Here is a 72,089-nt window from a genome sequence, read left to right on the forward strand (position 1 = left end):
AGTCCTAGCGAAACCCCAAAGTCCGCCTGAATTTTCCGCTTTTACAACATGAGCCGGGAGTTCGTCATCAGCGTTGTCGCATTCTCGATCGCATTCACGATATTGCTGTAAAAGAAAAATACAAAAGCCATCAGGGAAATGCAGAACTATCACATGTCAGCTGTTTACGATACGTGCTATACTATTAAATAAGGTAGGCTACTTACGGTTTGAGTTTTCTTGGACCTGAGCGGCGGGGTGGTTTCGCCTGGAAGTGATTTTGCAGAGTGCTTTGTGAAATTGCTATGCCAAGGCTTGCAAAATGTTCTTGAATTTCTCTTGTTGATTTTCCATTTGCCCGCATGACACGAACCTCCTGGGACTTCTCTCGGTTGATGCGCATCCTGGCTGTTATAGTGGAATAGTGGATTCCAGAAGCCGGTTACGCCAATTAGTAGCCGACAAAAGTAGGTGCGGCTGTAGCTGTAGACGCGCCAATAGAAATCCAGGTGCACGAACACCATGTACGATTCACAGATAAATAGAGTGCATAACTTGCTTTTGGCACAACGTCTTTTGTGAAGAAGAAGAACGCACATCATTTATTTGTGAGAGAACTAAGAAGAACTAATAATGGATTCCAACAAGTTCTACGAGAGCAAGAGAAGAAAAGTTCTTGCACAGGTGAGCTGACATAAATTGATTGTAAATAACCTATACTCTGCCCTTTGGACCTACTGTATGTGTGATTATTTGTTAATTTCACTTGTGCTTATGTCTAATTGTGTTATATTCTTTATTCCTAATTCCTATAGTCCGCCCGCAGATGGACACTGCAAAAACGGTGAAGCCGTCTCCTGCGACCAAAAAAACCAAGCACAGTCAGACTGGTTAAAAAGAAGCGGGTACGTACTATTGGCCCTCATTGTCAATCATTAATACTTACACCCAGGGGTTAAATTGGGATTTGATTTGGGGGCGGGGGGTCTCATTATTTATTATTATATTCTCAATACAAATAGAAAGTATTAATAGTTTTAACATATTGTTTTTGGAATACAAATGTGACCACTGGTATTCATATTTTTTTTCTGTTTCCTATCAGGCCATCACACTTAAGGTGCTCCCGGTGGCTGTTTCATGTGCGGCTGGCGGATTGCCTGACGCAGAGATCCGGGCACTCAAAATCCGGTTAACCGCCACGGAGGCACAAGTGTTGGAGCTGACTGAAGAGCGTGCTGCCATGAGGTTGGAGCGCGCTGCCATGAGGTTGGCACAGCAGACTGCAGAGTCGGAGCGCGCTGCCATGACGGTGGCACAGCACACTGCAGAGTCGGAGCGGGGTTGCCATGACGTTGGCACAGGTTTGCCATGAGGTTGGAACTGCAGCAGCACCTGGACACACAGGTCCAATCCAGGCGACGGCTGTTTGAGTTACCTGTGGGAGACGCAGACCCACAGCCTCTACAGCCAGAGGTGCCAATTCCAGCGGTCACTGGAAGCGGTCACTTCCGGTCGGAAGCAATACCACGACCGTCGCACACACCTGATGCGCCCACCCTCCTCAGGGCAGTGTCCGCGGCTCGCGAGGACAAGTTCTTCGAGGACTGCTTTCGCAGTGGACAGCATCGCCCAGAGAAATTTGCGGGTGATATGTTCATGGCCATGTTGCCATTTGACGCATACGAGAACATGGCAAAAGTCACCAACTGGAGTGGGAGCAAAGGGAAAATGCCTCTTCCCCTCAATGTGAGGCAGACACTTGAGTCCAGTGTCTCCCGTCGGTTCCAGGCCTGACCACGGACCAGTGGCATAAAATTAGGAACCGGGTAAACGAGAGACTGAGGAGCCCAAGAAAAACGGATCCAGAAACACCTCGCCCTGGTTTCAACCACAGATAGATTCAACTGTAGATAGGCCAAAAATAGGCATACTGTAGATAGGCCGCAGATAGGCATAGTTTGTTCAATATAGGACCATAAGATTAGGATTTATTGTAGATTATTTAGTTAAATAAAAGCATGGTGATGTTTTATAATATAAGATTAGGATTTATTGTAGATTAATTTGTTAAATAAAAACATGGTGATGTTTATAATATAAGATTAGGATTTATTGTAGATTAATTTGTTAAATAAAAACATGGTGATGTTTTGTAATATAAGATTAGGATTTATTGTAGATTAATTGTTAAATAAAACATGGTGATGTTTTGTAAATGTATGATCCTATCTGAAAAAATATGAATACTCCTAAAATAAATGGTAGACATATCAAATTGTTTCCTCTTTGTATTTGTTTTATTATTTTCTCATCTGTGATGGATAAAGAAAGTAATCTAAAAGTAATCTGATTACGTTACTTTTTTAAAACACGTAACTGTAACTGTATTCGGATGCTTTCAGAGCCATGTATTCAGTAATCAGTAACTGATACATTTACAAAGTAACCCTCCCAACCCTGTTCATAAAGTGTTTCTATGATTTCTAAACGAACTATGACAGCTGTCACTACCCGATCCGTTCGCCTGCCCGATCGGTACTGCGCATGTGCGAGATGGTCCGCCAATTGGGTTCTTTTATTTGGGGTTAAGTACATTGTCAGAATAAGTGAGAAATGGATTTAACTTCTGTTAGACAGCTATCATACTGCATACATATGTATGCAAAAATGTATGGCATTAATATCCTAATAAGACTCACCTAATTAACTAACAACTAATAATTAACTCACCTAACTCACCTAATAAGATCATAAGACTCGCGCATGCGCAATGCATATTCGCATATTGGCCCAGCCGCCCTAGGACGGTCGAGACGTCAAGTGTCCTAGTTGGGTTGCAGTTGTCACTACCCGATCCGTCCACCTGCCCGATCGGTACTGCGCATGTGCGAGATGGTCCGCCATATTGCTCAACTCCGTACGGCAACCCAACTAGGACACTTGACACAGTGGCTTTTGGCAAAGCACACAAAGAAAACAAAAAAAACGAGAGAGATGAGTTATTGTTATTACAACGTGACTTCACTATTATTTAACAACTATTTTTATTGGGTTCTTTTATTTGGGGTTAAGTACATTGTCAGAATAAGTGAGAAATGGATTTAACTTCTGTTAGACAGCTATCATACTGAATAAATATTTATGCAAAAATGTATGGCATTAATAATGTATATCTAATTACATTAACTGTGAATGTCTTTCATTTTATTTAAAATGAAATAAAATTACATAAAACATTTTCCATAAAAAAGTTGATTCAAGAACAAATCAGTACTTTTCTTACATGACTATTATTGCTAAATTTGAAAGGTCTTTACCAGCTTTGGAATTATATATATATATATAGCACCTTCTGCCATCCCATCTCTACTGACAATCATTAACACTTAGATTTTATGATATCGTAAGCATCTTCAGTGATTGACTTAAACATTGAGAATGTATTTATTAACTTCTGACATTTTCATATACAAATGTGATCATACACCAACACACTTTTTTTAATTGAGTTGTGCAACATGGCGGACCATCTCGCACATGCGCACATGCATAACATCTCGCACATGCGCATAACAACATGGTGATGTTTTGTAAATGATTACATGTCTTATTTAGCACAGACTATGATCCTATCCGTGACATATGGATCTTAACAAAGATCCGCTATACATTAGTACCAGATATACTGTACACGGACATTTTAGTGAACCAGACCAGCTGTTCCGCCGGGTCTTCGCTTCCCGGGGCATCACGTTGTTTACAAGTGTGTTCAGATGCTAAATAAAAGTTTAGCTTGTACTTTGATACCCGCCTCTCGGCACCACAACATCCAGTTTACTGTATTTCACATGAGCGATGTCGAACATTGAAAAGTCCTTATAAAATCTCTGTTATTAGATCAGTACTTTTCTTATATGACTATTATTGACTTGAACACTGAGAATGTATTTATTAACTTCAGACATTTGAAATATTTGAAATCAGATGAAAACAAACCTGTAACGGACCCTGCCGTGTTATCTATGATACTATGCCTTTACTGTACATTCATAATTTCAGCCGGAGGTAGGTGGTAGGCGTTGCGGAAGGAGCAGATTGCGAGTGAGGTGCCTGTTCCTAACGAACTATTCCAGCTGTTATAAAGCATTAAATAAAAGTAAGCAAGGAATACAGAATGTTTCGTTACGTAACTTTGTTGAGAATGTGGCCATGTACATGTAATACATGGGATCATTTGCAGCGACTTGGTCATTGTGGGGAAAAATAACACCATCCTGATCGTTTCAATGAAGTTGAATACAGAATATTCATATTTGTCAGGTGATTCATGTCAATTCGGCGAACATAAACATCAATGATGATGATTAAATTAGGATTAAAATCGGGAGAGCCGGCTCGTTTGTTTTTCCGACTATAAACAACATTATTAAAATGATTACATGTCTTATTTAGCACAGACTATGATCCTATCCGTGACATATGGATCTTAACAACAAAGAAGTTGATTTCACATGACTCCAGTGTGGAACCCCACTGCACCCCCTGGTGGATCAATGATCCATTGCAGCTGGCTTCACAATAATTAAATGTATTTATCACGGGGGCGGTATCAAGTCAGACTGGGGGCCGGCCGGCCGGCCATCACGGAACGTGCACGAACCGATCACGACCCTCGCATTTTAAACTGTCCAAAATAAGACGCTTCATCTGTAGTGCTAGTCCATCTGTAACTGCTCAATTTGTGATGTCATGGTTTATGGGGGCTGCCTGGATTCCTAAATTTGATGGAGAAAAAGCTAAATGTGTTGAATGGAGGGCTCAGGTGGAAGCCATGCTGAGGGCCCAAGGACTCAGTCCACAGCAACAGGCTGATTTGGTTTTGGGTGCCTTGGAGGGAGAAGCCAAGCGTGAACTACAGCTTGTTATTCCAAGGGACAAAAACACAGGACAGAACGTATTGGATATTCTGCAAACACTGTATGCTAAACGACCTACAAAAGCACAGTTGAGATCTAATTTTTTAAATTATAAACAGTGGACTGATGAAAAGGTCAGTGCTTTTATACTCCGGCTAAGAGAACTGTTTTACAGGTGGCAAGAGCGTGATGAAGGTGGGACTGAAGAAGGGGATGACTTGTTGCTCGACCAGCTAATGGTTGGTCTAGCACCAGGACCAATAAAACACGTATATGGTATATTTCTGCAGCTCTAAAACATCCACAGTTTTTATGGAGAACGGGGAAAAAAAGAATCCCTGTCTTCGAGGAATCAGCGTCCGAACGTCCTGTCCATCGCGATCAAAACCTCCTTCACTCCTTCCATCTATCTCGATAGAAATCGTCTCTACTACAAGAACATAAATAAGCAGACAGTTCCGGCGGAACGAAAGGATGACCTTCACAGCCACCTGGAAAAGAAGCCCGGGCCCTGGAGCAGGAATTGCATGATGGAGAAGACGTCATCTTGTCTCAAAGGGTAACTGCTCCCACCACACAAAACTCAAATCTGCAACAATTAAAGGGCCAGATACAAGGTGAACTACAACAGGGCTGATGGGGGAATGAGGAAGAGGATTGCAGAACAAATGAAAGCTCTTTCTGCAAACTTGATGGAGGAGATGAGGATGCAGTTCTCGACGAAGGACGTGCTTCCTACTCCTAAATCCCTAACCAGGAATCGCCATCATCACACAGCCGAAACACGATTCCCCCAGGCGAGAAGAAGGCAAGCAGACACAGCGGCACCAGTTTACCAGTGGGACACACAGGGCAGACCCATCTGCAGGAGTTGTGGTGCAGCCGGCCATGTTCAGCGCCAATGCCCCCACGGATATCAGGGACCCAGGATTTTTAGAGCCCCCTACAGCCGAGGGCCAAGCAGTAGGAGTAATTGCCCAGGAGGAGCCCACATCCCAGCCTAAGTCTGCCTTGATTGGTGAGTGCCCAAGTATTGTTGTAAACATGAATGGCTGTCCAATTCCCTTTGTGCTTGATACAGGATCACAGGTCACATTGCTGAGCCGGAGCCTGTTCAGGAAATGCTTAGAAGGGACCAATGTGACCAGTGCTGATGAGGACTCATGGCTGACCCTTCGTGCCGCAAATGGCTTGGAGATCCCATATGTTGGTTATGCCTTGGTTGACTGTATGGTAGGAAGCATTAAGGTTTCTGGAAAAGGAGTGATCATTGTTAATGATAATTGTTTGGGACCGGATAAGGGCTTACTAGGCATGAACATTATTCAACCTGTTTGGTCCGCTCTCACTCAGGGGAACCACCCAGGACTGTCGGCTTTCAAAACCACCATGCCTCATGCCGCCGGACAGCTCTGGGCACAGGCCTTTACAGAGTGTCAGCGAGTCGCCACCAGAATGCCTCTCCCAGCTTATCAGGGCATAGCAAAATTGCCACGACAACAACCGGTCATCATCCCACCCCAATCAGAGATGATCCTGTGGACACGCATGCAATGTTGTTGAGCCTCTTCCTGACAGTGACACGGAATGGCGTGTGGGACGAACCCTTGCCACATTGAAGGATGGACGGGTGCCTGTCAGGATCTGCAACCCCAACCCTTACCCAGTAGAGGTCCCCCAGCGACAGCCATTGGGCCAAGTGACGGAGGTGGCTGCAACCGACATACAAGGGGAACAAGAGCTGGTCCTCAACAGTGTGGCGCCGGATGTCATTGAAGTGGCGGTAAGAAGGGTAGGGGTCACCGAGGTCATCAATGATAATGAATTGCATCCTGCAATGAGCTTACAGGGAGATGGGCTGACTTCTGATCAACAAGGGAAGATGAACAGCCTCCCCCAGAAGTGGAAAAATGTGTTTGCAAGCCATGAGGAAGACTTTGGCTACACTGGCGTTATTAAGCACCAAATCCCAACATGTTCAGCACCCCCAAGTCGGGAGAGGTACAGGCCTGTCCCTCCCAGCCTGTATGCTGAACTACAGACCTTACTACAGAACATGCTGGACAGCGGTTTTTGTGTAGTGAGAGGAGAGTGCGAGCCCCTGGGCAGCCCCTATTGTGCTGGTCAAAAAGAAGGATGGAAGCTGGCGTTTCTGTGTGGACTACAGGAAGCTGAACGCACTCACCCACAAGGACGCCTACCCCTTACCCCGCATTGAGGAGTCACTGACCGGGCTGAAAGCTGCCAAATGGTATTCCACGCTGGACCTGGCAAGTGGCTATTGGCAGGTGGAAATGGAACCCTCTGACAGGGAGAAGACTGCCTTTACGACGCCATTTGGTCTTTATGAATTCGAACGGATGCCCTTTGGCTTGTGTAATGCCCCAGCCACATTTCAAAGACTGATGCAACGCTGCTTGGGAAATCTGGTAAACGACTCATTGTTGATTTATCTGGATGACATTGTTGTGTTTTCTCTGGATTTTAACAGTCATGTGCAACACCTGGAAGAGGTGTTTCAGCGGCTACATCAGCATGGATTAAAATTGCAGCCGAAAAAGTGCCACCTGTTCCAGCGAGAGGTGATGTATCTGGGACATGTAATCAGTGAGGAAGGGGTGGCTACAGACCCAGCTAAGACTGCCGCAGCCTCCAACCAGCTGAGCGCAACGACCAGAACTACAGCTCCTTCAAGTTGGAACTGTTGGGCTTGAAATGGGCAGTCACCGAAAAGTTTAAAGACTATCTCTATGGTGCTGAATTTGTTATTTTTACAGATAATAACCCATTGGTCCACCTTGAGACGGCCCGCCTTGGAGCAGTGGAACAGAGATGGGCGGCCCAACTGGCGAACTTCAAGTATACTATCAAATACCGTCCAGGTAAACAAAATGGAAATGCTGATGCCTTGTCCAGATTGCCTGAGCAGGAAAAGGAAATGGTGGCCTTGCATTCTGACCTGGTCACGGTTGAAGGAGATGGGACATGGAAGGAACGCCAAACCAGGGACAGAGAGCTCTCTCAAATGATACAATGGAAGGAACAGCAGTTGCCCAAGCCTGATGTTGGTGAGTCCTTTTCCCCTTACACAAAAGGTCTACTGAGAGAGTGGGACACAATTGTAATTCAAAATGGTGTACTGGGGAGATTGTGGACCCAGACGGGTTCTGGACTTGAGGCTTTCCAAGTTATTGTTCCAAAACAGGAAACGAAGGATGTGTGGAGAACGTATCATCAGGCAATGGGCCACCCTAGCAGCGAAAAGACTACGACAACTTTGCGACAGCGCTGCTACTGGCCCAGAATGACTCAAGATATAAAGGAGTGGACCGAGGCCTGCTTACAATGCGTGTGTGCTAAAGCTGGACCTCAAGTAAGGGCCCCTCTATTACCCATCGCCACATCATATCCTTTTGAAGTTGTTGGAGTAGATTATCTCTCTTTGGGACGCCAAGATGACAGGTACCCCTATATTCTGGTGATAACCGACTTGTTCTCCAAGTATGCTTTTGCAGTCCCTACCAAAGACCAGTCTGCAAACACAACTGTACAAGCCCTGTACAGCGGGCTCATCCTGACGTTCGGCTGCCCAGAGCGTATTCTAACCGACCGGGGGGCTGCTTTTGAATCCGCTATAATGGGTGAGCTATGCAAACTTTATGGGTGTCAAAAGAGCCGCACAACTGCATACCATCCTCAGGGGAACGGAGCATGTGAGAGATTCAACCAGACATTGTAAAAACTGTTAAGTTCCTTAGCAGAGATCGACCAGGCACAGTGGCCCCACCGGCTGCCACCCCTCGTCCAGGCCTACAATAACATCACCCACAGCACCACAGGGATGACCCCACACTATGTTGTATTTGGGAGACATGCCAGACTACCGATAGACTGGGCAACCGGTCTTAGCCCCACGGTAGAGTCTCACACTCTACAGGGCTGGGTAAAGCAGCACCAAAAAGCACTAAGCCACGCATACCAGACGGCAAAGCAGCAGTCCCAGCACCAACAAGAAAGAGACCAGACCCGTTATAACCGACGAGCTAAGATAGCACCCCTACTCCCTGGTGAACGGGTTCTAATTCGAAATTTCCGTAGGAGGGCGAGAGGAAAGTTGACACCAAGGTGGACCCCAGAACTATTTGTCGTGGTGAGCCAGCTGCGGGAGGGCCACCCAGTTTATGTCCTTCGGCCAGAGGGTAAAGAAGCACCTACACGCACAGTACATCGTAATAACCTCCGGCTATGCCCTCTGAACATGTTGCAGGAAATCAGGGAGCAAATAGAAGAACCAAGCCCCCTGGCAACAGACCAGCCAAATCACCATCCCCCTCCTACTTGGTGGCTTCCGGGGTTGATCATAAATCCTATCCAGCAAGCAGAAACTGAAAGGGACCCAGCAGAGGCTGATCCACCTGACCCTCCAGCAGCACCAGTAGCCCTCAATAATGAACCGGGACAGCCCAACCGAAGCCCCTGTCGCTCACATCGAGCACATTTTGGGCTTCCTCCAGCCAGGTATTGCAGCTAATTGGTCGGGACGACCATTGTTAAAGAGGGGGGGAAATGTCGGAGTGGCAGTGTTCTATTGGCCTGAAATCCCAAAATGTGCATGTTTTAATTGTTTATTCAAGTTTGGTTTTAATCAACATACATCTAAGGTGTGATTTTATAAGGATCATTGCATGGTTTTTTACTTGTGCTGTAATGGCTTCATCGGTCTGCGACCTTCAGCTCTCACTGGATCGGTTCGCAACAGAGTGTGAAGCAGCTGGGATGAGGATCAGCACCTCCAAATCTGAGGCCATGGTTCTCAGCAGGAAACCGATGGACTGTCCACTCCAAGTAGGGAATGAGGCCTTACCCCAAGTGAAGGAGTTCAAGTATCTCAGGGTCTTGTTCTCGAGTGAGGGAACAATGGAGCGTGAGATGGGCCGGAGAATCAGAGCAGCGGGAGCGGTACTGCAGTCGCTTTACCGCACCGTTGTGACGAAAAGAGAGCTGAGCCAGAAGGCAAAGCTCTCTGTCTACCGGGCCATTTTCGTTCCTACCCTCACCTATGGTCATGAAGGATGGGTCATGACCGAAAGAACGAGATTGCGGATACAAGCGGCCGAGATGGGTTTTCTCCGGAGGATGGCTGGCGTCTCCCTTAGGGATAAGGTGAGAAGTTCAGTCATCCGGGAGGGACTCGGAGTTGAACCGCTCCTCCTTCGCGTCAAAAGGAGCCAGTTGAGGTGGTTCGGGCACCTAGTAAGGATGCCACCTGGGCGCCTCCCTAGGGAGGTGTTCCAGGCACGTCCAGCTGGGAAGAGACCAAGGGGTAGACCTAGGACCAGGTGGAGGGATTATATCTCTTCGCTGGCCTGGGAGCGCCTTGGGATCCCCCAGTCAGAGCTGGTTGATGTGGCCAGGGAAAGGAAAGTTTGGGGCTCTCTGCTGGAACTGCTACCCCCGCGACCCGACCACGGATAAGCGGGAGAAGATGGATGAATGGATGGTTTGGAATACGCTCCACATAAACGCACCAGTGTCCTAGGCTTGTTGAGGAGGAAAAAGATGGATTTGGCATTACTGAGTGAAACTCACCTTCTGAAGACTGATGCGGGAAGACTGGCTGACAAATTCTATCATGTCATAGCATCCTCTTCTGCAAGTACTACAATCCGGGGAGTGATCGTAGTGGCTAAGCGCAATTTAAATATAAAAGTTTTAGATGTATGGGCAGATACAACAGACCGGATAACTATCGCAAAAGTCGAATGTTCTAATAGGAAAATTGCGTTGGTCTCAGCATATGCTCCTAACTCATTTGAGGGAGATTTCTATAATATGCTCACTGCCGCCATGTTAGAGTTGACAGACTACTCGTTTATAGTGGGGGCCGATTTTAATGCTGTATGGGACCCAGCTATAGATAGATCAGGAGCCTCTGAGACAACAGACCAAAGGAGGGCTTCTTCCGCCCTGCGTGCGTGGGCTCACGATACAGGGCTAGTTGACCAATGGCGCCTGATTAACCCCTCTTCGAAAGATTTTTCTTTCTTCTCCTCCAGACATAAGACCTTTTCTAGAATTAAGCCTACTTGGTGCCGATCTTAAAATGTACGCGAAGGTCCTGGCTCGTCGCCTACAGAACTTTATGACATCTCTACTGTAGTTCATTGTGACCAAACCGGTTTCATAAAAGGTCGCCTAGCCTCGGACAATCTCAGGTGATTGCTGAACATCATTGACGCTAGCAAAGATGATAAAACACCAGCGGCTGTATTATCTCTGGATGCTATGAAGGCTTTTGATAGGCTATGGTCATACCTATGGGCTGTTCTAGAGTATATGGGTGTGAAGCTGACCATTGAGCGGCCCGACCAAGCAAGGAGGCAGAGGCAAAACGTCCCAAATATAACCCGGTGTGGGCATTTATTAAAATCATAGACACATGACTCACAGCCTCAATCCTGCTGTTCTCCCTGAACACATCCTGCAGCCACAAGGATCTCACACACACAAACAGGAAACACAGAGCCTAAATACCCACAGACTAATCAAACCAACAAGACACAGGTGAGGGGGGAGGAGACAACACAGGGCACCAGGTGCACACAATCAGCCATAACAGACATGGGGGAAGGGGAACACTTTTCAGAATAAAACAAGAAACAGAGACAGACAAACTAAAACATAGACAGATCGTGACAAATAGATGCATAAATTACATGTATATTCACATTCTTCCTGTGCCATGTTTTAGTGTAGAACAGATCAATATACTTCGCCAAATATGAAGCTATATTATCCGTAATGGAGGCCGAGATCTATGGCCCCAGAGATCACCTCCGTTACAATGGGATTAGGTAAGGGGTTCATCCATATGATCAAAGTACTTTATTCTGCCCCTTCAGCAATGATTTTAACTTTAACGCTTTTTTCTGTAGCAAGGTCATCCAGACAGGGCTGCCCCTTGAGTCCAGGGCTCTTCGCCCTCTCGCTCGAGCCACTGGCCCAATTTATTAGACAATCACAGGATATTATCCCCATTTCTATCCAAGGCTCGCTTCATCACATTGCCCTGTACGCGGATGATGTACTGATTTTTATGCGGAACCCCTCAACATCTACAACTCGTCTGCTTAGTGTAATAGAGGAATTTGGCAACCTATCAGGTTTTAAGATTAATTGGCCCAAGTCTGCCTTTTTGCCTCTCAACGACGCTGCCAAATCAGCTATTCTCCCTGCAAACATTCCTGTGGTAGAACATTTCAAATATCTTGGTGTTGAAATATTCCCAAACCTTAACAAGACTATAAAGAATAATTATACAGACACGTACAACAAGGTTCTCCAGGACCTCAATAGGTGGTCGAGCCAGCCCGACTCACTACAAGCCAGAGATTCAATAATTAAAATGAATATACTGCCTAGAGTTAATTTTATCAGTTCAATGCTTCCTTTATCGCCCCCCAATGGTCATTGGCAGAAACTACAGTCAGCAATTTCAAAATGTATTTGGAACAACAAGCGGCCTAGACTCAAAATGTCCACTACTCAACGGAGGAGGCTTGATGGGGGGCTGGCAGTACCACATTTTAAATTGTATTTCTGGTCCTTTTCATTAAGACCTTTGATTAATTGGTTTGACCCCCAAGCTGTGGTTTCATGGCGGGCTTTAGAAGAGAAGTTAGTCTCCCCATGGAGACTTCAGGACATAATTTACACAAACATATCTATCAAACAATGTCAGCTTAGGTTCGGCCCTCTGATTACTCTGATTACTTCTCTCCCCTCTCTCTCCCCTGGACTATAACTCCCCACACACTCAGACACTCAATTCCAGCACCAGACACTTTTTTACGCTGCTATGGACAATCTTGCACTAATGTACATTCCCTAAGATATTGAAGTGACTGTTATTTTGTATATATTGATTGTTGTGTTTTATCTTAATGCATATGTGTAAATGTTTCTGTTGGTTGTATATATATAGGATCAGAGTTGGGTGTAACGCGTTACAAAGTAACGCGTTACTGTAATAATATTACTTTTGTCGGTAACGGAGTAGTGTAACGCGTTACTTTTATAATTCAGTAATCACACTACAGTTACTAACATTGCCCCGACACGCGTTACTTCGTTACTTTTATAAAATCAGTCATAATCACACTGACAGACAAGAGGGGTTTCCGCCGCAGGTTTATATGTACGTAATCTGCGCGACTTGCACGTCCACATCTCCGCTCCATAAACATGGCTGAGTCAGCGATAACTTTCGAGGGGTGGAGGTATGCCCATTATTTTGAGTTCGTCCGAAGAATAGTCAGGAATGTTTGTTTGTTTGTAGCCTTTATTTATCCAGGTTAAAAATCCCATTGAGATCAACGATCTCTTTTACAAGGGAGACCTGCGAAATGTAACGGTGAGGTGCAAACTGTGTCCAGGCCAGAAGCTGTTATCCACTGCTGCAAACACCACGTCAAACCTCAACAAACACCTGCAAAGAACACATGCTAAGGTGAAGCTAATAGCTAAGGACCCCCGAACCCAGAGTGAGGATGTTGTGAGTCGCCACCGCCGATTCCGAAGCAGCACAAATTAGAATTTGGAGGACCGGTAACCAAAGCAGAGATGGACAGGCTTGTAGCATCCTTCATAGTAGAGGTAATGTTGCCCATTTGCACAGTGGAATCACCATCGCATCGTTCAGAGATATACTGCGCAAAATACAGATAGCAGGAGACAGAGGACAGCCATAGTCAGAGCTATCTGGATCAGTCTTATGCGACAATGGAAACTGAACTAAAGAGAACATTTGAAACTTTAGCAGTCTGCGTGATCTGCCTGTAGGGAGGGGCGGGCCGGCCCTGCGAGTAAAGTAACGAGTAAAGTAACGAGTAAAGTAACGAGTTACTTTATGTAGAGAGTAACGAAGTAGTGTAATATATTACTTTTTTTTTTTAAAGTAATATGTAATATGTAATATATTACTTTTTTTTAGTAACGACCCCATCTCTGTATAGGATATACATATTTTATACATATTTGTATATTTGTATTATTGTATTTTTGCATTCGGGATTAGTACCTTTACTTCACATATCTGGATTAATGATGTGAAATATAATCAAGTCTTAAATCAGATTTTAGTTCCACCTGGAGTAAATTCACAAGCTGCACCTTTACCAGCTTTGATAACACTTTAATGATCAATAATTATAAAACATATCATATATATTATTCTGAAATGGACCAATCTGCAGAATGAATACTTTTACTTTTGGTACTTTAACTATATTTTGGCACTAATACTTTTGTACTTTTACTTGAGTAACATTTAGAATGCAGGACTTTTACTTGTAACAGAGTATTCCTACAGTCTGGTACTTCTACTTTTACTGAAGTACAGGATCTGGTGGGGGGAGTACTCCCCCCCTCTGCACACTGCCTTTTCCCAGTCTCTCCCAGGTCCCTGGCTCATGATCCCTCTGCTTCCTTTTTCTTCCAGACTTGTCTTTTGCTGTTTGGGTTCTGGCATTGTGTGGGCACATCATGCACGGCCATGCCTTGAGGTGTGAGCTGATGCATATATGTGGTATCAATAGAGACTCTGTTGTGCATATTTTTAAAAAGATTCAGTGTTTTGTACTTTTTCAGAGTCACGCATGCAGTCAACAGTTTCCAATTCTTCATCAAAATGTTTGAAAGAGCATATTATTGGTTGTCCCTTATCAAATATATCTGCTGCCTCTTTGTCATACTGAATTCAGCTTAGTTTAGCTTCATGTCTACTTGGTCACGTGCATGATTCAGGTAGCAATAGAGAAGCTGGCTATTGTAGCAAATAGACAAAATATAGTAGCTACAGCTGGTGTTGCGGCTCCGTATTCCTTATTCCCGGAATGTAAAATGTAGTCTGCAGATGTGATGTCATTGAACATTACCAAACATATGCTGTATTATTGCAGTGGTACCACTCGTTACAATTAACTATAATTTATAACAACCCTCATTACTCAATATGTTTCTATAGAGCCATGAAGTGAATATTTAAAGGGATACTTTCACATTTTGGGAAAAAAAGACAAAACAAATATATATACTGCAATAAGATAAAAATGTCAAATGAAAAAACTAATAACAGTTTATCGTTTGTGTCCGATTGTGTTGTAGCATTATTTCCAACATTGTCGCTGGATTTTATCTTGTTTTGCATAATGTACTTTTAACTTTTTGTATAGTACATATTGCATATTCTGTAGCTCTTCCTGCTCCTGCAGCGTGACTGTCTCTTTCTCCACCTCCTTCCTCAGCTGGACAACATGCACAAACAGAAGCAAAGGCATTTTATCATTTAAAAGCCTAAACCCTTATGAAACTTTGGATTACAACCTGCATCAGAGAATAATCAGAATCAGACATGCTTGCAGAATCTTTAGATGTAAACAGACTTCAATTAGTAACCTGAGAGTGAATTACATTCCAAAACAGGAAAAACCATGTTATCAAACAAATCAGTAACATTTCACCTACAGTATCCACAGTCCTATGTTTACTTATTGCATCAGGCAATGCCATTTTGAAGCATTGAAATTGAGATTTTACCTTCAGGGTGCTCCAGTTTGCCATAATAGGCTGCTTTGTTACAAATGTGATACACTTCTCTACAATGAAGCGATTGTGTTCCAGGAATACATGCACATGATCAAAAAGTGCATTTAGCATTGATAACATTTGACCCAACATGTGGCTGCTGCATTGTGTGCTGCTGCTCAGGGACGTGCACAGGTACGGGCTAATGTTGCCCGGGCAACGGCCCGTTTTCCCTTTTTGGCTGATCTGCCCATCTGGAGAGAGCAAGAGTTGTTTTTCTTTTTATGTTGTGGCCGAATCAACATGATACGCCCACAATTAGTATTGCAACTTTGTCAGCGCTGTCATCTGCCCCCAGTCACGTGACTTTGTTTACAATCTGACAGCTGAAAGCAAAGGAAAGCCCTCCGAGTCCGGCCTCAAATGCCTGCCTGGCTTTGGTGGCCCATCCCCGGGTCAATCTGTCCCTGGAAATGTCCCCGTTTTTAAATATGCTTTAAAAACACATAGCAAGGTAAAATAAAATTGTAACAAAGTTGATGTTTCAATGATGGTGCTTGTTCGCAGCAATACAATTATTGTAGCCTTAGCTTTAGCATTTAGCGTTAGCAGCTTCATTCTTCTTCTACTACTTCTTTTACTACTTATTCTTCTCCTTCTTCTTAGCCTATGTAATTGCCCACGAAATGTTGAATGAAGATAGAACTCGTTTCAGTGAACTCATTCCGCATCATAACCACAAAAGTGTTTTAAACCAGTTACGTTTTTATTATTTATGTTCTATAACGCTAAGTGTGTGATTATTACAAATGTTTGTATTACTATTGGTGCCGGTGCGTTAAGACCACCTCTAGTGTCGGATTTTGGGAAATTGATTTTGAGTTTTCTCATGGCAGTGCTTCTGTCTTTCTGTGTCTATTCATCCACACGAGACCGCTCGACCCGCTGGAGACGCTGTAGTACATATGCCGGGCCTGTAAGTGGCGCTGTACTTCCGCCACAAAATACACCAGAAGCAGCTAATAAGACCTCCCGAGCATGGTTGCCATGGTTGCCTGGTTGCCCTTCTGTTTATTCTCTGCTGTGGATTCAGCGGTGACGCGGGGGTGAGCAGGAGAGGCAGGGCTCTGGCTGTTTCGGCGGCCTCTGTTTCTCTTTTTCTCCCTCCCTGAGGCGAGCTTGTGCGCCTGCTGTAAAAGGCAGGTGCACCGCACCCACTGCCACTAACTCTGAGCCTGGCTCCCGAGCAGGACGTTCCCCCCGGTAGTCCAGTGGTGACTGGTCATTAGGGGCACAGCCCCACCTAGTGTCAGCAGAAAGTGTTAAAAATAATGATTACAAAAAAATCAAAAATATAAAATATATTTTAAGATCATGTTTAATCATCTGATTCGTCTGCACATTGCTGTTTTAGTCTGTGTTCTTCTAATTAGTGTCTACAGTCAAGCCCGCCTTAACCTGCCATCAGGCCCTGGGGCTGATGGGTTTTGTAGGCCCCCTATATAAACAACAAATCAAAGTCATTTATAGCCTCGGCAGGCTCTGTGCGCCTGGTCCTCTCCTCCAGATGAGTGACGTATCGGGCCTCCCTCATGTATTTGTCCGGTTGCCGTTGGCTCCCCTCCACGTAGCAAGTCCTCGTCGTCCTCTCCATCTCCTCCAACAGATAATGTCCCTCCTGTCTGTTTTTCCTCTCCCGCTACTCCATCGCTATCAGAACCAGACAGCCTACTTGGCTCCGAGGCCGGCACCGCTGCCGCTCGGTGCAGAACTAATCTGTCCTTCCTCCTCATCCTGGCCTACAGGTTTAAAATAACCTGTAAGCTTCGGCATTTTTTGTAATAGCTGCTTGTCTCGAAACTCCTTTTCCCTCAACAATTTCCTTTTCCGAGCGCCACTCAAACTTTTTCTTCTCCGGCATTTTCTCCTAAACAACCTTCATCTGTCACTCAATCACTCGCAATTTGAATAAGTCACATGTTAAACATATTCTCATTCTGATTGGCTGTTAAGTGGTGCCCATTGACTGTTACGGAGTCATCATTTTTGAGAAAAATCTCTGGAATCCATCGATCTGATTGATTAGCGGAGCAAATGATCAAAATAGTATGGAGGGAAGATATTTTCGTTTGGATTACTGGTCTGGGGGAAGCTCACGAGTGTGTGTGTGTGTGTATACGTGTGTGTGTTTGTGTATTTTTGCGTTTGTGTGTATTGTGTTTGTTTCCCGGGGAAAACACTCACGAGAAACACCGGCTGTTGTTATGCCTGCTGTCAAGACGTCAAGTTACTCCGTTCTCCGCTTGTAATTATGCCGTTACAAGCTTCAAAGTTGTATTTATCATCTGAATTTGCCGAAACAAGTTTAATATTCTGAAAGCCAAGACTTTGTTTATTTGAAATCAGATGAAAACAAACTGTAACGGACCCTGCCGTGTTATCTATGATTACTATACACCTTACATTCATAATTTCAGCGGAGGGAGGGGAAGCGGCGCTGTGGAACAGCAGAGTGGTGAGGGAGAGCTGCCTTCTTCCCTTTACAAGCTTCAAAAATGTATTTATCGTGTGATTTTGGAAATAAAAGTTTTATATTCTAAAAGCCAAGACTTTGTTTATTTAAAAAAAAAAATTAAACTCCCGAAATAAAAAAATAAAAAAATTAGAGTTTTTTATTTTTTTTATTTTTTATTGGCTCATGATAGGCCCCCGATCTCCGCAGGCCCCTGGGCTTCAGCCCAGGTCAGCCCGTGCATTAAGGCGGCTCTGTCTACAGTGTGTGCCTATTGAGCTGTTTTGAGCCATGTGGGACAAAACCCGATCATGCCCATAATAGTATAATAATAGTATAATAGTTATAGGCTAATAGTCAGATTGCTCTGAAGATGGGAGGTGATATTCTATTAATTTTCACGTTCACACAGTCGGTGATTTTGGCCGGCCGTCTTTCCTGCAACGGCAGTTTAAACTGTATTTCCTCCGCACACTGAGCTCTGATTGGTCAGCAGGCGGTGCTTTCACTGAGTTGATCTCTTATCCTGGAACCTATCCTGCTTCGGAGCAGACTAGGGGGGTATACTACGAATCTAGTTCAACATATCCTGGATATGTTTTGAGTTATCCGGTTGACTAAATCCAAAAAAAAAACGCTCTCGCTAAACGGTCCTACGACGCTGGCTATCAACTCGATCGCTCAAGCCAGCCGTGTCCTATCTAGTTAGGTGCGCGTTCACATAAAAGGGGTGGTATTTGGAGCATTCGACCAATCACAAACATGGAGAAGCCGTGTACTGACAGCGCAGCGCGTCATATATTTCCTGAATGAAAAGTCAACTAATATTAGACAAATATGAAGATGTTAAACTTTAAACATCCATGACTTAAACACTTTATCCAGGATAAAAGCCACATAGTTGCAGTTGCAAGGTGAATACTGCATGCTGGCAAACGAAAAAGTGTTTGAATACGTTCATTAACAGTTTTATGATATCACTGCTGCCCCGTCTAAGACACGAGTGGATCTGACTTTAATTACATTTGACTCGAGTGTTTCGTCAACTTAATGTGTTGCTTAAAATAATACTTCTGCATACAGTATGTGACACTGTGAGTGTTGCACGCCAGATACGGCTCAAGAAGCTGACTCAGATAAGGAAATATATGATACATTATGATGTGATCATGTGATATGAATGATAATGGGACACATCGCCGTCTGCACTCACATCGCCGTCTGCACTCACAGTGCCGCGGACTGTAGGCTACGTAATGTTACTTTGATCCGGTTACTTATGTTGTGGCAGATATTTAAGTAAGCTTTCTTAACACTAATGTTATAATAGTCAGATTGCTCTGAAGATGGGAGGTGATATTCTATTCATTTTCACGCTCACACAGTCGATGATTTTGGCCGGCCGTCTTTCCTGCAACGGCAGTTTTTCTGTATTTCCTTTCTCCTGTCATATGAATTGATCGCTTTAAACTCCGCACACTGAGCTCTGATTGGTCAGCAGGCAGTGCTTTTATCCTGGAACCTATCCTGCTCCGGAGGCTAGCCGTTCAGAATAAGTTATCTAGCCCGCTAAGAAGTGAACCAGCGTCGTAGGACCGGAAACCCCTGAAGTTAGCTTGCTAAACGAAAATCCTGATTCGTAGTATAGGCCCCAGGTTCCAGGATAAGTTACCGTGGAGATCTAGCCCGCTAAAAAGTGAACCAGCTTCATAGGACCGGAAACCCCTGAAGTTAGCTTGCTAAACGAAAATCTTGCTTCGTAGTATAGGCCCCTGCTCCGGAGGAGGTTAGCCGCTCAGCATAAGTTACCATGGAGATCTAGCCTGCTAAAAAGAGAACCAGCGTCGTAGGACCGGAAAGCCCGAGTTTTCCCTGAAATTAGCCGGCTAAGCGAAAATCCGGCTTCGTAGTACAGGCCTCTGGTCTGCCCCTGGCTCCGCCTCTGCCCAGGTGTTCCAAATTCCACTCAGTCGTGGATATATAAAGAGAAGCTGGAGGAGAAGGATGTCTCGCCTTTCCTGACGCCGGGAGACACTAAAGACCCCTTTGTTATGTAGTGGGGCTTGAGCTTTATTGTGTGTGTTAAATTTGTTTATGTTTAGCCTGGAGGACCTGAGGCCTGTACGACGGAGCCGGTTCAACATAACCTGGGGCCTATACTACGAAGCAAGATTTTCGTTTAGCAAGCTAACTTCAGGGGTTTCCAGTCCTACGAAGCTGGTTCACTTTTTAGCGGGCTAGATCTCCACGGTAACTTATCCTGGAACCTAGTCTGCTCCGAAGCAGGATAGGTTCCAGGATAAGAGATCAACTCAGTGAAAGCACCGCCTGCTGACCAATCAGAGCTCAGTGTGCGGAGGAAATACAGTTTGAACTGCCGTTGCAGGAAAGACGGCCGGCCAAAATCACCGACTGTGTGAACGTGAAAATGAATAGAATATCACCTCCCATCTTCAGAGCAATCTGACTATTAGCCTATAACTATTATACTATTATTATACTATTATGTTAAGAAAGCTTAATTAAATATCTGCCACAACATAAGTAACCGGATCAAAGTAACATTACGTAGCCTACAGTCCGCGGCACTGTAAGTGCAGACGTCGATGTGTCCCATTATCATTCATATCACATCATATCACATCATAATGTATCATATATTTCCTTATCTGAGTCAGCTTCTTGCAGAGGTGGGAGTAAGTCCTACATGTGCAAGTCATGAGCAAGTCTCAAGTCTTGACCTACAAGTATCAAGCAAGTCCCTAGTCACTGTGGTGAGAGTCAAGCAAGTCAAGTCAAGTCATTGCTCAGGTCAAGCAAGTCAAGTCAAGTCATACGAAATTCTGATGAATAAGCCCAGTTTCCGCATTTAAATCAATTAAAAGACAGTGGTTATGAAAATGGATTCAACCCACACTATGATCTTCTTTACATACACAGTTAATCATTTGAAATCTAATTTAGACCGATGACAATCATATTAGATCAATATTAACCCTAGAACTGCAGACAATATAGCTAGGACTCAATCAAAAAGTCTGTTCAAAAAGGCAGAATTCCAGGTAAGAAAATCATATATGGCATTTGCCATTACACATATTTAATTTAAATGTCTGTTAACACTAGAACCGCCAACAGCGTCAGCACCTACATAGATATCATTTTCAAATCATTTAATTTCTTCCTCTTCATAATTTCCTTATAAACTAAGTAGGACGATTTAAAACTCAGTTAATTGGGTTAATTTAGAAATTGCTTCAGTTTATCATCATAACAGATCAAAAAGTTCAGATTCATTTTTACAATAAATCAAGGAATGATGCACTTCTACAAACAAAAACATCATAATTAAAACATTTAAACAAACTACTAAAAGTAGATGAACTACATTATTCAAAAGTTTACAGTAACTTCTGATAATAACACAGGGGAAATAAACGAGGCATCTCTTTTCCTCTCTCTCTCTCTCTCCCTCTCCTGACAGCCCGTCAGTATCAGGGTTAGTCAAAAATGAATCCCTTGGCGGTTCTAGTGTTCATTTACCGTTTTGTCTTCTCTTTGCAATGCTTAATCGATTTGAAACCAAGTCTAACGTAGCTTAAACTTAACGTTAGCTTTCTAGCTAACACAACACATTCACGCACCTTTCTCTGTGGGTTTTTTTGTAGTGACGAATGAAGTTGGATGTTGTGGTGGTCGTGTCACTGATCTTTATGCTGCAGACCCTGCATACCGCTGTTCTCTTCTTATTAGCGTCATCGACAACATAATCCTTGAATCCAAACTTGACTATTTGTGGAGTAACGCTAGCCGCTGCCATGTTAACCGACACTCCTGCCGTCTAGTGGGTTGCCAGGTTTGCGCGCATGGCGCTATAATCACCCAATCACGTTTTTCGAAAAAACTAAACGTAATATCTCACTACAAAAACAAACGCAAATATTTAATTTTAAACAGACAAGTCCTTTCAAGTCATCTGTCTCAAGCTTAAGTCAAGTCTCAAGTCATGGATACCAAGTCAAAGTCAAGTCAAGTCTTTTATCAATGTTAGTTACCAGAAATAAAAGGAAGTACTTTACTGTGTACTTTGTGAGTAATCCTCTGTCAGAGTCCCCTCCATAGTACATAATGCATGTTTTTTGCTATCTTTGATGAATGATAAAAATAAAATGTTACCATTAGTTCTTAATGAAATTTATACGGTTTGACTTTGTATTAGTAAGCCTACTACTAACAATACATTGAAGTACTTTTACTGTGTATTTTTTGAGAAATACTCTGTCAAAGTCACCTGCTGAGAACAAAATCAAGCCACTTCTGCTAAGTTTGATGAGGGAATTCTTTTTTGTTGCCATTAGTTCTTCGTGAGATTGATCCTGTTGGACTCAGTACTACTGAAACTACCCCCACAAGTACTATGAAGTACTTATTGTGTACTTTTCCAGTAATCCTCTGTCAATGTCCCCTCCTGAGTACAAGAATGCATGTTTTTCTTTTAATAAGCGTTAAAAAACATTTCTTCCTGAGACTGATATTGTTGGACAGAGTATTTTAAGAGGATGGTAGACATGATATCAGCAATACTTCCAGTCAGTACTCCGGCAGCAGCATTTTCACACCTTGGAAAGTCTTTAGAGTCTGGCCTGGAATGGATAGCTGTTCACAAATATCCTTCAGCAAAGTAACACACTCTGTCACATGGTTGCCCTCTTATGATGCTGCTGTCTTTTAATATATAATTATTCCTCTGCCGCTAGTTCGTTCCTCGCAGATTCTTCAGTCTCATCAGCCTCATCCTTCCATCAGTCCCAGTCAACGCCTCCAGCACACTTCCAGTGTCTGACTCCATATGATATTGTCCTGATGCTGTAAGGGTGATGCCCCATGATCACAAAATGACCCCTCTAAAGTCTGAGTGCCAAGGACCTCATATTATGTCTGTCATTAATGTTACATCACCCATTATAACAATTTTCTTTCCTTTTTTCTCTTCTCTTAACTGAATAGTCCTGTCTTTAAGTATAACCCAATGTAAAGTCCTTTTCCTGCACCATTTTAAGGCTTCATAACAGGCATGTTTACTGTATGTGTTTGGATAAATAACACAATCAATGGACCAGAATTGTACTTTATAAACAATGAATCTTGTGGTGCTTGAAGAAATACAGACGGGTTAAGCCGGCCAGGTTATATATATATATACATATATATGCCTTTTTTGGAGCCATTTTTTTCAATATTTATTAAAATGTCACTAGTTATTTAAACAAACCACTATCTGAGGATAATACAAGCAACCATAAAACACCCTTTATCTAGAGAGCCATTGAAGCCCATGAAGAATTTATCCTTCCACAAATCTTTTCAACTGCTGTATTAATAAAGTTGCCACGTGTTTTCAAATTCAAGTTAAGGCACTATCTGTGTAAAACATTACAAATATTCTTCATTTGCAGTATTTTAAAAATGTTCAGAAAGACTGCATCAATTATATGCTATATATATTATATATAAATATATATATATATATATAATATCAATATTGTTATTAACTTAACAAAAATGGGATAATTGCCATGGATGTGGTGTTTGATATAGTTTACGTTCAATTTTAACTATTTTAGGCAGAAAAACGTATATTGACGAAACCTTTTTTAATAATTTACTATAATTTAGAAAGGTTTTTGTGAGAAATCATTTCAAAAGTAAACTTATTTTTCATTTTATATTTCAATTTGAAATGTTTGCACACAACATTATTAATTTATACATTTTTATAAACATTTATAAACTGTCCAGCATCAGTAGAATGGCTTACGTGGTTATAGGCTGAGGTTGTTCTAGGCTGTTGCTTGGCGTGGCGAGAATATTGCTTCACTTTCTCCGGTCCCCGAGATTCGGCTTCCAGTAGCTCTGGAGAGAGCTTTTGCACCTGTGGCCACTAACGGTCATAATTTCTCTGCTTTGTTTCAAGACCCGCATCAGAAAGCTTTTGAATGGTGATACTTTTCCAGTTGGTCTACTACCTGCTCTTCACGTAGCTCTACATGTCGTCGTTTAGGTGCTTTTTGTTCTGGAGATAGGCACTCGCACTCCTCAATCCACTCCTCCATAGTAAGACCCCCCCAGAGGTCGAAGTTAATCTAAAATGTTTTTGCGGACCTTTTTGATTACAGATTTGAAAACATTGTTGCTTGCTTTAAAAGTAGCACAATTCATTATGTCAAACCTTGGAAAGTATCTAAATATCCCTGCCCTAATGCCAAAGGAACTGCACACTGAATATGTTTTTGCCGTTTGATGTCTATGTCTGGACTGCTGCGTAAAAAGGAGGGTTTCTGCCCCGTTACTTCTCCGCTGCTTTCTTGTTCCAGTTTGAAAAGCATACTGCAAGCAGTTTGCTTTTCTGCCCAACTGTACAGTATACTGTTTTTCTCAGACGCGGAGGGATACTGACTTGTTGTGAAAAGTAACTTACAATTCTACCCGTGGTATACGCTCAGTATATCACGGCTAAGAACCAATCAGATTGCTTGATTTGACTTGTCCGTTTTATAAAGTAAAATAACTCATGGCCACTGAGTACCTGGAGTGCCGTCGATGCAAGAAGAAGGTCGGCGGGTGGTCACAGGGCATCAATAATGATAATGATAATAATAATATGTATTCAAGACTCTTTGCTCACAGCAGCACTTCTCTCTTCCTCCCTCCTTCCTTTTCTCCTCAGGAGGAGATGCAGGGTCCTGATGGCCAGCCAGGATACCAGCATGTCCTGAAGCTGGCCAAGGCCCTGCTGGAAGCCAGGAGCCTTCAGGGGCTTTCTGACAAGAGGGTGGACGAACTCATGGCCCTCTGGCAACGCCTGCCCGAGCCGGACAGGCGACGAGTCGTCTACCCTCCCAGACACCGGGAGAGGCAGCTGAAGGGGCGGTTCCCTCACTGTCCTCTCTGTGACTCAGCTGTCTTCTCGGGCTGAACTCGGGCCCTGCAACATGGCCCAGCGCCAGCCGCCTGGTAGAGGCCATTTGCAGCCAGCTCTGCCGTCTCACGAGGACTCGGTGGTCCCTTATCCTCACGGACTACGTGGCCGTTAGAGAGGCAGTGCTGGCCAGCCCGAGGTTGATGGCTCAGACCGAAATACAGCTCTTTGAGCTCAACCAGAGGACCCTGTCCCAGTGGTGAGTTTATCCTGCAGCTTTGTTGGTGGTTTTGTAATCCGTACTGGGGTTTCTCTTTCCGTAACAAAATCTGCCTGGGTTTGTCTTACAGGTTCTCTCTCCTCCTCCCCCTCCTCCTCTTCAGACACTGCTCCTGGCTGGCCCTCTCACGGCTGCGCCTGCTGCTCAGCCTCCTCCTCTTCGTGTGCCCAGGACAACGGCCTACAGGAAGAGGAAGGCGGCGGAGGCTGATGCTGCAAGGGGTGGGCCGTCGCCCTGGAGCAAAGCCCGCCAGCAGACAGGTCAATACACCTGCAGCAATGTGGCCAGGCCAAGAGGATCGACACTGGCCACACTCGCATTGCAGGTGTGTCTCACTGAAAAATAGACAAGAATCTGTCAGTGATCCACGACGTAGTGCTGAAAAGAAACCATTCAGCTGCTCAGTCTGTAAGAAAGCTTTTAGATATAGAAGAGATCTAAATCCACACAGGAGAGAAACCCTTTGGCTGCTCAGTTTGTGAGAAATTTGTGAATTTTTCACAGAATATACATTTATATATTTATAATTTATACCCTTTAATTTAAACCCCCTGTTTTAGAGTCACTATGTGTCAGTCAGTGCTGGCTGTCATCATCTTTTCAGCTCTTCCTCATCTCTGCCACAGCTGGGGATCGAACCGCGGACCCACTTTCACTTTTTTATTTTTTATTTTCACTTTTTGGGCCCACTTTCCTCTACTTGCCCCCCTGCTTTCACAGAGAAGAATGGGCAGTATCCTACTGTGAGTCAAATGTGCATTAATTGTTAGCAAATACGCGTGTAAAAACTGTTACAAACGCACTTTTATGTCCGACATTAGTCATAGGCCTACTTCTGAGCTAACCGTGCTGTGTGTACGGTACTTTGTGAAACGCTGATGAAGTAATCGATGTTAGTACAACGGAGCTTTACGAGCTCTACACTTGGAAACACTTGGACTGTGCCAGGTCACGGAGATGGAAGTGTTTAAGGGGTCATGCTGGTGCTCAGGAGTCCGCCCTCTGATGCATTTAGTGCTGACAGGGTGAGGAGGATGTCGCGCTCCGCTGTGTGTGTTTCGCTGGATCTGAAGTTACCTACTGTAACTCCAGCTTCTATGAGTATTGGTGTAGCCCTCTAAGGCTATCGCTATTGGGTAATCCCCCTGCGCACCCGCGCAGCACTGAAAACACTTGTAGTCCACACCCGCCCGCAAGGTGGGCCCCACCCTCGGGCTCCCTTCCGGTATAAATAGGAAGGAGGCCCGACAATCTGCTCCCACACAAAACAACTTTTCTTCAGCTATTCGTGGAGCCAGTGGGGCCCAGAACTTAGAGGGCTACGCCAATACTCATAGAAGCTGGAGTTACAGTAGGTAACTTCAGTTCTATTTCGTATATGGCTTCGCCCTCTAAGGCTATCGCTATTGGGTTAAGGGCGAAGCAAGATGTAGTCTGCGCCCCACTGGGTCCCCCCGGTACAAGAAGCACAGACACACCTGCTCAGATAACAACCCATGCCTATTGCGCCATGCGAATGGCGCATCACAGTCCCTGGAATATAGTATAACATGAATATTTACCATGAGGGGACGAAGGCTGGGAATAATACATACCTGCCGCTGTGAGAAAGTAGAGACGAAGGTCACACTTTGCCCAGTGACAGAAAGGAGGGGGAATAGCAGCTCTCTGCGTGCAGACAGGCAGGAGAGCGCACAGCTGGGTCCCCAAATGAACAGGGAGAAGACCAAGAAGCTGCAGTGCAAATGTCTTCCACTGACATTCCTCCGTGCAAAGCCGTGGAGGAGGAAACATTCCTCTGGTAGAGTGCGCATTGATGTTCTCCGGGGGATCCACCCCAGCGGAGACATATGTGACACAGCTTCACACAGCCAGTGTGACAGCCGTTGTGCAGATAGAGACTGCCCTATCGAGCGCTCTCTATAATGCACAAACAGGCGCTGAGAACGGCGCAAGGCAGCCGTGCGCGCCACATAGCAGGACAGCTGAGATGAGACGTGGCTTCTTCCTCCGACCTGTGAGGAGGGGGAAAGAAGCCAGCCAGGGTGATCACTCTTGACCTAAAAAAGTTTGTGATGACCTTAGCCTTAGGCATGAAGCCGGGTTAGCATAAACGGCTGTCCTCCCTGGCGATTGAGGTAGGCTGCCGTGGCCTGTTGGCTGGGCGAATCAACACATGTTTGATTGTACAGCAACGGGGCGAAGTGCTGGAATACTTCCCAACCCGGAGAACAGCTCCAGCACATTTACCTCTGACGCACGGGGTCGGTGCGTGGGCGAATGAACCACCTCTGGAGACCCCTCCTGTGGGGGAGACCCCAGGGAATCCCCACGTGATCAGCTGACGTCATGCTGAGCAGCTGTATCACGGAGAGGGCTGTCACCACGCTGTGGGATGTGACACGCTGGATAGGGAGCTGTCAGTTCCTCCACTCGCTGCAGCGGGAGCCGCACCCTGCTGGCTGAGTTTTATTCCACTCGCAGATAAATGAATGTCTGGGGGGGAAGAGGACAGCTCGAGCGAGCTATGCAGTTTATAAACCAATAGGTCAAAACAGCAGGCTTCTGCAGCGAATGACCCACCTCTGGAGTCTCCTCCTGTGGGGGAGACCCATGGGGATCACCGCGTGACCAGCTGACGCCAATGCCGAGCAGCTGCGTCACGGAGAGGGCTGTGCGGGCTTAGACACGCCAGAGGAGATCTCGCTGCAGTTCCTCCACTCGCTGCCGCAAGAGCCGCGCTCTGCTGGCTGAGTTTAATTCCACTCCCAGATAAATGAATGTCTGAGAGGGGAGAGGGCAGCTCTTCTCCAAATTCATTATGAAACCCAGGCTTTGACAGATGCGATACGAGATGTAACGTCTGTAAAGCGACTTCCTCATGCTGGATCGGGCCAGCAAATAGCAGGTCGTCCAGAGAAAAAACCTCATTCTCATCCCTCCTCTGTGTAGTGGCTCCAGCCTTCTCTACACAAAATGCGAGGAGCCAGGGAACATCCAAACAGCAGACGATTGTCTGGTCTGATATTCCCTGAAAAGAGAAACGCAGGAATTTCCTGTGTTTCGGGATGATGGGTATGGAAGTATGCATCCTCCTTCAGGTGGAAGTGAACCAGTCGTCCTGGTGAACACATTCCAGCACCTGTTTGATCGTCAGCATGGGAATACTGACAGATCAAGGATGGGTCTCACTCCCCCATTGGAGAGGCTTCTCTGTGATATGCTGTAATGGTCGTCATGACCGTGCTCTGTAGGAGGCATATCTGGGACAGAGGAATGCCGCGAGCTATGCAGTTTATAAACCAATAGGTTAAAACAGCAGGCTTCTGCAGCGAATGACCCACCTCTGGAGTCTCCTCCTGTGGGGGAGACCCATGGGGATCGGGCGCACATGCTCGAGATGTGTTGTGGTCGTCATGGCGACGAGCCACGTCAGAGCCCTCGCCGCCGCATCCCGTGAGGCAACCCAAGGTGGGCCTGGAGCAAAAGGGCTGTGAGGGAGCCTCCACACGCTGCGTTTCACTCCGGCTCTCATCATGAGGCGTGTACACGCTCAGGGGATGAGTGGAGGTGTGTGCCGTGACGTCCACATGAGGCGTCATAACTGCGCTCATGGGCTTATTATGTGTGGAGGAGACGTATCTCGGACAGAGGAATGCCGCGAGCTCTGCGGTTCATTAACCGATAGGTTAAAACCAGCAGGCTTCTGCAGCGAGCCCTGCTGTCTACTAATCAACAGATTGGTGGCAGCTGGCTTAATTAGCGAACTCTGCAGTTTATTAACCGATAGATTAAAAACTGCAGGCTCTTACACAGAGTGGGGGGTGAGAAAACACTTGAACTCTCCTTTTATTTTCCACACAACCCCAACACGTCAAAAATGTCTCTGCTTCCTCGGAGGCTCTGGTGGAGCAGACCAAGAGCGGGAGTGCCTCACTCCCCGTTGACCCACCGCTGGAAGACCCCTTTGTCTCTGGGGTGGCGGGGGAGCGGAGACGTGGGACGGAGCCCCTGCAGCCGCTGAAGGACCCTGACGCCGCGGCTGTGGGCGTCTCTCCGCCTGCCGCTGTGGCCGGGTTGTACGCTGCGGCTGCTGCGGGCGTTGATGCCGCTGTGGCCACCCAGCAGGCTGGAGCCAGCTGACGTGCTGGCGGATGTCGTCCGCCTGTTCTGCAGCCGACTTCATGGACTCCACCATGGCGTGGAACTGGGGTCCGAACAGCCCGTCCGGGCTGATTGGAGCGTCCAGAAGCACCTTCCTGGCCGTCTCCGTAAGTGACGCCTGCTGCAGCCAGAGGTGGCGCTGAATCTGCGTCACCCACGCGGCGATCCTCGCCTGGGAGACAGCGACGGACGCGCACAGTGTGAGCGCCGTGCTGGCCGCCTTGCCGATCTCCTCCGCTTCATCAGCGGCCAAGGTGGTGGACCGCTCCACCAGCGTCACCACCGAGTTTGAGAGCAGCGCGATGTTGTTCGCCGCCGCCGACGCCTGAAAGGCACACTGGTGCACCCGGTCGGCCTGGCGGGCGACATACTGGTCCCTGGGGGAGGCCAACGGAGGGCGCCGTCCGGTGATCACATTGGCCTGTCTCACCCCAAAAAACGCCGTCAGGCTCGGCTCCAAAGAAGGGGTGGCTGGGAAACCAGCATCTGTGAACCCCTCCACCTTGGTGAGGGGAACAAATGTGGCCACCGGAGCCTTCAGGGTCCTCGGATTCGCCGCCGCCCCCTCCTGGTACCTCCTGATGGCGGGGAAGCGTGGCCAGACCGGGTCACTCCTGACCGTCTGCACCCGCGAAAAAACTCCGGCCATATCGTCCGGAGCACACCTCTCCTGAGCTGGGGGAACGGGGAGACCTCTGCAGGCGGCCGCCTTGCATATGATCTCCGGTAGTTCCCCCAGGATGCCACCTATCACCGGCAGCGCCGTGGTGACGGAGAAGGGGACCGCGTGCTCGTCCGCCAAGCCGGCACCCTGCTCCGACTCTGTCTCCCCCGTCCGGGGGAGAGGAGGGAGGGGAGAACCGTACGGTGAACCGTGGAGGGAGGCGGGGTAGGAGTCGTCCGACACCTGCCCGGCACTCGGCTCCAGGGACATGAGGCCGCCGTCCACGGGCTCGAAAGCCTGGACGGGCCAATCGTCCTCCTCGGCCGCAGCAGCGAGAGCGTCCGCTCTTCGCTTCCTGTCGTTCGAGGGGAGACGGGCACAGTGTGTGCATGCGACCTGCTGGCTGAGAGCCGCATATGCGTGCTCTGGCCCCAGGCAGGATTCGCACATCGTGTGCTGGTCGTAACTCATAATGTATCCAGAGCCACATGAGGGACAATCTCTCACACAATTGCTGCTCATGATTGCTCTGTTAATGAAAGTGTCTCTTGTGCTTCAGTAACGGGGTGCTGAAGAAAAAGAGGGAGCAGATTGTCGAGCCTCCTTCCTATTTATACCGGAAGGGAGCCCGAGGGTGGGGCCCACCTTGCGGGCGGGCGTGGACTACAAGTGTTTTCAGTGCTGCGCAGGTGCGCAGGGGGATTACCCAATAGCGATAGCCTTAGAGGGCGAAGCCATATACGAAATAGAAGCTGCAGAGAGCCATGTGAGCGGGACGTTACGGAGCTCAGGTATCCGCCCTCTGATGCACAGCGGAGCGGGACATCCTCCTCAACCTGTCAGCCCTAAATGCATCAGAGGGCGGAGGACTCCTGAGCTCCGTAACATCCCGCTAAAGTGGCACTTTAGACTCTGTGCAGCATCCAGATTTCTAAACCTCTCAGGTCTGTATTTACTGTGATCAGATGCTGCTCTGTTTACATGCACAGATGACTCCTGTTAGATGAAATCCTGCTTATTGTAATAACAGAAATGTGAGATGCAAACAGAAGAAGTCACGAAGGCACAGAGCTCAGAGGTGGTGTCTCTCCTCCACAAGTTAAAAGCATAACCCACTACTCGAAGTGAAACTAGTGAACTAAATGTTTAAGTGTTATAAAGAAAGGCAGAGGAGTGAAGAGGAGCAGAGTGCAGAGGAGATCAGAGCAGGCTCTGCAGCCGCAGTACCACATGCGGCCATGGGGGCGCTGTTTCACCCCAAATCATCCCAAATCATATCAAATCTTTAAAAAATTATATTAAATCATAGAAAAGAGCTACAGGAAGGAAACAATAAGGAACGCTTCACGAATTTGCGTGTCATCCTTGCGCTACCGGTGAGCTGTTATTCTCTGTTCCAATGTTCCAATTTCTGACCAATGGCTGTCCAGGCTTAGTTCCATATCTCGCCCAATAGGGAGGCCGGATATGTTCCATAAGAGAGAATCAAACTTTTGGGGCTTTTGGCGTCCAATCGGTGAGGCGGATTTGTTCCATAATTCTCAGCAAGCGCTCCTCCGTCCGCCATTGTTTTTTCACACTGACACTTCAACCAAGCGACACTGTGAGTAAAATGTGCATTCATTATTAGCAAATACGCGTTTAAACACTGTTACAAACGCACTTCTATGTCCGAGATTAGTCATACTGAGTTAACCGTAGTGTTTGTACGGTACTTTGTGAACCGCTGATGAACTGCTGTGTGTGTTTACCTTTAGCTAGCGGCTAAGCTAGCGGGACGCTACGGAGCTCAGGTATCCACCCTCTGAAGCTGTTAGGGCCGACAGGGGGAGGACAATACAACGCTGTGTGTATTTATCGCTAAGCTAGCGGCTAAGCTAGCTGGACGCTACGGTTCAGGTATCCGTCCTCTGAGGCATTTATGGCGGACAGGTTGAGGAGGATGTCCCGCTCCTGTGTGTGTGTAACGGAGCTCAGATGAGAGAGATAAAATGATTTTCTGCCACAGGAGTTTGACAGAGAATAACTGAAAAAGTACACAGTAAAATTACTTCATAGTAGCCTACAGTAAAGTACTTCATTGTATTTGTGGTAGTGGTCTAACTGAGTCCAACTCTGTGTAGATGGAACACCCAGAATTTAGAAGGGCACCTAACGGGACCCTCTTCTTGAAGGCCACGGCCGAAGCCAGCGCCCTCGCCCCCCGGCGAGCAGCCGGCCAAGCCCCATACAGGGCAAAGAAGAGGAGGTGGACGCGGAGGCCTGGGCCCACGTCTCCTCCGAGGGTGGCTCCACCGACAACGCCACCCTCGTCCTGAGCCGGTGGAAGGTCCAGTTCGGCCAGTACCAGGGAAAGATCTTCCACTGGCTCCTGGAGAACGACGTGGGCTACGCCGTCAATCTGGTCGCCTCCCACCAGAAGGAGCGAGAGAGGACAGGGTCTCAGTCTCCGCTGATGGTCAACAAGGTGGAGTCCTTCAGTCTGATTCACAATACCATTAAAAGAGTGACAACAGTTTTAACCTTATTTGTGAATTTACAGGACGCCTTCACCCGCTACTCCTCAGCGTACCCTGACTTTGTGGAGGCAGTCAGGTTCCACCGGGCGTTTGAGGAGGCGCGGGCAAAGTCCCTCCTGCCTGGTCAGGAGGGACAGGCCCTTGTTGGCTTCGGGGACTTTAAATTTGAGACCCTGGACGGCCTGTACAACTCTGTAGACCCCAAAAAAATCCGGTATGTCGTATTATCTCTCTATTTATATATATATATATATATATATATATATATATATATATATATATATATATATATATACATACATGTGGATTCTAATTCGGTTGATAAGAATCACGTGACAAATTGTCTGATTTTTGTAGATTTGTCAACTACCTCCGGAGGAAGATTCCCACACCCGCCAGCAGATGGAGAACGCCGTCCGCTACACGAAGAGCCGAGACAGACAGAGACCTGCTGCTGCTGCTGCTGCTGCTGCTGCTGCTGCTGCTCCATCCACCAGCACCACCAGCACCAGCAGCAGCAGCAGCACCGCCACCAGCAGCAGAACCAGCAGCAGAACCAGCAGCAGCACAGTCTCTGGCCAGAGAGTGAGGACTACATCAAAGTACGTGTCTTATTTTAAAGCTGTCTGAGTTTGACGTACCTGGATGACCTTTCTGAAGACACGTTGGTGTTTTTCATGCTGTGCATTCTAGATGTTGTTCTGTCTCATAGGCCTGCTTCAGCGTTTGCGGCCTTCGTGTCCGGGCGGCGTTCTCTGCCTGCCGTGGAAATGCAGGCACAGATCAATAAGCTGGTTGACCCTAAGCCTGCATTTCCAGGCAAGTCCAGCCTAAATGAAATGCACAGTTTAACCCTATTTGTATTTCTCATGTTCACTGTATATTTTCTTCTCACTCACGTTGCAATTACAGCCTCCCTCAGATCAGCTCTTCCCTCCAAGCCATCGGAGGAGCCTTCCGATGAAGAGCTGATCAGGGCGGTAGTTGACATGGAGGAGTGTAAGTAAAAACTGAAGTAGCATTCATGCAACATGTTGTTGATAACTGAAAGTTTGACTTCATTTTTGACCCTTCTCCCTTTATTTTGCTCTATAAATATGTCCGTATTCAGAAGGATATGACCTGGCAGGTAATTTTGCTTTAATGAAAAACTATCCGCCTTTTGCAAGTCTCAAATCACCAAGCTTCACGCCGACCAATCGCCTGTCAAATCATCACTAACGAGTGCTTGTAGATGTAGAGTAAGCTCATCATCCTCTCCCTCGTAAACCCGTGTAACCCCTCCAACCGCTCGCTGCCTGCATCGCTCCCTCAACAAGTCAAATCTGGTGTCGTTGTTTTGTCTCGTCGTCACTTTCTCTCTTTAAACAACCTTCTGTGCTCCACTAGGTTTTAGTTTTCTGTGGCTCAATATTAACACAACACAACTAACATCTAATTCTTTCATGTTAATTAAACATTTGTGTGTCTTTTTTATACCTCGGGACTGTGGGAAACAGTATTTCAATCTTTCTGTGGGTACAAACATATTTTGAGATTGACATAAAGTTGAGTTTGATTTATCTTTAAGCCTCAGATGTACAGGCCCCTCTCTCATTCCATCCACCTCCCGCCACCTCCTCCTCCGCACCACACAAGGGGGCTGGTGTCTCTGTCGAGCCCACGGACGAGGAGCTACTGGAGGCCACGCAGGAACAACACCACCCCCTGCGACCTCCAGCAGGAGTCCAGCCTGCAGAGTCACCAGCTCCCTCCTCGCCACCGCCGCCCGCAGCCACGGCAGCCCCCGGTGCTGCTACTCCCGGACAGGAGGAGCTGCCGGGGCCAGCCTTCCTCCCTCCTCCGCCACATGAGGTAAGACTGTCTGTCAAAGTAAACGCTGCTCATCTGCTGCCCTGGAGCGATGTCCTCAGATATAAGTGCCCTTTACGTTCCTCTGGTTCTCTCTCCAGCTGCTGCCCGAGTCATGGCGGGCAGCTCTCACTGCAGAGCAGCAGCAGTGGATCGGTCGGGTGCTGTTCACCAGGGACCAGTGGGGGAGGCCGAGCCTCATCACAGACTTGAATCTGTGGTGGAGCCCCCCCCAATCCCGGCCGATCTACCACCAGCCTCCCGCGTCCCCCGACCCCTTCTTTGCATGTCGGCTGTTTCTCTGGATGCCACACCGGATCTGGCGTCTGCAGCTGACATGCCCCCAGCCTTCATGCACCGGGTCCATGGTGAAGGCTGGGCTGTACAGGACCATCCGGAGGGTCCTGGACATCGACGGCTGGTATCTCATGGCCACTGAGTACCTGGAGTGCCGTCGATGCAAGAAGAAGGTCGGCGGGTGGTCACAGGGCATCATCAGGCAGCTGGCCCCCACCTACAGCTGCCAGTTCCCAGCAGTACTTACGTACAAGTGAGAGGAATTGACAACATACCGTATATATAAATAAATGCAATGAATGTGATGCCGGAGCTGTATATAATGCTTGTTTTGTGTTTCTGCAGGCTGTCCTGTGACCATAGGGTGGTTACACAGCTGAAGTCCCGCACTCTGGGCAACAGTGCCACTCAGCTGTGCAACACCCTGCGGGAGCAGCACTCGGATGCCTGGATGCGGAGAGCGATCCAGTACCTCGGCGTGTGCGAGCAGTTCCTGGCCTTGTGCAGCGTGAGGGGGCAGTTTCCACCACCACCCCAAATGCCCACTCTGCCCTCACCCATCTGGCTGCTGACAGTCTACGGCTATGACATAATGACGCGGCTGGATGAGTACAAGGCCAGGATCACGTCCACCTTCGGATCCATCCTTAAGATGGATTCCACCAAGAAGGTCAGTATAGTTGGTCACAATTTCATTTTTTTTTTACAGCCGCCGTGTGTTTATGCACTCACATTTGAAATCTCTCTCTCTCTCTCTCTGTCTCTGTCTCTCTCTCTCTGTCTCTTTCTCTCTTTCTCTCTTTCTCTCTTTCTCTCTTTGTGTCCAGGTGACGAAGAAGCTCGCCGGTATCGCTTTCGACACGGCCGCCTGGGTTACCAACGTTGGTAACGAATACGGGCAGGTCCTCATCAGCGTCCTCACCTGCTCCGAGGGCGCCGAGGGCCTGTCCAGTATGGCGGCCGGACTGATGAGGCGGTACCGACTCGCCGAGGTACCACCCCCCCAGCTGATCTACGTGGATCGGGACTGCTGCAACAGAGACGGCATGTCAAAGACAGCTGCCTTGTTTCAGGTCTGGCCTGTCAATACTAGTACTGATAATCATAGTAGAATTATCGCAATATTATTTATCTTACACTAAATGACTATTGACCAAAGCCACGCTAGGTGTTGTTCAAGATAATTACAACATCATAAAAACAGTATTTGAGAAAAATTGTACTCTAATAATCAGACAGACTTTTGTTTCCTTTTCACAGGAGTGGGGACAGCTTGTGGTGAGACTGGACATCTGGCACCTGATGCGACGTTTCGCAGCAGGTGTCACCACAGGGAGCCACGAGCTGTACCCCGCCTTCATGAGGCAGCTGTCTCTGTGCATCTTCGAGGTGGAACCCGGAGATGCCCGCCGTCTCACTGAAGCCAAGCGGTCCCAGCTGGAGGGGAAGCACGGGATGGTCGGCCTGACCGACGCCGAGGTGATCCAGAAGATCACCAGGGAGGAGTGGAGGCTCCACTGCCGTCGTCGGACGCGTGGGGCGGAGGAGACGGCGCTCCTGATCCAGGACCTCCTCCAAACCTTCGGCGGTACGGCAGGACGCAACAACCTGGACATCCCGTTGCTTGACCCTCTCCGCATCCAGGACATATGGAGTACGCAGAGGCCCCACCTCAGCTGCATACAGGACCCACCTGGCGTGCAGCTGTACACGCAGACCGGCAGGCTGACAAAGGGCGGAGTCATCCTGCCGGTCTATCGCTGCGCGAGGGGCTCCACATCTTTGGAGTCCTTCCGCCTCCACCTCAACCGGTTCATCCCAGGTACAGCTTGTGATAAAGTCTATCATGTATTCACATTTCACGCAAATGTCAATTCATTTCTGATCTGATACCTGCTTCCTCAGGGACGCAGGCAGGGGCGGACTGGCCATCGGGACGTTCGGGACGAATCCCGATGGGCCGGTAGCCCCGGTACCGAAGTGGGCCGGTCGGACCACTCGACGCGGCCCACTGCCCCACTCCGATCGGCCCACTTCGGTACCGGTGAAATTGTAATCAGCTTAATGCTTGGCCCACGAGTGAACGTGGATCGCTTTATTTAGTGATCGGATACGACCGGAAAAACATTCCATGTAAACGGGGCTATTGATAGGTTGTCAAACTTGTCAATCTTATGTTTTTGAAAGTAGGCTGAATGAACTGAAGGGGCTGGGCCGGGAGAGATGAGTCGTCTCTTCCAATTGGAAAGAGGGCGAGGCCCGCGTCAGAGGTCCGCACTCATCAGACAAGCTCCCTAGCTTCGTTTGATGATTGATCAGTAAGTTAGCTAGCAAAATTGAGAAAGAAAAGATGGAGAACAGTAAAAAAAGAAAGGGTGGGGCTGAAAAAGCCAGAATGAAAAAACGAAAATTGCTACAGGAAGAAGCTGGACAATTTTCGAAAATCACAGAGCTGTTTAGTAGAAGGGCTCCCGCTCCCTGTCGCAGTAATGAGGAGGAGAATGAGAAGGAAGATGATGAACCACAGACCCGGCATATAATGACAGCAGGTGCAGTGTGCAGTGTGCAGGGCTGTGTTAATGTATGTTACTGTTAGCAATAGCATTAGTTAACTGAGAAAACCGTCATGAAAAAAGTTTAGCAATGTTACGACTAGTATAAAATGCCCACGGCTGTGATTGACAACCTGGACAGCCAGTCAGAAGCTAGAATGCCAACCTAGAGAGCCTATCAGAACCTAGAATGGGCTGCAGGGCTGGCCAGACTATTATATTGTGCATAAGGTTAGATGCATTAGGATAGAGTCATATGCTCATGATATTCCAAGTTAAATTATATAATATTAATATTATAATTTTAAATAATTATATTAAATAATATTAATATTTAATAATATTAATATTAAATAATAAGGACACAGAGATTTGTGGCCAATTCACTATTGCATTCATTTTAGTGATTGACATTACTGTGCATGATATTGATATAATATTGGTAATTTAATTGATTGCTGATGTTCTTCTTATGCAGTTGACCCTGAGGAAAGTGAGACAGCTGCAGGGTCAAGTACAGTTCATCCTGAGGAAAGGGAGACAGCTGCAGGGTCAAGTACAGTTGACCCTGAGGAAAGTGAGACAGCTGCAGGGTCCAGCACAGGAGAACCAAAAGACAGGGAGATGCAGACTGATGAAGTGAGCTTTGATTACTTTGCCCGGCCTCAGGCTAAAGATATAAATACATTTTTCGCATACCACCCTCAACAACCCCCAAAACAAACAGTTAAAAATATCTACAACAATAAAGATGGAATCAATAGAAAGTGGCTTACATATTGTGAGAAATCCAACTCACTCTACTGTACAGTATGTTTAGCGTATGCAAAGCCATCTGCAAATGACAGCTCATTCATCAAAGGAGGAATGACATCTTGGAAGCATGTACATCAAAGAATAGAAGAGCACGAGAAAAACCAAGTCCACAGAGAAAGTGCAGAGGCATATTTTATGAAGGCTAGTAAAGCAGACGTAGCAAGCCTACTCAGTGGCAAACAAATGTCTCTACACAGAGACCATGTCAGAAAGAAACGGCAAGTCATGGAACGTGTCATAGAAGTAGTGAGAGTCATTGGAAAGCGTGGTCTAAGCTTTAGAGGCAAACAATTTGAAGCAGCATACACATGGGAGAAAATTGCTGACCATGGCAACTTCTTGGAATTAATCATCCTGCTCAGCAAATACGATGTCTGCCTGCAGGAACATGTCACCCAATGTGTTGAAAAAAGCAAGAAGCTGCATGAGACTGGGTCTAAAGGCAGAGGGTCCTTTGTCACTCTGCTCTCAAAAACTACAGTGAACAAAGTGATCAATGTCATCAGCCACTTAATCCAAGAAACCATATCTAGGGAAGTAAGGGTGGCAGGCATGTTTTCTGTGCAGATCGACACCACACAGGATGTTACATCTACAGACCAGTGTGCTGTTATCCTCAGGTATGTGACAGATGTGGTCCACGAGAGGCTCATAGCTGTGGTTGACTTGTGAGTCATCAACTGGACAATATTTTGTAGAGCTACTGAAGAAAACTCTGGCAAAGGTGGACATTGATCTTCGGAATTGTGTGGGAAACTCAACCGATGGAGCGGCAAACATGCAGGGCCAATACAAGGGGTTCTCCACCTTGCTCTCCGCAGAGTCTCCCAACCAAGTGCACATCTGGTGCTACGCACACGTCCTGAACCTTGTGCTAGGAGACACCACAGGTGTTGTGATAGCCAGTGCATCGCTCTTCTCACTTCTGAATGATGTTGCTGTATTCATCAGAGAGTCATACAAGCGTATGAACATGTGGGAGGAAGTGAGTGAAGACACACGACACAGACGGCTGTCTCCAATCGGGGAGACAAGGTGGTGGGCCAAGGATCAGGCTCTGAGCAAGATATTTGGGTGTTTTGGCAATCGTGCCTTGTTTATTGACTTGGTGTCAACATTAACAAGGATTGAAGAAGATGACTCCATGAAGCCACATGTCAGAGCAAAAGCCAGGGGGTACACAGAGTCTCTCCTAAGGTTCGAGACAATACTGACCGCTCAGATCTTTCTCCGAATATTTGAAATCACGTCACCCCTCTCCAAGTATCTCCAAACCAGCGGCATGGACTTACTGACTGCCCATCGGTTAGTAATAGGGACCCAAGAGAGCCTCAACAAGTGTGTCAGGGGTTTTGATGAGGTGAAAAGAGCAGCAGATGCATTTGTGGAGTGGGCCAATGCCAAGCTGCAGGAGAAGGAGGACTGTGAAGTTGTGGTCCAAGCTGTGCTCCCAGAGAAACGGGTCAGGAGAAAGAAGGCCATGCCAGGTGAGTTGGCTGAAGATGAGCCTGTGTCAGACGCTGAGGCAGACTACAGGATCAAGGTCCACAATGTAATTCTGGACACAGTCACAGAGAGCATTCAGAGTCGCTATGCTGCAAATGGACCACTCTGCGCAGACTTTGCATGTCTTGATCCTCGGAATTTCCCTAAAATAAAGGAAATGGGCCTTCCAACAGAAGCATTGCAAAAGCTGAGCGAATGCTTGCAGAAGTATGATGAAAGAGCCACTGCTGGAATACTGCAGGCTGAGCTGTCAAGCCTAGCCAACTGTTGGGAAAGACTTAAGATGCCCCATTTGGATGCATACAATGTCAGGACAACCGAAGGGGAGGATGGAAGAGAAGAAGACCTGGAGCTAGAGAACAGTTGCAACTACTGCAAAAACTGTGCTATTTGTGTGCATCATGTCTTGTCACAGTACAACTTGCTGACTGATGCCTATCATGTCATTGGATTGGGCTACAAGTTCCTCCTAACACTGTCATTCAGTCAAGTTGCCTGTGAGAGGACCTTCTCCACACTGAAATATGTGAAGAATCGACTGAGGACCACCCTGACCCAGGAGCATATGGAGGCATTCATGCTCATGTGCACAGAGAAGGAGATTCTGATGGCTCTGGACACTGATGGAGTGATTGACAGGGTCGCAGAGACAAGTGAGCTGCTGCGACACCTGCTGGTGATGTAAGGTAGAACAGTCTCTTTGTTTTGGGGTTTCTGAGAGGGTATGTGCCTGTTGTATTCCTTGAAGTTGGTTATTTAATACTGGACAAGTGCTCTCATAATGACTATTAGAATCATTTGTTGGTTAGACCACATGGCATTGATTGAATATCTGAGCTGCTTGTGCATTGGCACTTCTTTTTGTTTACAGCCAGGCACAGGCAACCATTTTTGACTATACCCATTTGCTGTACTTTGTCCTTAATCCCGTACATTCACACGTTACTGACTCCTACATATCCACTTTGACACACTTCACACATGACACGGACATTTTTAAGAAACCTTAAATAAAGGAAGGTTTCATTTTGCACCTTACTCTTGTTGTCCATCTCTTTTATGTTATGGCTTGACTCTGGGGAATCTAGCCATAACAGTATATATGAGCATAGTAGATGTATAATTTATCTGTAGGCTACAAGGGTGGCCCGCATGCGTGGGCGGCGGCCCGGCGGGCCGGTGTGTGGGCCGGTGCGTGGGCCGGTGCGTGGGCCGGTGCGTCTGAACATCCCGGGCTGAATTTGTGTCCCAGTCCGCCCCTGGACGCAGGCGAGTGCCAAGCACTTCCAGGCGTTCCTGGTCGATGGACTGGTCGATGGACTGGTGAGGTGGAATGAGGACCGTGCAGCGGCAGCTGCGGGAGAGGTGGAGCCTCTGCACTCCTACAGTGGCCACCTCAAGCACGTCCTTAACCAGAAGAGCCAAAGGGTGCTTGGCCGTCAGCTGGTTAAGGACTTCACCAAGCCTGTCGAGTACACAGGTGGGTGATGTGAAAACCCTATTCACTTTATTCAGACATCAGAACTGTGAGGAAAAGGAGCATTTTGCAAATCCTTTGCTTCCTGTCTTTTTGCCGCGTGACAGGGGAGCTCATCGGGGTGGAGTTCCTGTACAGGCAGACAGGCAAAGTGCTTGAGGACGTCAGCTTGGACCCCGACATTCCGGACGAGGCTGCTGCCATCCAGTCGCTGGAGGAGGTGGACGAGGGTATCGAGGAAGACGTGGAGGACCCGACCGTCTTCCAGCCAGATACCCCGACCGTCTTCCAGCCAGATACCCCCTCCACCGGCACAGCAGCCCGGTCGAGTGATCCGTCTGACTCACCCAGGTGTGTCCCTCTCATGGCTGCCCCTCCTCCTCCCCCTCCTCCTCCTCCTCTTCGATTACTGCTCCCGGCTGGCCCTCTCACGGCTGCCCCTGCTGCTCAGCCTCCTCCTCTTCGTGTGCCCAGGACAACGGCCTACAGGAAGAGGAAGGCGGCGGAGGCTGATGCTGCAAGGGGTGGGCCGTCGCCCTGGAGCAAAGCCCGCCAGCAGACAGGTCAATACACCTGCAGCAAGTGTGGCCAGGCCAAGAGGATCGACACTGGCCACACTCGCATTGCAGGTGTGTCTCACTGCGCGGCTGCCGGTGGGAGAACTGTGGAGTAATGGCGGGTGGAGATGAAAAGACTCAAAGGGACCGAGGGGGGGAATGATGCCACTTTTTTCTTTAATTGTCTTTTGTCTTTATTTATTTCAATCTATTTTAAAATAAAACTCTGAACTGAACTTTGTGTGGAAACTTTATTTAGAATTCATTACACAACGTCTGATATTTCACTGCAACACGGGTCAATAAAACACAACATGGTACATAAATAAGCACAGTAGAGATGATGGGATGATACACACACACACATATATATATATATATATATATATAGATATATATATATATATATATATATATATATATATATATAGATATATATATATATATATATATATATATATATATATATATATAAATATATATAAATATAACGTGCATCATAATACAGCTCTGTAGTACAAACCTTTCTTTAATCAAATCAGTTTTATTGATTCAGATGTTATCTCACAGCACTTTACAGATAGTATACCGTAGTCTTTGTAGTTTATTACAATGATCATCATTTACCAAAAACCCCTGTTTCAGAGTCACTATGTGTCAGTCAGTGCTGGCTCTCATGGCTGAGAGGGGAGCTCTTCCTCATCTCCGCCACAGCTGGGGATCGAACCGCGGAGCGGGGCCCCCTTTCCTCTCCTTGCCCCCCTGCTTTCGCAGAGAAGAATGGGCAGTATCCTCGGGGGTTGCTCCAAAGAATGTTGTGTTTCCATTTCTTGGAATGTTGTGCAGGTAAAATAAACCATAGTTACTTATAATTAGTGACAATTTGTACATCCTTTGCTATTATTTACATTTTTTTTTCTCATTACGGAAATTAAAGACTACCTGGCAGCCCTGCGCTACAATGAAAACGCTGATCGTGCACAAGCCACTACATCCACTGGAAACCCTCTGTATAAACTGCAGTTCCCAAAGGCCAGGAAGGGAGAATGCAGAGCAAAACCCATAAAGACTGACCCCACATTCCGTAAGTGTTTAAAATATTTATTATACAACTATTTACACAACAAAATGTACACCTTACATTGGATATTTCACATTTCAAATCTCTTTCAAAAAAAACTGTAGCGTTACAACAACAATGGCAGAAGTAAAAGAGTACACTCAGTTTTTTCACATGCATACACAAATCTAAACCAAATATTTGTTTTGCTTTTTTTAATATTGCACAGGCTACGTTGCCAACTTGATGGACCTCATCTTCGACCAAGTCTTTGTGGACCCTGCACCATTCATACAGGAGCTTTTGAAGATACCCATCCCAGAGGACCTGTGTTCCCAATATGAGCGACCTGACAGGGAGGAGGTCATCGCAGGTTATGCTTCACGGTTCAATTTGACTGTCTGAACCCAACATAGACATTTTGCGGATCAGGAAACTCCCTGCGAATCCTGAGGACAACGCAGGCCGGAATCACCACTCTGATCCTGCGTCCAAGGAAGCCCCAACACCAGCTCACAAAAGTTCTGTAGGCTAGATACATGTGACGCCTGAAATCATTTCAAATAATATTTAGTGAAAAGCCTATGTCATTTATGTAAAATACAAGTACATTTACTTTATTTTTATGGGTTCAAAGAACCTTTGCTTTTAACAATAAAGTTCCGACAGTTTATATCAAATGTGTCATGATTATTCATGTTGGATGGGTAAAGTATATGCTGATTTCAAAAGCATAAGGTTGTGTGTGGACTTTTTTTGTCATCAACAAATGGGTATGTTATGCCATTGCTGTGTAGTATATCATAATAGTAACGCCATGTACAATGACAGAATGAAATGAAAGATTGCATAAAACCATATACACCAGTATTTATTTTCATGAACAATATTAGCATACGTTTTACAAATTCAGTCAAAAGAAACAAACCACTCACTGCTGTATTTGCCTCATCTGTAGTCTCCCATATTCAGCTCTGTATATATTCAATGCATTCTGCAGGGAGAACACATTTAGGCATACAGGCTCTAATCCAGGATGGTCCACCATACAACGCACCGAGTCCTCAAGTTCCTGCATCCGTCTTGACACCTAGTGAGATAAACATATATTGAATGACATGTGAAAAATGTATTCTCTAAACAGAGAACTTAGTGAAGCTATCACAAATGTTACCTGTGGTATCTCAATGCAGCACACATTCTCAGGTTCCGAAGGCATTGTGGCGCAATTTCCACATGTACACCTGTATAAAGAAGTCAATAAATGAATAAATGTTTATTGTATGATATATGTAGTCTACCGCTGTTTTTGCGTTACAAACTACACATTTCATTCTTGCTAATTAGCCAAAATATGAACGGAATAAGTAGCAAGCATCGTAACAACAAACAGAGTTAACGTAAAATAAATAGGGACAAAAGTGTGTCAACTAACCATTCAGAAAGGTCCTGCTGCAACCGAGATATTTGCACTTCCACCGAAACCTCGTCTCCTTCAATGACCGATTCTGGATCATACTCATCAAAATACGCTTGAACGCATGCATTTCTCAGGGAGGACATGTTTCTTCTCGTCTAGTTTTCAAAACAATCATGGGAACATGACGCTCGTGCTGGGGCCGTCGCCCCCCTCTTCTGCAGGGGGGCGTGGTCAGCTGCAGCTCAAGCTAAGTCACAGAATCAGCCCCTTGCAAAAACAGGCCTGGAGAACAGCAAATAGAGCGAAATGAGGCATGGCTAAAATGCATGATCTGTTTGGTATTTTGAAAAAAGAAACGTATAAATATACCTTATATAGGTGTGGCCCTACAATATATCATTTAAATATAGCATGATAGGTCCACTTTAAATCTCACTTAGAGTCCCGCCCCTCCCGTTCATTTCTATGGCATTCTGGTTTCCTCTTGTTGTCCACCCATTGGTTGTCCCACTTAGTTCTAGTACTCTGATTGGACCATCTGTTGGGGGAGGCTGCTTTAGGTAAGTCTTTGCTTCGTGTAGTTATTAAGATTTATATAATAACATCTATTTGGTATGTCAAGTGTGTTTTACTGCTGTGCACAGCAACTCCTCCTCCTCCTCCTGCTCCGCGGTCCGCTCCTCAGCTGCTGCAGCATCCTCCACCTCTTCCTGGGCCTTCACATCAGGCCACTGTTGGTACTGTTGGAGCCCCCGGCAACCAGCAGGTTGATCAGCTGGCCCAGGGTCTGGTGGAGCTCTGCGGAAAGGGAGCCATCACCCAGGAGGAGTTGGAGGTGCTCGTGGGTCTTTGGGAGAACCTCCTGGATGTGGATAAGAGCCGTGTAGTGTATCCGTCACGCTACAGGGCCCAGCTGACAAGGGGGGGGTTCAAGAAGTCAAAGACCTCCACAGCCAACAAAGAGGCCGTCCCCGAGTTGGAGAGCATGAAACGGTAGGTGAAGCGCCCCCTGCAGTGTATGCTCTCTTACAGGTTTTATATCCACTCACCTCTCTCCTCTGGTTCCAGCTGCATGGTGGGAACAGGCCGCGCCACGTGGCCCGACACCAGCCGGTTGGTGGAGGCCATCTTCATCCTCCTCTGCCAGCTGAACCCCAGCAGCAGAATGAAGTGGGGGCACCACCTGAGCCGCTGGGCTCTGGTGATTCTGGAGTACGACCGGATCAGATGTGTGGTCTCCAGAAGTCCAGCGCTCGTAGCCAGGACGACCCTCCAGCTGTTTGGGGTGAACCAGCAGACCCTCTCTCAGTGGTGAGTCTGTTCATTCGCACAGGACAATCTTCTGAGGCCCAGACAACATCTCTTATTAATCCTCTGTGTTCACTCTGCAGGCACAAGAGGTGGACATCGGCCATAATCCTCTGTGTTCACTCTGCAGGCACAAGAGGTGGACATCGGCCCAGGAGAACATCATCCTCACCGCTGGGATCCATGTGCTGCAGGCCCCCCGGGCGGCAGAGGAGGCCCTTCTTCCAGAGAAGGAAATTGCCAAGCCCGAAGGAGAGGAGCCCCGAGCAGAGGAGCCCCTGCCTGGCCCTGGCAAGCGCCCTCTACCAAGAGATGCGATAAGATGCTGTATATAATGTAAATATATTTTTCAAATAAAGAGTTCAAACTTAAATATCTGTTTGGATTTACTTCCTGTAGTTTCCAACACTCGTGCTGTCTTCCTCTGCTGTTGTTGCACTTCAATTGAAGTTCAGCAGGTTTCAAAAAGGAAGGAGATGTCCTTTTGCTTTTTTAGAAAACTTTATTTTAAATAGTTTGAACAATACATATAAAAACACTGCATTGAAAATACACATAATACATAAATGAGTAATTAGTCATAATGTCCTTGGAGGGAGAGGTGCTCAATGACTGAGATGTCCTAATTTTAATTTGTAAAACTTGTAAATAAATAAATGAACAGGTATTTTTAAACTTGAATATCTCTGACTGCTTATTCCTTGCTTTTGACAAGTTCATAACATCTCTTTACCTTCATATCAAGCATGCAGGGGGTGTCAAAGAGTATTTGGGGTGGGGGGATCTGGGTGGTTGGTACACTGGCTTTAATCGATCTAAGGGGCTCTGATCTGATTGGATGACAGGCTCCGGCCCCCCAACTGAGACCTTCTTAACCCAGAAGATCCACTGGGGATCACTGTATGATGAATGCGGCAGGCCTGATCACTCTCACTTAGTCTTACTTAGAGTCCCGCCCCTCCCGTTCATTTCTATGGCATTTTGGTTTTCATCTTGTGGTCCACCCATTGGTTGTCCGACTTAGTTCTAGTACTCAGACCGGCTTTTGAAAAGGTAAGATAAACTCTGCTATTACTCTTAACAAGACAGTCCCTTATAATGTAGTATAACAGTAGATGAATGCCAATGTGTTGTCTTTTAACGTTCGCGCATATTTGCATTGGTAAAAAGTTGCCGCTAAGCCAGAAACACACGGGAGTTTTCCGGCCGTTTGAATCCGTAAATACTTGTCATGTAATGCTTATTACTGTGCGCTAACGTTTATGACGTTAACATTTATATGCACCATTCGTGATTAAAAGTTGCCACTCCGCCATGTACAGTCTTGCAGTAGGCTTGATTGATTGATTGATTGAAAAGTTTATTAACAGCTTGTATATTGGGTACAGTACAGTACAGCTCAAAACATACAATTGTTAAGGGGATGCAGACCAGAGAAAGACTTTCGTCTTGTTTACATCAGGGTCCCCCATTTCCAATTCATCATATCATTTAAGACATATAAGACATATTTGACATACAGATGGCTTATTTACAATTTACATACAGTTGGTTTTTTACATACAGATGGCTTATTTACAATTTTCATTTTAGATTTCGTTCTAATACATCCTAACCGGACATTTAAGACATACCAAGTCTACAGATATACAGTTAGTAACAGAGTCTAAAATGCGAGTATATACATAGATGGGGGGGGGGGGGGGGGGGGGGAAGCTGTCCATTGTACGACAGGTTGAGATTTGTACCATTACCGGGGCCAGATCTGATTTCTTTAACAAGGACACGGGGATATTTATTGATTGATTGATTGATTGATTGATTGATTGATAGGCTACGTCAACATGCATTTCTCCCGTACTTTACTAGACGCAAACACGTTATGCTGTTTTACTTTGCACTAACGTAAATGTTCATGAAGTTAATGCTCACATCCGTTCACAGATGTGGACGGAGGGTTAACGGTCATAGACACTTGGCTATTTAATGAAGTACTGTAATAACTTTAAATATAATTCGTATTTACTATGTGGTAGTGTACTAAAGTTAACATGTATATGAAGGCTACCATAGGGCGAATATTATTATTATAATATAATAAGTATCATTCATTTTTTAAAGTCAGACCTCTGAGGTTAATGTTGAGCTGATGGAAAAGTGTTGGCTAGCATTATCTTTTAAATCAGAACCAGCTTTTACTCATATTATTTTTCTTATTTCTATTCAGACTGTTACTACATGTTTATTCTTATTTCATATTCACGTAAGGCCATGTGTGACTAACTGTAGAAACACTTGATGTGATATTAATCTAACTGTTGCCTCTCAATCTCAATGTCAGTTACAGGAACTGGATCAGGAGGCAGTCCGTCTGGAGCCCCGGGTCCCAACTGGCGCAGCTTAAAGAATACATAGAGAGAAGGGACCAGGAGAAGCAGTCTGTCGCCTCCTCAGCTGCATCAGCAGTCGCCACCTCCTCAGCTGTCTCCCCCTCCACTACATCTCCCCCAAAGAGCGGAGGAAGAGAAAGGCAGTGGTCCTGTGTGTGTATCATGTCAGTGGAGTGTTACTGTCAGTCAGGTGATGTGTGATGAGTGAACATTTTTAAATTGTGTCTGCAGCTTCCTCAGAGGACGAAGACGACCATCTGATGGTGGAGGCAGCGGCTCAGGTGGAGGCTGATTTAGGTAAGTCTGTGCTTCGAGTCATTATTAAGCTTTGTATAATCAAATCTATTTGGTATGTCAAGTGTGTTTTTCTGCTGTGCACAGCATCTCCTCCTCCTCCTCCTCCTCCTCCTCCTCCTCCTCCTCCTCCTCCTCCTCCTCCTCCTCCTCCTCCTCCTCCTCCTCGTCCTGCCCACCAGCAGAGAGCTCTGCCAACTCCACCACTTCCACTACGACAAGTCGCTCCTACCCCTCAGGGCTACCCCCCTGTAATAATGTTGTTATAAACATCTAGTATCAGTGTGTAGTTTAAAGCTGCAGCTCAGTGACCTGTGTGTGTGTTGCAGCTGCTCCTGCCGGCAGCCTGGATGAGCAGCCCTCCCTGCAGAGCAGCACGAGTGGGTCAGCAGGGCTCTGTTTGTGGCTGACAAAGAAGGGAGGCCCGTCCTGTCCCCGGAGTTCCAGCTGTGGCACCGGCCCCTGGCCGAAGTACTCCCAGCGAGTGCCGTTCACTGCCTAGAAATGGACCATAAAGCCCTTACAGAACATTGCCAAGGGATCAATGCAGCTATCACCAAGCCGGAGGCGGATGTCATTGAGAAGGCCACTAAAACACAGGCCAAATCCAAACTCTGGTATCGATACAGAGCTGGGCGGATTACAGCATCTCGTATGAAGGCAGCATGTTCAACAAGTGCAACTAAACCATCGCTTAGCTTGATTAAAGCTATTTGTTACCCGGAAGCCACAACATTTAAAACTGCAGCTACTGAATGGGGATATAATCACGAGAAATCAGCACGTGAAGATTACATTGCAATTATGAACCGACATGGCGGTTTCATTTGTCAGGACTCTGGGCTCGTGTTATCGCCAACATTTCCATATTTAGGTGCTACTCCAGATGGTGTTGTGTCCTGCAAGTGCTGTGGTGTAGGTGTTTTGGAAATTAAATGCCCCTACTGTGTTGCTGCACCGTTAGACCATACATGCCTGGAATCACGTGATGGACAGGACAGGCTGAAGAAGACCCATGCCTATTTTTGTCAAGTGCAGACCCAGTTATTTCTATGTGATGTTGAATATGCTGACTTTGTTCTGTGGGTGAATGGAAAGATTCATCTTGAACTAGGGCTGTCAAGTTAACGCGTTAATAACGCGTTAACGCAAAAAAAAATTAACGCCACTAATTATTTTAACGCGATTAACGCATGTGTATTTTTTGTCCTCGGCCGCCGTAGTTTCAGAGCGCATCGAGTGTAAAATACCATCGACAAGCTGATGCTGACAGCCCCGCTCCTGCCGCCCGCTTGTGGCAGACCACACTTCCACGCTCACTGGCAGGCCCGGACTGGCCATCGGGAGGACCGGGAGGGAGTGTGTATGTGTGGCGCGACTCGCGCGAGCGAGGCACACCTACGTGTTGTTGTTAGCATCTGGTGCTAGCTAGCTGCGCTAACGGATATAAGGAGCTGTTTCAATGACATTTCGCCGACAACTGCGCCGAGCACTTGACTTTATGCAGGTAGCCAGACAGTGGGACATTGTACGAAAAGTCAGCGCAACATTATTGCAGCGTCCAGGCAGCTCCCATTCGAGCATATATGCCTTGAGCTGCACATAGCTCAACGATCCATCACAGTGTCTCCACACACACACACACACACACACACACACACACACACACAGTATTATTGTATGAGAGAGGTTCCAGGTTGAATTGAGGCGAATATTTGTAATGTTCAGGTTGTTGTGTTTAATATTCATGAGTATATTTGTCATTGTTCAAATGATAATAAACAAACATATAAAGCATATTTGTCCACTCATATGTTGATAAGAGTATTACAAACTTGAAAGATATCCCTCTAAGGTACATTTAGAACAGATAAAAAATGTGCGATTAATTTGCGATTAATCGCGATTAACTATGGACTATCATGCGATTAATCGCGATTAAATATTTTAATCGACTGACAGCCCTATCTTGAACGCATAACCCCAGATATTGACTTTTGGGAGAAGGTATACCCCAAAGCTCATGAATTTTTTCAGAAGGTCATTCTCCTCGAGTTGAGTGGGCAATTCTTCACCAGAATTTCCAGTGCAACTACACCAGTCTCCATTACTGCACCAAAAAGGCCTCTGTGCCTGATACCAGACCCCGCTCTATGTTCCAGTCTGACTCAGCCAACCGATACCCAACCACTGATACCCAAATGGTGCCTTTGTCGTGGAGAGGAAAAGCTTCCCATGATAGAATGTGATAACACAAATTGTGAAACTACCTGGTTTCATTTTGAACGTGTTGGTATAACAGTTGCCCCCAAAGGAAGCTGGTATTGTGACAAATGTCATTAGTATGCCCCCTCTCAAAAGAAACAGAAGTAGGCTACTAATCGATCTGAATGACAGTGTGTTTATTTATTTGATTCAACATGTTTCTTTTACATCAAATCTATATAAAGAACATGTAAGTGTAACAATCAAAAAAAGTTGTGCACACTAAAATGACACAAAAAGCATCATTATTTAAACTGACACTCAAAGAGCAAAACCTCAGCTCAAATCTCCCAAACTCTTAACACATGTTCAGCTCTGCACCCAATTTGCAATTCTACTTTCCACCTTTTGAAAAGTTTCTGCACATATTTTTTTGTCGACTTGAACAATCTTTACTTGCTGAATTCTCTATATCAAACGCCATAAAAGATCAGTGTGCTTGAGCACGATGGTGTGTAGTTGGTTTTACAAAATGTCTTGTACTATGAATGAAGTGTGTGCCATTTGGTGCAAAAGTTTGGTTTTGGTAAGTGTTTATGTAGTTTTGGGTGTTTTGCACTTTGTGTGTATGGTTTTGTGAATTGTGTTTAGTGTTTTGAGAAAATAAGCCCTGCTTTTAAAAAATGTGTTTTAGCATTGAAAAAAACTAATATGGACATAATGTTAATCTATCTCTGTTATGTGAGGTGATCTCTGCAGCGTACAGTTAAAGGAGCATGTACTTGTTTTTCACCCTTTTTCAATGGGTAAATTGGAAACCTGTAATAAATATAATACTTTGCCCTTTCAATTGTTTTTTTCAAAAATGAATTTACCCAAGCTTAAATATTCTACCAGTACTATTACAGTGTGCAGTGCAGGTCTGAAACCATCAAGCGATTTGGGATGTGTCCAATCTGACAATAGAAAACTTGAGAGAAAAACATATTAATCTTCCATGCCTGAAAACAGCTTAAATAATTTTTCAAACAAATCCCCAACACAACCAAACCCCAAATCACTGCTCTGATTATCAAGACATTTAATTTACCAAGTACAACATTGACAATAATGCAATAATAATTATAATACAAACATGTCATATTTGTCAACATTTATATTTTATTAAACATTTTCAAAAGACAAAAGCACACGGACAAGGACATGGCTCACACACATTACAAGTTGGACAGGACATAACATGAAGGGTGGGGGGTAGGGGGATTACAGTGTCAGTTACATTTGATGTATGCATATGGCGTTGTATTTATACATGATTTGCTTCATAATATAGGTATACTTCATTGTTTAATAGGTAAATAAATAGATAAATAGTCAAATAAATAAATACATATATATATATATATATGCACACATATGTACATATACACACACCTCTTCCTTTTATGATTAATTCACCTATTCATCCATTTCCCATTTAATTTCGCTTCTTTCATTATTATTACCGTTACTGTTTATTCATAGCTTATTTCTCTTTATTTATATTTATTTATTAATATTATTAATTAATATTATTATATTTATTGTTGGCAGCCGAGATGGTTTGAGTCCAGGAAAGCCCTTATCTTATCCCAAAGCCTGTTGTCTGGCTTAACCAAATATAACAGGGAGAAAGCAGCTTCTTCCATACTTCAGATGTTTAGGAAGTCCTCCAGCCATCTATTGAAATTGAAGCAGTTGGGCTTTCTGACTTTCCAGTTCATAAGAACGAGGCGTTTAGTTGAAAGGCATGCTAGGGCTATAATGGCGCATTTCCACTACACGGCCTCGCTCGGCCTCGCTCGGTATGGCTAGGCCTCGTTAGGACTGGCTCACTTTATGGCGCATTTCCATTACAGTTTAGGAACTGGGGTAGTATCTATAGTAACGCAGTGTAGGCGGAGCCGTGACGTCATCTTCAATGAGAACCCCAGAAAAACAACACAGCCGTTAGCTGTTAGCACTCAGAGCTCACAGCTCCTCATATATGTTCAGAAACTAGACAAAAGTTAAACAAGTACAAACCACAGACTGCCTGTGTCATGGCGAATACAGTCGCTGCTTTATTTATGTCTGTATAGGCCGTTGTTGTGAGTGTGGACGGTCGGAGCATATACTGCGTTAGCTTAGCCAATCTCCATTTAGACAACACGCATTTTAAAAGGTTTTTCGCCTGCCGTCTGTCTGCAGACTTGACAAAGCATTAATTCATGGTTTTTACTAACCGGTATCAGTATGTTGTTACTTCGGCATCATTTTGAAACGTGTATTACAATTAAATCACGGTCAAATATGTCCATCTTGTTGTAGTTGTAGCCCCCTTGCCAGCGATTCTCTCTCTAGTTTAGCATACTCAGCCCGACTCAGCCTCGTTGTCTCTGGCCCTAGAACCACGATTTTATGAGGCCAGAAAAACTGTGAATTAGGACCCGCCGGCCGGTACTAGGCCAAGTGGAAACGCAACTAAAAACGGGCCGCTGACGTCACAGCCCTCTTAAACCGTGCTCCGCGCTGTAGTGGAAACGCGCCATAAATTTACTTGCAAATGTTGATGTTATGCCATTGAGCGGGGATCCCAGCAAGCATGTAGCTGGAGTTAAGAGTATCTCTATGTTCAGAATCTCAGCGAGAGTATCTCCAACTACGTCCCATAGAGATTTTACAGCCGGACAGGACCAAAGACAATGTAAAAGGGTACCCACTTCCGCACAACCATGCCAGCATAGGCCCGCGAGTGTTTGATCCATCTTTTTGAGTCTACAGGGTGTGATGTATGCTCTGTGAAGGATTTTTAACTGTATTACTCTAAACCGGACACACTTGGAGATTGATGTCGAGTTCGACCAGATTCTGTCCCACTCAACTGGGGTAAGGGTGATGCCTAAATCCTGCTCCCATCTTTTCTGTGACTGCAGATTAGTATTGGCGGTTGAGGTGAGGAGAAGTTTATATATACCTGAAATCATTCCTTTCTTGTTTGCAAGTCTTTTTAGGTTCATATCAAGGTGTTCATGACAACCTATCTTTATACCTTTTGATGCTAAGTTTTTAATATTTGATTGTAATTGCATATAGGAGAGGAACAGGGATTTATTCAGATTAAAATGTTCCATCAACACTGTGAACGGAGTTATGATATTGTTTTTTACTATTTGCCCAATGTGTTGTATGTCATGTGCTTGCATATGTATATTATTCAATGGGTTACCGCCCTGTTTTTAAAATATTACTTAAAGGTAGGGTAGGTAAGTTTGAGAAACCGGCTCGAGATCGCTAGAATTTGAAAATACACAACCGGAGAAAATCTGCCACTTCCTTACAGAGCCCCTCCTCCAACACACGCGAATGCGCACATGACCAATGAGGGCACGAGATAAGTTTGTGCACAGATGGAAGGCTGACAGGCAGGTAGGCCATCCAGTTATTTTAGCCGGGCCGGCTAAAATGATTGGTCGTACTTTTTACAGTACTACGGCTTCCACAGATGACATTTTTAATGGATTTTTTGTCAAAGCACTTAAAATATTCATTGCTATCGGGATGTTAAGAGCATTCCATGGAATATAACAAAAAGTGTATCTCGAGCCGGTTTCCCAAACTTACCTACCCTACCTTTAAGTAAAAGTAAAAATGTGTCAGGATAAATTAAAGTACATAATGTAGAAAGTACTCTGCAATATGACCCATTTCAGAATAACAAACTACAGAAGTATTATCAGCTAAATGTACAATAAGTAAAAGTACTCGTTATGCACATTTCTTTTCAAAATATTGTATTATTATGGTTATTATTTTTGTTGTTAAAATAAAAACTCTGGACTGAACTTTGTGTGGAAACTTTATTTATAATTCATTACACAACGTCTGATATTTCACTGCAACACGGGTCAATAAAACACAACATGGTGCATAAATAAGCACAGTAGAGATGATGAAATGATACAGACATATATATATAAAATATAACATGCATCATAATACAGCTCTGTAGTACAAACCTTTCTTTAATCAAATCAGTTTTATTTATTCAGATGTTATCTCACAGCACTTTACATATACTATACCGTACTCTTTGTAGTTTATTACAATGATCATCATTTACCAAAAACCCCTGTTTTAGAGTCACTATGTGTCAGTCAGTGCTGGCTGTCATGGCTGAGAGGGGAGCTCTTACTCATCTCTGCCACAGCTGGGGATCGAACCGCAGACCCACTTTCACTTTTTTATTTTATTTTTTCAATTTTTAGGCCCCCTTTCCTCTCCTTGCCCCCCTGCTTTCATAGAGAAGAATGGGCAGTATCCTCTGTTCTTCTCTGTTCCAATGTTCCAATTTCTGACCAATGGCTGTCCAGGCTTGGTTCCATATCTCGCCCAATAGGGAGGCCGGATATGTTCCATAAGAGAGAATCAAACTTTTGGGGCTTTTGGCGTCCAATCGGTGAGGCGGATTTGTTCCATAATTCTCAGCAATCTCTCCTCCGTCCGCCATTGTTTTTTCACACTGACTGACTTCAACCAAGCGACACTGTGAGTACAATGTGCATTAATTATTAGCAAATACGCGTGTAAACACTGTTACAAACGCACTTCTATGTCCGAGATTAGTCATACTGAGTTAACCGTGGTGTTTGTACGGTACTTTGTGAACCGCTGATGAACTGCTGTGTGTGTTTACCTTTAGCTAGCGGCTAAGCTAGCGGGACGCTACGGAGCCCAGCTATCCGCCCTCTGAAGCTTTTAGGGCCGACAGGGGGAGGACAATGTCCCGCTAACGCTGTGTGTGTGTGTTTCACATTAGCGGAACGCTACGGAGCTCAGGTATCCGCACTCTGAAGCTTTAGGGCCGACAGGGGGAGGAGAATACAACGCTGTGTGTATTTATCGCTAAGCTAGCGGCTAAGCTAGCTGGACGCTACGGTTCAGGTATCCGTCCTCTGAGGCATTTATGGCGGACAGGTTGAGGAGGATGTCCCGCTCCTGTGTGTGTGTAACGGAGCTCAGATGAGAGGGCTCTGATTACAGTTTTAATCCTCTGTCAAACTGCATGTTTTCTGCCATATTTGATGAGAGATAAAATTATTTTCTGCCATAAGTTCTTAATGACATTGGTACTGTTGGACTCAGTACTCGTTGGACTTCTACCACAAGTAGCCTACAATGAAGTACTTTTACTGTGTACTTTTAAAGTAATCCTCTGTCAAACTCCCCTCCTGAGTACAATAATAAATGTTTTCTGCCATATTTGATGAGAGATAAAATGATTTTCTGCCACAGGAGTTTGACAGAGAATAACTGAAAAAGTACACAGTAAAATAACTCATGGCCACTGAGTACCTGGAGTGCCGTCTATGCAAGAAGAAGGTCGGCGGGTGGTCACAGGGCATCAATAATGATAATGATAATAATAATATGTATTCAAGACTCTTTGCTCACAGCAGCACTTCTCTCTTCCTCCCTCCTTCCTTTTCTCCTCGGGAGGAGATGCAGGGTCCTGATGGCCAGCCAGGATACCAGCATGTCCTGAAGCTGGCCAAGGCCCTGCTGGAAGCCAGGAGCCTTCAGGGGCTTTCTGACAAGAGGGTGGACAAACTCATGGCCCTCTGGCAACGCCTGCCCGAGCCGGACAGGCGATGAGTCGTCTACCCTCCCAGACACCGGGAGAGGCAGCTGAAGGGGCGGTTCAAGACAGCGAAGGGGAAGAACACCTCCTGTCCTAGGAAGGAGAGTCTCCAACGGTAAGACTCGCTTCAAATATTCCTGTTTCCTGTACTAAATATTTGCTGCGTATTAACCCTCACTGTCCTCTCTGTGACTCAGCTGTCTTCTCGGGCTGAACTCGGGCCCTGCAACATGGCCCAGCGCCAGCCGCCTGGTAGAGGCCATTTGCAGCCAGCTCTGCCGTCTCACGAGGACTCGGTGGTCCCTCATCCTCACGGACTATGTGGCCGTTAGAGAGGCAGTGCTGGCCAGCCCGAGGTTGATGGCTCAGACCGAAATACAGCTCTTTGAGCTCAACCAGAGGACCCTGTCCCAGTGGTGAGTTTAACCTGCAGCTTTGTTGGTGGTTTTGTAATCCGTACTGGGGTTTCTCTTTCCGTAACAAAATCTGCCTGGGTTTGTCTTACAGGTTCTCTCGGCGCCAGAAAGAGAGGGGGGTGTCTGTGCTACTGCAGGGAACTGGCGTCGTCCCTGCAGTAGCTGTGGCTGTCCAGCCTCTCCCGCCAGCAAAAGGGCTGTCCTTTGTACAGGTGGGACAAGGACAGCCCTTCAATTACAACATCCCGGAGGTGCCGGGACCTTCAGGGGTGGGTCTACCTGCCTCATCTGGCCACATCCCCCCTCCTCCTCCCCCTCCTCCTCTTCAGACACTGCTCCCGGCTGGCCCTCTCACGGCTGCCCCTGCTGCTCAGCCTCCTCCTCTTCGTGTGCCCAGGACAACGGCCTACAGGAAGAGGAAGGCGGCGGAGGCTGATGCTGCAAGGGGTGGGCCGTCGCCCTGGAGCAAAGCCCGCCAGCAGACAGGTCAATACACCTGCAGCAATGTGGCCAGGCCAAGAGGATCGACACTGGCCACACTCGCATTGCAGGTGTGTCTCACTGCGCGGCTGCCGGTGGGAAAACTGTGGAGGAATGGCGGGGTGGAGATGAAAAGACTCAAAAGGGACCGAGAGGAGGTCTTTTATCTTTATTTATTTGAATCTATTTTAAAATAAAACTCTGAACTGAACTTTGTGTGGAAACTTTATTTAGAATTCATTACACAACGTCTGATATTTCACTGCAACACGGGTCCATAAAACACAACATGGTGCATAAATAAGCACAGTAGAGATGATGAGATGATACACACACATATATATATATATATATATATAAATATAAATATATATATATATATATATATAAATATAACGTGCATCATAATACAGCTCTGTAGTACAAACCTTTCTTTAATCAAATCAGTTTTTTATTGATTCAGATGTTATCTCACAGCACTTTACAGATAGTATACCGTAGTCTTTGTAGTTTATTACAATGATCATCATTTACCAAAACCCCCTGTTTCAGAGTCACTATGTGTCAGTCAGTGCTGGCTGTCATGGCTGAGAGGGGAGCTCTTCCTCATCTCCGCCACAGCTGGGGATCGAACCGCGGACCCACTTTCACTTTTTTATTTTCACTTTTTGGGCCCACTTTCCTCTACTTGCCCCCCTGCTTTCACAGAGAAGAATGGGCAGTATCCTACTGTGAGTCAAATGTGCATTAATTGTTAGCAAATACGCGTGTAAAAACTGTTACAAACGCACTTTTATGTCCGACATTAGTCATAGGCCTACTTCTGAGCTAACCGTGCTGTGTGTCCGGTACTTTGTGAAACGCTGATGAAGTAATCGATGTTAGTACAACGGAGCTTTACGAGCTCTACACTTGGAAACACTTGGACTGTGCCAGGTCACGGAGGTGGAAGTGTTTAAGGCATACTTGCCAACCTTGAGACCTCAGAAATCGGGAGCATTTCCAAAACCACCGCGGGGGGCGGGGGGTGCTAGTGGATCGCCGGAGCTGTATTAGATTAACATTAACATGCTTATTGTAGTTGTAAGTGCACTGCTTTGCGGCCTGTATCACCATATGTGTGGGCTGGACCTGTATTTTACAGGAAAGGAGTGAGCAGAGGGTAGAATTGTCGATTCTTGTTCTGTTTGCTGTGACTATCTTCCTCACCCTCTCAGACTTTCAGTTGCGCGCGCTACGCTACCATGGAAACCAAACAATGGTGTAGCTGTATTAAAGTCCGAGTGGAAACAGTCCTGAGTAAATCTGATTTTGTCAGAAATCGGGAGAAATGCGGGAGAAATATGACCCCGGGAGGAAACCGGGAGAGGGCAATGAAATCGGGAGTCTCCCGCGAAAATCGGGAGGGTTGGCAAGTATGGTTTAAGGGGTCATGCTGGTGCTCAGGAGTCCGCCCTCTGATGCATTTAGTGCTGACAGGGTGAGGAGGATGTCCCGCTCCGCTGTGTGTGTTTCCCTGGATGCTGCAGAGAGCCATGTGAGCGGGACGTTACGGAGCTCAGGTATCCGCCCTCTGATGCACAGCGGAGCGGGACATCCTCCTCAACCTGTCAGCCCTAAATGCATCAGAGGGCGGAGGACTCCTGAGCTCCGTAACGTCCCGCTAAAGTGGCACTTTAGACTCTGTGCAGCATCCAGATTTCTAAACCTCTCAGGTCTGTATTTACTGTGATCAGATGCTGCTCTGTTTACATGCACAGATGACTCCTGTTAGATGAAATCCTGCTTATTGTAATAACAGAAATGTGAGATGCAAACAGAAGAAGTCATGAAGGCACAGAGCTCAGAGGTGGTGTCTCTCCTCCACAAGTTAAAAGCATAACCCACTACTCGAAGTGAAACTAGTGAACTAAATGTTTAAGTGTTATAAAGAAAGGCAGAGGAGTGAAGAGGAGCAGAGTGCAGAGGAGATCAGAGCAGGCTCTGCAGCCGCAGTACCACATGCGGCCATGGGGGCGCTGTTTCACCCCAAATCATCCCAAATCATATCAAATCTTTAAAAAATCATATTAAATCATAGAAAAGAGCTACAGGAAGGAAACAATAAGGAACGCTTCACGAATTTGCGTGTCATCCTTGCGCAGGGGCCATGCTAATCTTCTCTGTATCGTTCCAATTTTAGTATATGTGCTACCGAAGTAACACAATATAACTAAGAATCTGGGGAGAATATATACCTCTCTGACCTGGGAGCAGCCTCTGCTCTGGTCCCAGGACACCTGGAGGCTCAAAGGAGGAAAACCCTGCTTTAAAAGGCTCTATATGTGCAGAATTACATGTGTTAATGTGTGATTGTGACCCCTCAGGAACTCAAGTGACCCCCCAGGACTTAAAGTGCCCCCCAGGACCGGCAGACCCACTTCAGGTTCTGCTGAGGAACCGCTAGGGCATGTGGGTAAAGCATGCAAAGAGCTGATACGTCACACGGGCCAGGATTGGTCGACTGGAGACGAGAGGACAAAAGATCTGGCCGCTCCTCCCCCTCTGGCATTCCTCCCAGACGCCCTTTGACCCCCCCTCAGGACCCAGAGAGGGAGAGGGAAGAGGGGGGAGACAAAGAGAGGGACACCGGGTGGGGGGGGGGAAACCCAACTCCAAAAACCCTCCCCCTACCACGTCATACGCCTTTGTGTGTTTGCGTACAGGTTTCCCTTCAATTTGTGACTTGAAGTGCCGCTCTGCACCAAATACTGGGGACAGGAAGTTATAATAACCCTCCCCGACTAAAAGCTGTACTAATGGACCATGTGCAACACTGTCTGTGTCCCCCCCTGAAACACGCTGTGCACAAAGTGGTTCCTTGCAACATTGACAAGTAGTAAACTGAGTAAGACAACGCAGACATGTTCTGTGTGTTTACAGGATCTGCAGCTCATAAACCGCAGATTTCAAGAGGTTTACTGAAAAGGAAACGCCACTAAACACAGTTCCTGTTTCTTCCGGAGAGGAGGGGGGTTTGTTTGTCCCTCAGCGTAAAGAAGGAGCTTCATTCAGCTGAGAGACTGCAGACGGAGGTCATGGAGGAGGAGGGGAGTGTGGGTTGTTCTTTGAAATAGGTCAGCACTCACACTTGCCACACTCGTCTTCTGTTCCTCCTCTCTTCTGTTCCTCATCAGATCCTCAGACTCTAGTCTCAGCTCCAGGAGAGACATTGCAGTCAGACAGACGCTGTGTGAAGGAATCAGCCTGCAGACAGAAGAGGAAACAACACATGCTGCAGGACAGGCTTTACAAGAGAAAGAAAATACCTCATTGTTTACTTTCCACATGCAAAAGGGAGTAGTGGTCTGCATGTGAACAATGTGCTGTAAAAGGGTTCATAAAACACATCATATCCAAATCATATTTACACACCATAGAAGCTATAATAAAGGAGCAAGGAGACACCAAAGGGAGAGCTATCGACAAACTCATTTACAGTCAAACTATCAGCAGAAAAACCCAGAACATTTCAGAGTCAAGTTGTTTTTAACAATCCTGGACTCATTTACTTTAGCTGGAATGGACCCTCAGTCTTTGTTGGAGCAACATGTATTTTATCTGTTCTTAATCAACACATTCATTCTGTGTCTGCATTACTCCTCTGTGGAGTAAATAGAACTCGAAAATGCATTTCCTGCAGAAAATGCGTGCGAATGCTGTAAACTGTGAACATTTGTGGCTGAATTTAGCTGAAAATGCAGAAAAAGCTTAATATTTAAAAGAAACGGTTTTAAAAAAGGTATAAACAACAACATGTATAGCCTTGATGTCCTGAAATAGCTGAATAATGTAATAGTTGAATGGTTTCTGCAGCTGAAAATAGGCTGAAGGAGTTAAATATCAGATGTAAGTAGTAGTGAATGAATTTGTATTAAGATGAGAAAAGAAAGTAAAAAGGCTTGGGAAAGCAGCAGAATATTTGAACTGCAAACTTTTGAACTAACTTGATCGCCCTCTCTCTCTCCTCTTGATCGCCCTCTCTCTCTTCTCTTGATCACCCTCTCTCTCTTCTCTTGATCGCCCTCTCTCTCTTCTCTTGATCGCCCTCTCTCTCTTCTCTTGATCGCCCTCTCTCTCTCCTCTTGATCGCCCTCTCTCTCTTCTCTTGATCGCCCTCTCTCTCTCCTCTTGATCGCCCTCTCTCTCTTCTCTTGATCGCCCTCTCTCTCCTCTTGATCGCCCTCTCACTCTTCTATCACCCTCTCTCTCTTCTCTTGATCGCCCTCTCTCTCTTCTCTTGATCGCCCTCTCTCTCTCCTCTTGATCGCCCTCTCTCTTCTCTTGATCGCCCTTAATTGTTACAGCTCAAATGCATTGCAATGACTTCCATGTTAAAAAAAGACTTTAAAAAGCTGAATGTTTTAAAAAGTATAACATATTTTGAAAAAGTTGAAAGTTTCCCATCATGTGCTGAAAAGGCTGAATAGTTTGATATTTGAATGGTTTCTGTAGCTGAAATTAGGCTGAAGGAGTTAAATAAAGATATGAAATGTAAGTAGTAGTGAATGAATGTTTACAAACACCTGTGTGTGTAAACCCAGAGATGAAAGGTTACCATGGTGACGATTTATGACGATTTACCATCTGCAGCACTGAGTCCCATTAAGAATGCATTGAGGATTATATCTGACAATTTTGCCACCTGTTCAAAAACTATGGCTCCTATCAAAAAATTACCAGACCGTGAGCATCAGGGAACCCCAATGAACTGATATATGTTGTTTTTTTTGGTTTTGTGTGTAAAATGTGGAGATGGGAGCAGTTTGTCTAAAGTGTACTTCTCTCTGTTCTGAAGAAAGTTCCGGAAAGATTTAACATGGGAATCAATTGGGAGCTTGGTGGACTTTTTGTCTCTTCATGCCCTCAAGAGGCATTTCGTTTAATATTTCTTCTTAATTTTTTTTTATTTTCCAACCTAGGAGAGGTTTTCCTATGTTTTTCATGAAAAAATATGTCTGAGGAGTGTAGGGTTTGGGAATTATGGCAAGTTTAAAACATTTTTTGGGGAGAATTTGAAGCACTGCTGCACTCTGTTTTGAGATCAAAGCACTCTAGACTTAACGAGCTGCTCCATCCACACTAATGTTAAAATCTGAAAAAGGCCTCTCTACCAAGCTCCAAACTAAGTTAAATATCTCAAAAAGTGTAAAAGATATCAAAGATAAAACTCAATGTTGAATAGCTGAAGGTCTTGTGATCATTTGAAAGTTGGAATGAAGTGTCTAGCTGAAAGTATGTGGAAGGAGTAGCATTTGGCGCAAAGTGTAGGAAAAGAGGATTTGAAGGCATCTCCCATTGACTTCCATGTTAAAAAAAAGAGTTTAAAAAGCTGAATATTTCAAGAAGTATAACATATTTTTAAAAATGTGAAGGTTTCCCATCGATTCCTGAACAGGCTGAATAGTTTAATATTTGAATGGTTTCTGTAGCTGAAAATAAGCTGAAGTTATGGAGAGCCAAAGTATTGGCTGAAATAATAAGGGGAAGAATAAAGAATCAAAGTACTATAGTGGAATGCTGTGGCACAGCATTCGCACTAATTAAAAAGTAGGAGAGTTAGTGCAACGTAGCCTTTGCTAACGTTAGCATTCCCCTGCCAGTTCTGCAGTATTCCAATACATCAGGAAAAGACACATCAAAACAATTGGCGTTAGGAACATAAAAAATACAAAATAAAACACAACTCAGGAATTAAGGTGTTGTAAAACTGTTGGGCTTTTTTAAACTTTTGGTATAATTTCATGTCATTAAGAAAACCACTTAATACTGGGGATGTTTTAAGAAAGCGACATTTGTGTTTGAAATAATTTGCCAATTCTAATCTCTGTTTTTTTGTTTTCAAATTGAAGGCTGAATGTTATCTTGTCACATGTTGAGACTGGGCTGTTCTGCTCATTATAAGTGAACCAACACTGGGAAGCATCCCAACATGTTTGAACTACAACGCAGTGTACGGCCTCAAAAGTTAAGTTATAAGTTAGCAAAATCAATCAAAAGTAAGTAAATTATTCTTGATAGTTGAATATACTTTAAGAAACAAACAGCCTTCATCTCAGCTCTCCAGAGGCTTTACTTTATTTAGTGTTTTCAGCTCATTCCTTCAAACAGAAGCCTCAGATTACTTATAATAAGGGGAAATATTCAGGGAACATTTCACGCTTGTTATGCAGATAAGTTATTGGGCTTTTTTTTTATAAAATAAGATTTGTTAGAACATGTTTTAATTGACTGAATTTATTTGAAAAGTGGTCTTATCAACACGTGAATACTACTGTGTAATATCTGTTTACATATATATCTAAGAAGTACAATATAAGACAAGCACAGGTTTCATGTGTGGGCCGTATCACATTATACTTTTAGAATCTGCTCCCCTCTGATTTAGATATATACGGATGTATTTCCTTTCTATTGTGGATTTGTAAATACATGCTGCTAATAATCATTTGTATTTGTATTATATTTGTATCTTTTAAAACATTTCTAACTCGTGTAATGCTTGCTGCTGCTGCTGCAACTAAATCATTTCATAATTTTGGGGGAAATAAAGTATCAACACAAACAGAGCAGTGCCGTTCCACAGTCTGACCAGCAGGTGGCAGGCTGTGCCCACTAGAGAGGGAATCATGGAAAACACCGTAGAAGCACTTTAGAAACGTCACAACTCAGCAATACTTATATATCCTCGATATGCATTGTTGTAATGTTGATCAGTAATAAAACGTGCAGCTAAAGCCGAATTCAATTAAAATATGTCACATTGAAATGTGTTTTATTTGTCTGTTAAGTGTTCTTAACTCCGCGTGAATTGGTATTGTGTGTCAAGATCTGAGTACTTCTACTTTTACTCAAGTACAAGACCTGAGTACTTTTACTCCAGTACAATATCTGAGTACTTCTACTTTTACTACAGTACAGTACAATACCTGAGTACTTCTACTTGTACACAAGTACAAGACCTGAGTACTTCTACTTTTACTCAAGTACAAGATCTGAGTAGGCTACTTCTAGTTTTACTCGAGTACAAGATCTGAGTACTTCTACTTTTACTCAAGTACAAGATCTGAGTACTTCTACTTTTACTCCAGTACAAGACCTGAGTACTTCTACTTTTACTCAAGTACAAGACCTGAGTACTTCTCCTATATGAGAAGAACACTTCATCAGGTCCTGTTCAATGGATCTCTTCTCCATTAAAGTGAACCTGCTCTACCTGGTGCATGCGCACTGTAGATGTAGGTGTTTATCGATCCTAAAGACATGTCATTATTCAGTCAGTTATTGATTTATCGCGTTTCACTCACCCAGTTTTTGGAGAAGATCTCCTGTCTCACATAAAGCGGTCATTAATGTCGGAGCATCTCTCAGCCTTCAGCTCCTCGCGACATTACAGTAGATCTCTGCACGCGCTGCGGAAGTGTTGCACTTTGCATTAAAAGGTAGAATCGTCCTCTCTCCTCTCTGAAGTCTTTGAGCTGGTTTATCCCATATTTTAATTTAGAGTTGCTGTTTCAGCGGTAATTTAGTGAAACTCAAAACTCAAAATCTCCATGACTACACGTCGCTAGCGTTGATGATGGTGTGATTTGATTGGTCAGAAGGTTCCCGTGACATGACCCTGACCTATCACAGGGGGGCAGGTCCCGGATAAAGGCCTCATCTGATTGGTCAATTCCTCTAAATTGTTTTAACAAGTGAGACATTTGAGACAAGTCAGAATGTTTAGCCTTTTAGCCTTTGCAGACCATTTACATACACAAAAAACTATATAAGAATAATATATTAAACTATATAAATACTCTATACGTATACTATACTAAAGAAAAGACACAAGCACATTTCCTCTGATGTTTATTTTTATAAACATCAGAGGAAACCCAGAACCCGCAGAACCCTTTGATCAGGTCCAGCTTCAGGTAGATCCTGCAGAACGAGAACAGAACCCCGAGCCCGCAGAACCAGATCAGCAGCCAGAGAACCCTCGCGCTGGAGTACAGGGGGTCCAGCCTGCACAATAGGTTCAAGGTTCTTTATTTTGTCATACGAACATAGCTACAGTGTAGTTATGCCGATGAAAATCTTAGGTCACAGGCTTCTCCGACAGTGCAACACAATAACAGATAAACAGAAAATTATAGTGAAGCAAACGGCAAAAAGTAAATAAACACAAACAAAATACAAAAAAGGGCAAAGTTGGAGGGGAGCCAAAAGACAATGCGGCCATCTTTCACCGGCGCATTATAAATATAAATATCCCCCCTGCAGGCTAGGGGGGTAAGCCTGCAGGGGGGGATAAGTAATAAATAAATAAATACAAAATATATTTAAAAATAATTTGAAATTAATTTAAAAATAATTAAAAATGAATTAAAAATGAATTAAAATTGAATGAAAAAATCAAGTCATAAAAAATGCCCTGATGAACCTGGGGGCTGTGTTGTCTGGAACCTTGTGTTCCTGGTAGGGTCTCCCATGGCAAATTGGTCTCAGGCAAGGGGCCAGACTAAGATTGGTTCAAAGACCTCATGAAAGAAGACACACGAAGTGAGGATACCCGGCCCGGAGGAAGCCCGGGGTCCCCTTCTGGAGCCAGGCCCAGAAGGCGGACTCGTCGGCGAGCGTCTGGTGGCCGGGCTTGCCACGGAGCCCGGCCGGGCACAGCCCGAAAAGGCAACGTGGGCAACACCTCCGCTTCTCCGTCCCGCGGGCCCACCACCTACGGGAAACAGCGATGGGGTCGGGTGCACTGCCAGAAGGGTGGCAGTGAAAGCAGAGGGTCTCGACGGACCAGACCCAGGCGACAGAAGCTGGCTGTGGGGACGTGGAACGTCACCTCTCTGGTGGGGAAGGAGCCGGAGCTTGTGCGGGAGGTGGAGCGTTACCAGTTGGATCTGGTTGGGCTCACCTCTACGCACAGTGTCGGCTCTGGAACCTTACTTCTGGATAGGGGTTGGACTCTATTCTTCTCTGGAGTTGCCCAAGGTGTGAGGCGCCGGGCGGGTGTGGGGATACTCACAAGCACCCAACCGGGGGCTTGTGAGTGGACAACAAAGAAGCAAAGCGGGGGAGTCCCGAGGCAGATGCAAGGTACCGACAGTCCCGAAGGGCAGCAGCCTCAGCCGTGGCCGAGGCAAAGCAGCGGGTGTGGGAGAAGTTCGGAGAAGCCATGGAAAAGGTGTGCCAATTATAGAGGCATCACACTACTCAGCCTACAAAGTTTACTCTAATGGCGCGTTTCCACTGCAGCGCGGAGCCCGGTTTAACCTGTTACGCACCGCCCCCCCGGTACCGGGCAGATAAACGCGTCATTTGCAGGAAACAACGTCTAAGGAATCTTAATATTTAATAAACTATGAATGTTTTATCTCCATGTAACGGGAATAAACTCAGCTAACTGATCTTTTTAATTTTTTTTCTCCAAAAAAAACCCCACAATGCTAACACTCAGCCTCTGAATTATCCACGAGCGAAAAAATGTAACCTAAAACTGCACCTAAACTCACTCATAACTCCCTTATTACTTATCCTAGATGCACAGCCAACCCCTCGTTTTGCATCTCCTGGAGACACAGAATCTGTGTAAAAAACCTCAACACTCAGTGATAAACAGTTGCGACGCTATAAACGAAAGCGTACATCAGAACATGTAGGTAGCTAGAAACGCTAACATGGCTTACCTTGGTCAAAACTGGTCTTCAATGGCATTAAAACGATAAAAAAACGATGCTGCAGTTAATCCATAGGTTAATCCAATGTGTCTGTGTCCTCTTTGAAATGATTTCTGATAATCCATAAGCAATAAAACTGCTTTTTCGTTTCCAAATGTCAGAGCTAGAGATAGGTCCACTCTGATGCTAAATTACATGCGCGAAGCCCCCACCTCTTCTCTTCACAACGTGTGTGTGTGGGGGACTCCCCCTTCGGTTCTATTGGCTCTAACGTTCAGAAAGAGGTGTCAACCACCAAAATCGACCAAGGGGGGCCAGAGATATGGAAAAAAAAACATTTTCACCCAAATCACCTCAGAGGTGGAGTGGTTTTGGCTAAACCTCTCTAAAAAGGTCAAATGTCACTTGTTTTGCATCAATCTTGATACAGGGTACTTATTATATGTTGTACTTTGGATTCCTAAAGCTTTTAGTCTACTAACCCATCATCCAAGGGTAGTTTTTTCACTATAAGTAAAAAAGAATTTTTGGACGGACACTATAATTTACAGTTTTTTACTATGTAAAATCAGAATTTTCTTTAAAATAAAAAACATCTATATTGATTCTGACACTTCTACATCCAACTCACAGATGTAACCATGCTTTGATAAAAGAAATTATTCATATAACCCTTTAAGAAGTTAAGTTGTAGTCATTTGTTTTGGGCATGTCATTTTCGAGCCTGAAACATGAAAAACAGGCTTGGTGCTTAACAGGTTAAGAGAGCTGTGACGTCAGCGGCCCGTTTTTGGTTGCGTTTCCACTTGGCCTAGTACCTGCTAGCGGGTCCTAATTCACAGTTTTTCTGGCCCCATAAAATCGTGGTTCTAGGGCCAGGAACAACCAGGCTGAGTATGTGACGTCAACACTCTCGACTGCTGATTGGTCAGAGAGAATCGTCACAATCGGCGCGCGAGATAATCCCTAGCGTCGCATATACATATAGCGAAGCTTGCAGCATTTTTGTTAACAGAGGAGCTACAAAAATGGCAAAGAAAAGCACGCCGTGGTCGGTCGAGGAAGTGACGAAGTTCCTACATTACATTGCAGATGATAAGATCCAGCGGGAGCTCGACAGGACAACTCGCAATAAAAGTGTTTCAGGAGGTCTCTACACGGATGTCCACAAGCGGTTACTCGAGGACTGTCGTGCAGTGTAGGGAAAAACTCAAAAAGATGAAGAGTGAATATCGCTTCGTCAAAGATAATAACAACACGAGTGGTGCCAGAAGGAAAAACTGGAAGTGGTTTGAGCTAATGGACACCATTTACGGCCATAGACCGGCTAGCGTTGGGAGGGAGGCCTGGACTCAGCAACAGCGTTACTGGAGTCTCTGCATGGTAAGTTTTTGCTAACGCTCTGTTATTTGCTTGAAAGCGTTGTGTCCCTATCTGTTCTAAAGCTCACTTCTAACAAACAAGTCTATTTTATCCTTACATTTATGTTCGACAACCCATGCTTTTATGGAGCCCCGAAGGCTAGCTAGCTAGCTAAGGCAGATAGCATTAGCTAGAGCTATTGTTTGCTAACACCATATGTGCCATTGTTTACGTTCAGTTTTTCTTTTCTATAGTTGTTGTTGCTATTTATAGTATTGTGCTGTAGTAGTTTGTGGAATTAACAAGTCATGTTTCTGTTCTAGATGATTACATTGGGACTAGCGAGGAGGAACAGTCCCGAACAACGTCCTCAGCATCAACATCCTCCACATCAACTCCAACAGAACAAACTGCCACAATGAAAGTGGTGAATGATGTGGCGAGTATTTTAGATAATAAACATAGTTATGCAGCTCTATTTATTGACCTTTCCAAAGCGTTTGATAGCGTCGATCATCGCATCTTGAAGCAGAGGCTACTCAGTATTGGCATATCCAGCCATGCTGTAGGGTGGTTTGTGAACTACCTCTCTGAAAGGTCCCAATGTGTTCATTTTGATGGGCTGTCTTCTGAATGGTTAAACATTACTAATGGTCAGAGGTGGGACCAAGTCATTGTTTTGCAAGTCCGAGTCAAGTCTCAAGTCTTTGCGCTCAAGTCCGAGTCAAGTCTCAAGTCTTTGTGCTCAAGTCCAAGTCAAGTCTCAAGTCTTTGCGCTCAAGTCCGAGTCAAGTCTCAAGTCTTTGTGCTCAAGTCCAAGTCAAGTCTCAAGTCAGGATGGGCAAGTTCAAGTCAAGTCCAAGTCCTAAACTTTGACAAAACGAGTCTTAAACAAGTCATTATGTGCTTTTCACCAAATGTAATGACACCCATCAACAGAATAATACTTAATAATTAAACTGCTCTTTATTAGTCACATTAATACTGTAATAATCTATTTTCTCTCTGCTGGTAAAGTAACGTGTTTTCTTCTATTGTAAGAGGGATCAGTAAGGTAAGGCTACCGTGACGGTTTGATTCAGAAGGAGTTTAATTGATAAGATCCCTGATGTTGAGGTAACCAGAATGTTTATTTCCACTGTGTACAACATGTGATAAGGGACCCACAACCTATCTTTATGCAAGGGATAATGTGCAGCGAGGCGGTCTTTATGGGGAAAAGAACACCTGAATCTAGATCCCTCTGCAGGTGGTACTTTAACTGTATTTTGATGCTAATACTTTTGTACTTTTACTTGTAACATTTTGAATGCAGGATTTTTTATTGTAACCGAGTATTCCTACACTCTGGTACTTTTACTCAAGTACAAGATCTGAACTTCTCCCACCTCTGACAATAAAAGTGGTTACCTCTGAAGGTTATTTTCATTTGACAAATCCTGCACTCAGCTTTGCTTTCTCCAATATCATTGAAATGCAGCCAGATGCTGCTTCTTTTTTCGGTTTTCGCTAATTTCTTGACTTTTTCCGACGCGCTTACATTTAAATCCGTCTCCCCGTCGCTCTGTGTAGCTGGCCTGTACCACTACACCTGCTGTCTTTGGAGCGTCTGCCCACCACCCTTCTTTCACATAATGGTATGATCCTAGTGTGTCCTCACATATGATTGGCCGCATGGTGGCCCAGCTAAATAAAGACCCGCCCCTGCCTGCAAGGATTCTCAGCAAGAGTAGAAGCGGCTGGAGATTCTGCTCTCCCCGACGGGAGTCTGCTCTTCTAGCGGCATCTCGCGATCGGCGTGTTGGAGACCTCTGAATTAAATTATCAAGTCACCTCAAGTCAGAGGGCTCAAGTCCAAGTCAAGTCCCGAGTCATTGGTGTTCAAGTCCAAGTCGAGTCGCAAGTGTTTTGTGATTTTGTCAAGTCGAGTCCAAAGTCATCAAATTGGTGACTCGAGTCTGACTCGAGTCCAAGTCATGTGACTCGAGTCCACACCTCTGCTAATGGTGTTCCACAAGGTTCTGTTTTAGGTCCACTTTTATTCTCCATCTACATCAATAGTTTAGGTGAAAGTGTTGATGGAGCAACCTTACATTTTTATGCGGACGATACCGTTATGTACTGTGCAGGTCCCTCCATTAAGGAGGCTGTTGTTGAATTGCAAGCTGTTTTTAACATTATTCAGACTCAGCTCTCTGAACTAAAGCTTCTTTTAAATGTTGATAAAAACCAAGGTAATGCTCTTTTCAAAAGCTAAAAAGACACCAGAGCCTGTTTTAGATATTGTAACTACGCAAGGAATAAGTGGTTGCCTGTTACAAATTCCTTGGTATCTGGCTTGATGACTGTCTCACTTTTAAACGTCATGTCAATAACCTGCTTAAAAAACTGAGGGTTAGGCTAGGTTTCTTTTACAGGAACAAGTCCTGTTTCTCGCTCGAGGCCAGGAAAAGGCTAGTCACTGTGACCTTTTTACCTGTGCTGGACTATGGTGATTTGATTTATATGAATGCACCTGCCAATTGCCTGGTCAAGTTAGATGCTGCGTATCACAGTGCACTGAGATTTGTGACAAACTGTAAAGCATTAACCCATCACTGTACCCTGTATGCAAGGGCAGGTTTGCCTTCGTTAACTGTACGGAGGCTCAGTGACTGGTACATTTGTATATACAAAGCCATGTTAGGGAAACTTCCATCCGACATCTGCTCCCTGATCTCACGGCGACTTGTAAGTGGCTACTGCCTGAGATCGCATGCTGTGGTTTTATTAAATGTGCCAACTGCTAGGACTGTCTTAGGGAAGATAGCATTTAGATGCGCAGCTCCACTGTCTTGGAATAGTCTGCAATTGAAATGGAAACTGAGCAATCTGGTGCCACTAAATGTTTTTAAAGCTTGGTTGGATGCTACTCAATCGGAAGCTGTTGGTACCTGTTCATGTGGATACTTATGTAAATTGTAATCCCTGTAATGATGCTGTATGATGTCCTTTTTGTTGTTCTGTTTATGTTTTAATGTTTCATGTGGAACCTACTTGAGCAGGTCTCCCTTGAAAAAGAGATCAATGATCTCAATGGGATACACCTGGATAAATAAAGGTTTGAAATGAAATGAAAAACCTGCACCTCAGTCATTAAACAACTTGGACTTCTTCTTCTGCATCGCTATATCCACCGAAGCCAAAGAAGAAGACAAACTGTATATTCCCAGCACAGAGATGCAGAAATTCCATCCATCCACTATGTCTGCCGTCGTGTCGCACATCTGACGCGTCATCAGAGCCCGGTCACGGCGGGGTCAAATCGCGCCAGAAATATTGCGAGACCGCTGCATGAATACACGGTGAGCATCGCGAAACCGCCACACACGAAGGAGTCTGGAAAACGTGGAGTGGATTACAGCCTACTCCGGCCCCTACAGAGACTCACCACATCTTCCAAAGCCAAAATAGAACTTCTGAATACACAATCCCTCAGTAATAAAGCATCCTTCATTCAAGACCACATCATTGATGAGAAAATGGACTTCATGTGCCTCACGGAAACCTGGCATCAGCCAGAGGTTTACTCCACCCTCAATGGAGCTTGCCCTCCTGGCTACAGCTACTTGGAGAAAGCCCGCAGCACTGGTCGTGGTGGAGGCCTAGCTGTTATCTACCGAAAGGAATTGGAACTGTCACTCCTTTCCCTGCCTGTGTTGTCCTCTTTTGAATGCCTTGCATTTAAATGTAAACCCCCGTTCCCCCTGACAATACTTCTGATCTACCGGCCACCCAAACCCAATTCAGCTTTCATCCCAGAGATACAAGACCTTCTCACTACGCTATGCACAACCTCTGCCAATATGATCATACTTGGAGATATTAATATTCACGTCGACTCCCCCTCCTGCCACTTTGCAACTGAGTTTCTGCTACTTCTGGACTGCCTCAATCTCACACAGCATGTTGATGTCCCCACACACGCCAAGGATCACACGCTCGACCTGGTCATCACAAACTCCGCCCCCATCAGCAATCTGCTAGTGTATGACCTAGAGGTGTCTGACCACAAGACCATCTCTATGGAGCTGTTTTTCCAGTCCCCACTCAGCAAGCCCAAACGCCAAATCCGCTTCAGGAACCTGAGGAACATCAACCCGGACACCATGACCCTGGACCTCCAGCATCTTTCTTCCGCCAACTTCTC

General features: G+C 45.4%; 2 protein-coding genes, 1 long non-coding RNA gene and 1 other non-coding gene across 5 annotated transcripts; 2 read left to right on the plus strand and 2 right to left on the minus strand.

Annotated features, from left to right (window-relative positions):
- Positions 1-33,683: 33,683 nt before the first annotated feature.
- LOC117490948 lies at positions 33,684-38,728 on the plus strand. The gene is made up of 8 exons (XM_034140733.1): positions 33,684-33,708; positions 34,117-34,394; positions 34,493-34,941; positions 35,034-35,358; positions 35,516-35,761; positions 35,949-36,510; positions 37,719-37,879; positions 38,441-38,728. Exons 1-8 carry the CDS (start codon positions 33,684-33,686, stop codon positions 38,726-38,728), a joined length of 2,334 nt encoding a protein of 777 aa, XP_033996624.1.
- A 4,959-nt stretch (positions 38,729-43,687) lies between these two features.
- On the minus strand, positions 43,688-44,113 carry LOC117490985. Its single transcript, XR_004556719.1, has 3 exons — positions 44,092-44,113; positions 43,831-43,900; positions 43,688-43,746 (listed from the first exon to the last, which is right to left on the minus strand). It is a non-coding gene; the product is annotated as an uncharacterized LOC117490985 (long non-coding RNA).
- A 10,586-nt stretch (positions 44,114-54,699) lies between these two features.
- On the plus strand, positions 54,700-57,039 carry LOC117490983 (formin-like protein 14). 2 transcript variants are annotated; one of them, XM_034140782.1, is made up of 4 exons: positions 54,700-54,839; positions 55,800-56,047; positions 56,130-56,348; positions 56,440-57,039. In XM_034140782.1, exons 3-4 carry the CDS (start codon positions 56,293-56,295, stop codon positions 57,023-57,025), a joined length of 642 nt encoding a protein of 213 aa, XP_033996673.1. In that variant the 5' UTR covers positions 54,700-54,839; positions 55,800-56,047; positions 56,130-56,292; the 3' UTR covers positions 57,026-57,039. The 2 variants fall into 2 exon arrangements, with proteins under 2 accessions (XP_033996673.1, XP_033996672.1); XM_034140781.1 differs by lacking the exon at positions 54,700-54,839 and having other exon boundaries at positions 55,155-56,047.
- A 1,888-nt stretch (positions 57,040-58,927) lies between these two features.
- On the minus strand, positions 58,928-59,033 carry LOC117491033. Its single transcript, XR_004556730.1, has one exon. It is a non-coding gene; the product is annotated as a U6 spliceosomal RNA (small nuclear RNA).
- Positions 59,034-72,089: the final 13,056 nt, after the last annotated feature.

The sequence above is a fragment of the Trematomus bernacchii genome, unplaced genomic scaffold (assembly GCF_902827165.1).
Source record: "Trematomus bernacchii unplaced genomic scaffold, fTreBer1.1, whole genome shotgun sequence".
In the NCBI taxonomy this organism is placed as follows: domain Eukaryota; kingdom Metazoa; phylum Chordata; class Actinopteri; order Perciformes; family Nototheniidae; genus Trematomus; species Trematomus bernacchii.

Excerpts from the sequence above, each read along its gene's own strand:
- LOC117490948 (XM_034140733.1), top strand. The coding sequence starts at position 33,684 with ATGAAAAACTATCCGCCTTTTGCAA. Across the intron at positions 35,359-35,515 it reads AGATGGATTCCACCAAGAAG|GTGACGAAGAAGCTCGCCGG; the intron begins GTCAGTATAGTT and ends CTTTGTGTCCAG. Across the intron at positions 37,880-38,440 it reads GGGAGATGCAGACTGATGAA|GAACATGTCACCCAATGTGT; the intron begins GTGAGCTTTGAT and ends GTCTGCCTGCAG.
- LOC117490983 (XM_034140782.1), top strand. The coding sequence starts at position 56,293 with ATGGCTCAGACCGAAATACAGCTCTTTGAGCTCAACCAGAGGACCCTG. Across the intron at positions 56,349-56,439 it reads CAGAGGACCCTGTCCCAGTG|GTTCTCTCGGCGCCAGAAAG; the intron begins GTGAGTTTAACC and ends TTTGTCTTACAG.